The sequence below is a fragment of the Euphorbia lathyris genome, chromosome 5 (assembly GCF_963576675.1).
Source record: "Euphorbia lathyris chromosome 5, ddEupLath1.1, whole genome shotgun sequence".
Taxonomy (NCBI): Eukaryota; Viridiplantae; Streptophyta; class Magnoliopsida; order Malpighiales; family Euphorbiaceae; genus Euphorbia; species Euphorbia lathyris.
The window spans coordinates 19,342,826-19,413,649 of NC_088914.1; the positions used below are offsets into that span (position 1 = coordinate 19,342,826).

The window sequence follows — 70,824 nt, forward strand, 5'->3', positions numbered from 1 at the left end:
GAGAGAGAGAGGAGGTAGAGAGAGAAAAAAAATAGAGGGAAGAAGATGAAGGGATAAGGCTAAAAAAGAAAAAAAATAAAAATTAATTTTTTTATAATTTGTGGGTCTCACTTTTATTAATAATTGGGAAAATTACAAAACTAGGTCAAATGGGAGAGCCATTTACATATTTAACCCATTTACTCAACCTATTACATATCTAGACTGTTTTATGTGACTTTCCCATAATACCTCAATCTTTCATCTTCTCCTTCCCCTTTCTCTTCCAAATGCACGATTTTTGTGGCTTCACCCAAAATGGCTCCTCCTCCTCCTTCCACATGGATCTAACCTGCAAGATCTTCAACACGTTTTCCTCACCTCTCGCTCCATTCTCGACTAAGACAGCGATCGTTTCTTTTATATCACTGCCATATATTCTTCATCTGCTTCAGTGGTTCCTGGTTCGACTGTTCTTGAATTTTTTTCTGGTATTACAGCTCTCTTTCTACTATTGCGATTTACTACTGGTTTTCTTGTCTTCCTCTTCAAGTTGTGGTTGTTCTCTCAATTTTTTGGTTCTATTGGTTCTCTGTTTTTCATCTCCCATCGGTTTTCTCAGTTTCTCCGTTAGGCGATCGATATTCTTCATTTTCTTTGGCTTTCATCTCCGATATTCTCCATAATCTTGTTGTAAATTTTGATAATATTATGATTTTAATGTTAGAATCTGTTGTTGTTTGCCATTTTTTGTTCAACTAAACCAAACATTCGCTTCGCAGGCTTCGCATATGCTAACTAAAATCATCAACTAAACCAAACATTCGTTTCGCAGGCTTCGCATATGCTAACTAAAATCATCAACTAAATCAAACATTAGCTTCGCAGACTTCGCATATGCTAACTAAAATCATAAACTAAACCAAAAATTCATTTCGCAGGCTTCGCATATTAGCTTCGCAGACTTCGCATATTAGCTTCGCAGGCTTCGCATATATGCTAACCTCTGCGAAGTCAGACGGGAGTAAGACAACCGGGTGTAAATATTGAGGGTATTATGGGAAAATCACACAAAAACAGTCTAGATATGTAGTAGGTTGAGTAAATGGGTTAAATATGTAAATGAGCCTCCCATTTGACCTAGTTTTGTAATTTATCCTTAATAATTTAAAGTGAGCTGCTAAATACCGCTATCAAATTCCTTTTCACCGCCACTTTTGCACTTTTTTGTCCTTCTCATAATTTTGATAAAAAACTGAAAATTCTCTCTCCAAAATCATAAAGCCGAACAACAATAATTGAAATTATGAAAATAATTGATGTGTGACAATCCGAACCCCGAAAATGGATGATTACGAGTCGGAAACATTAAGATTTACATCTTTTTATCAAAGAACTCATGAAAATAATACATATTTTTCATGACGATTTTGCATTTTTCGTCACAAAAAATAGGAGAATTTTTAATTTTTCGTCACAAAAAATTGAATGATTTAATATTTTTCGTCACTAAAAATTTTAAAATTTTTCATATTTCAAAATTTAGCCTAAACGGATGCGGCATACCATTCCCACCATGGCGGGAACGGACCCACCATGGTGGGAACAGATGCTGCATCCGTTCCAGCCATGGTGGGAATGGTATGCCGCATCCGTTCCCACCATGGCTGGAACAAATGCGACATACCATTCCCACCATGGCGGGAACGGATGTCGCATCCGTTCCCACCATGGTGGGAATGGTATGCCGCATCCATTTAGGCTAAATTTTGAATTTTCTCTCAAAAAAAAAGTTCCCCAATTTTGACAAAATTTTTATGCCAAGGGCAAAATGGTCCAATGAGTGCGGTGATAAGGAATTTGGACGCGATATATAGCAATACCCTAATTTGAATAAAATATGATGATGTGGCAGATTTGACCAGTCATTTTTACCTGTTGTATACCAAAGTGGGAAGTCACCTATAAGTTCGTACATATTACTAAGACAAATTGAAGGTTGTGTACCAAAGTGTGAAATGGGATAAAGGTTGTACACCATTGATGAAATTTACCCCATCTAATTTTGATGACCCGCGAAGCCAAACCGGGCCGAATTCATTACACGGGCCCAGCCCATACTTAGATCCATGGTCTAAGATGGGATGGGACCCGAATAGAGGAAGCGGGTGAAGTGAGTAACCGCCCCGAATTCCTAAATGGAGCACTAAAACTCCCACTCAGGACAAACGATACCACGTTTGTTGCCACGAAAGCCACGAGAGGGGGCATGACCTAAAAAGGAGTAACCGCCCTCGGAACATGGCCTGGAAGGGGTAACCGCCCTCGGCGGTTACTTAAGAACACTTATAAAAAGCCCTAAGGCCAAAGGGGGAAAGGTACATTCACATTTTTCCCACAATACTATGGTCAATTTACCAACCCTCCTACAAAAACTGACTTGATCGTCGGAGAGTTTTTCCGGAGATCCTGTCTCCGGTTCTGTTTTGCAGGTAACTACGGCGGAGATCATCAAATCGGATCCAGCAAGTTATCAAATTTGGATTCAAACTTAACCGAATCATTATCTCATTGATAAGTAACGATATTTTGATACTTGAACTTAATAGATTTTAGTTTTGGATTTGTTTTTTGTTTTTTTCTTTTTTTAAATCTAATTAATTATTTCCACATAATGTGGAGAAAAAAAAACTTTAAGAAATATCACGTTTCAAGTTTAAGTGTCAAAATATCGTTACTTATCAATGAGATAACGATTCCGTTAAGTATTCATAAAAATTGGGTGAAATTTCACCAAATGGGATATGTCAAGGGCTAAATGTGATCAAATAATAGGTTAGGGGCCAAATGACACAATTTTGGATAGGTCGGGGGTCCAAATAATGCTTTAAGCCAATTCATTTCTTGTAAAAATAAATATATCTCAACGTAAATAATTAAAAAATTACAATTTATAAATACATCATCATAAAAGTTTGAATCTGCATCTTCAATATCATAGATCATAATAGGATAACATTAGATCGTGTTTGTAATTGTTTTTAGCACAACGATGAAAAACACATTCCACCGAGAATCAACTTCATAGTTTTTTTCTTCAATGACTTCATGATCTTTCTTTCACTGAGTCAGATCTATATGATGATTGACAAAACCCTTCTGTTTTTATGAAGGAAACATGATAATACTCATATATGAAGATAGAGAATGATCCCTCATAGAAGGAGAAAGAACAAAAAAAACTACAAATAAAATAAAAAAACTACCAAATCTATTATAGTAGACCAATAAAAAAATTTATTGAATAAAAAAAAGCAAAAAAAAAAAAAAAAAAACAAAGTAAAGAATAAGTTTATTTTTCGGCTAAAAACAGAAAGAAAACTTCACATCATAAATGAAGGATACATAAGTTTTTTTTTTTTTGCGGCTAAATTTAGGTCTCAACTTTCTATTTTTGTTTTTTAATCTTGTAATTTTTACAATTGTATTTATTTTATTATTAGAATTAATACGAAGGCGGCAGTGGCTGAGAACTTGACAGTATGGTTTCATAATATGATTAGAGCAGCACCGGAACAAATTGTGAAAACATTTTTGACACACCTCTGGAGCTTATGGCAGGCTAGAAATACCCGTCTTTGGCAGTATGAGATTCGTACAACAGATCAAATAGTGGCTCAAGCTTGCATAGTACTTAATGATTGGTCAGAAGCAAATGCCTTGAGAAATCGGACTGGTACGGGAGAACAGCAGATCGGAAGTACAGTAGCAGGAAATATTTCATCTGCTGGTTGCACGGCTTGGCACCCACCATCAGAAGGATTTCTCTCGTGTTGTGTTGATGCTGCATGTTTTAACACTGATGGTCGTGCAGGGATAGGAGCAGCAGTACGAGATGCACATGGGCAGTTTGTAATAGGGAGATGTGCGGGTCTGTTATGTTGTCCGACAACACGAGAATGTGAGGCCAAAGTTCTATTACAAGCTATGCAATGGCTACAAGTTGATGGAATAAGAAATGTGGTTTTCGAATCTGATGCTAAACAAGTAATTGATGCAATAAATTCTACTTCTTTTGATGATTCTGAATTTGGGGATAAAATTATTCAAATACGATCAATTCTAATATCAAATGACTCTTACTCAGTCAAATGGATACGGCGGCAAGCGAATGGGATGGCACATGTGTTAGCACAGTCTTCTCGTTTATCTACTTGCCCTTATGTTTTTAATTTATTACCGAGTTCTGTTTCTGTTTCATTGTTACAATTTTGCCATGATCTGATGTATTAATGCATTATTTTTTTGTTTCAAAAAAAAATACTTATTTTACTGTTTGCTGTAGCAAAATTAAAAAAGAAAAGGTAGAAAACAGTTAAGCTTTTCTGTTTAATTGTCCTCATGTACGAGCTGTTGATGATTGATTATATTTGCTACAGATATGTTCCCTTACCTAAATATGGTCCCTCCCTACGCAATCACCACAGACGTTTCTACACTTTATTTATTTTTCAAATAGACGTTACACCCTTTATTTAAGATAAAATTAAGAAAATAATCCAGTATATAATTTACCTGATTTAAAAGTTTGTAACTAAGAGTCTATGAATTTTGCAGTTAAAGGATACATAAATAAATCTTTTAGTCAAACAGTACTTATGGTTAAGTCAATTTGCAAAGTTAGACATTATATTTTGAATAATATACAAAATCAATCTTTTTAATTACTCCAAATCATTGCATTTTAGGATAAATAGTCATAACAATTTTAGAAAAATTACTAAGTTTGTAAACTGCAAAAAACACAGACTTGTTTGTAAACTTTTAAACTAAGAAAATTATTTTTACCAATCAGCCAAACCACAAGATTTATTTTTATATTTTCTGTTTATTTAACTTTTTTTTTTGAAAGAACTTCTGTTTATTTAACTAATACTCCAAATCTAAGCGGATCTTAAAAAAACTTAACAGGATTGAAAATAACACTCACTTAACTTATATTATTATTAACCTCCATTTTATACCTTGCTCTATAATTGTTTGAATATGTTGATGCGTTTGTTTTGATGGTAATGGTAGATAGTATAGATTTACGAGAAATATATTTTTTATTTTGTTTTTTTATGTATTTTATGTCTTTTTTTTTGTTTTTTAAGTCCCTTTTATCCCTTAGTGGATATTATATTTACTTTAACATGTAATTATGTGAGATTTTATTTTTTATATTTTATTTGTTATACTTCTTCTTTTTTCATCTAATGAAATTAGAACATTTTTCTCGAAAGGAAAAAAAATTGGTGATGGATAGTAATATAATAATAAAATTGCCTTTTCAAAAAAAGAAAATAATAAAATTGCAAAATTAACCTTTAATAAAAATAGAACCTTAATTAGATATTATGGTTTAAATTATTTTTAAATAATATATTATGAAAAGACAAAAACATATTTTATTAAAAAAATCTATTTACTTTTTTTATTTTTCAAATATAATATACATTGTAATTATGAAATAAAAAAAATTTGGAAAATCCAAAATCATACTAACTTGGAAGGTTAAGAAATAAGGAAAATTCTTATGTTTGTAATTCATAAAATTGACATCCAATATCCAAAACTTTACCGTGTAAAAATACTTTGATAAAAGCCAATGAGGGTTAGTTCGAGTGTAAGGCATTGGACCTCTGCTTGACAGGTTTGAGGTTCGATTCTTCACTCCGTTAAAATTTAGTTCTTATTGGTGATAGCCCTACCCTTACCTAAACTTTTATGTTACCAAAAAAAAAAAAAAAACTTCGCATCCATTAAAACACTTTGCATTCATACATGAATTTTCAGGTAAGGATGGAAGGGGCGGGAATACATTTTCCATCCCTATTTCCCGACTAGTCGGGGAATTCCTATTCCCAATGGCGAATACAAAATTTCTCGGTTAGGGGCCGATTTTACATGTGCTTTCACACGTTTCATGGGGATTCTTATCAGGGATTTTCCGTTCCCATCAAGGCGGCTCACCAACGGAGACGGGGAATCCCCGCCCCATTTACATCCCGCCTCTTATACTTATTTTTTTTTTTTAAAAGTCAACTACCCCTTATACTTTGAAAAGTTTTATTTATTCCCTGAATTTGCTTAAAGTGACCAATTAATTCTCTGAAAGGTACTTATTAACCCTCTGATTTTTCTTAAATTGATCTACTAGTCCCTTGAGTTTGCTTAAAGTGTACACATTTCAACTTTTTTAATATATCTCCTTACTCTGTCACATAGATTTTAGGAGGTTAAATGTTCACTTTAAAAAAGTATATGGATCAATAAAATATTTTTAAAGTCCAGGGTCAGTTGGCATTTTGGAGCAAATTTGGAGGGCATATGATGAATTACGCATACTTTTATAATATCATATAAAACCATTAATCATTGATACTCACACCATGATTGCGGTGGTTACTCGGATGATCGTAAATCCACTGTATCATTTTGCATCTTTTTAGGAAAAAGATTGGTCTCTTAGCATACTCGCAAGTAACCTACGATTGCTCGATCTTCTACCGAAAGTGAATATAAAGTCATTGATGTCACGGTTGAATTGCTCCGGATTCAGTCATTGCTTCATAAATTACGATTTCCAATTCCTAATGTTGATGCTATTTACCTCACTGTTAATTATGATGTGATAATATTGATATTATTTACCTCAATGTTAATTTGATTCAACTAATTAGTTAATTAATTAATGAAACTTACACATATTTATTGTTAACACCAATTATTTCTTATTGGTAAAGGCTATGCTTACTTTGTTTTTTACAAAGTAAGCCTTACTTTGTGTGTTTTCACCATTAGATTAATTTTCTGCTCCATCATCCAATGGTGAAAACACACCAAGTAATGGTACTTTGTTAAAAACAAAGTAACCATAGAAGGCACCATTTCTTATTAACTTTTATACCCTTCATCCAATCATTAATAAAGGAATAAAAGAAAATCATTAACGAAAAATCTTGCATATGTAAATTAAGAAATGATCCAATCCATCATTAAATGTGAATTAGGGAAAACCCAAACCTTAAAAAGAGGCCTGCTCAACGGTTGACGTGACATCATTTTGATGGAGGGATCAATATTTATTTTGGTACGATAGAATTTTTCACTATATTAGTATAAATTAGGGCTATAAATGAGCGGAGTTCGATATAAGTTTGATCATGTTTCGATTTATAAACGAGTTAAATTTGAGTACGGAAAAACTCGGGAGAAGACTCGATTATAGGTTCATGAATAAGTTCGATTACAATGTTCATAAATAAGACCGTGAATAAACTGTTTCGATTACTTTTTTAATAAAAGTATTTCAAGGGGGAAATGTAAAACAAGAATGTTGTATAAATTTTAGTTTAACAGGTTTTAAAACTACATAGTTTTGTGTAAATTTCAAATGAATAATTATTCGCGAGTCAAATTCATGAATATAATTAAAGACCTGCATGCGATCTTACCACGAACAAGTCACAAAAAATTCGAATTCATCAATTTCCTAGAGAGCCGAGCATGAACAAGTCAAATCTCGGCTAAGCTAATCTTCATTGGATTACAGGCCTATTGCAAATGGAACAAAGGGAAAGATAAAAGTAATTCTTATATTAACCACACAAGTACGAATTATTGAGGATTAAACTTACACTAGTTATGGTTATGGTGGTACATTTCAATACAATATACAGATTTTGCCGGTTACCATTTCTGTAAATGATGATTTTCTTTGTCAGTCAAAAACCGACTCTGCGATTCCTCTCTGTAACAGATTTTCTTCTGATTCTCTTTCCTCCATTTTATTAAAAACGAAAAGCAATTTTTGTCACTCTTGTCGTCTACTTCCGTGTGCTTTCCATTCCTCCATTCTTTCTCTTTTTTCCCTTTTAGAGCAAAGCTAAAAAAACCAGGAAATAGCGAATATGTTGTTGTGACAGGAGGAGACAATGAAAGCATTAGAGAGAGCTCTGGAATTGCTTAGACCGTTGATTGATTCTAAGAATTGGGATTATTGTGTTGTTTGGAAGTTAGGCGATGATCCTTCAAGGTTTAACTTGCTTATTGTTACTGCATTTCTAATTTCAGTTTCTTTTCTGGATTTTTTCTCATTGTTTGGATGAAATTTTTGGTAGGTTTATCGAGTGGATGGGTTGCTGCTGCTGCGGCGGCGGTGGTAAAGTGGAGAAGCAAAGTAGAGTAGAGAATGAATCGTTTCCTCTTTGCAGGGATTTGTATTTTAGGCATAAGATTCGGACTAAAGCTTGTGAAGCTCTGGCTCGTTTTCCTTCTTTCATACCTTTGTATTCTGAGGGGTACTCTTTTTGCTTTCATCTGTTGAAGTTTTTCAGTTGTTTGTTTGTTTATCGGAATCTGATTTTTCTGGTGAAATTGGAAGCAGGATTCATGGAGAGGTGGTGACTTCAAATCAATCAAAGTGGCTTGCACATTCCATTTCACCTGATTCAAATTCCTACAATGTGAGTTCCAGTTTTCATTTCTTAATCCCATTTGCTTGCTGATTAGAACAAATGATCAAATAAGAAAAGGAATCGCTGCTTTTTTTCTAATGGTTTTGCAGTTTTGGTTTTTAGTAAATTAGGCAGAGAGAAGAAAACATTCTGTTTCCTGATTTCTTTTATCAGAAACTAGAAATTGTTTCTATGGCTTAATATATAATTTTACACACCTAAATTTGTTACTTATTGGCGTTTGGCACCCTTAACTTATACTTGGACCTATCATGTACCTACACTTGTTGGACCTTCGGCATACTTATTTGTTGATTTGGCAGACTTCATGTTTGGCACCCTAAACTTATACTTGGATCTATCATATGCCTTTACCCATATGCCTACACTTGTCAATGTTGGACCTTTGGCATACTTATTTACTCATTTGGCAGACTTCAAAGTTGACATGGCACCGCTGAGTCAAACTTTCACCTAAACGCGTTCCACACCAAATGAGCAAATAAGGGTGCCGGCCGGAGATCCAAATTTTATTAAGCTTGGGTGTATGAAAGTTCAAATATAAGTTAAATTGACAAGTTTAGGTGTGTAATTATATATTAAGCTTTGTTGATGTTGTTTGTTGGTATGATGCGCTTGAGATACATCATGCATTCTGCAAAAGAATGTATTTTAATTTTTACATTATTGACATGAAGAAATGAATGTGGCAGGAATCTGTTGGAACCAGAGTTTTAATACCAGTACTGGGTGGCCTTATTGAGCTATTTGCTGCAAAACATGTAAGGTTCATAGCTTCTCGTCTTACCGAATTTGATAGTACGATTAAGGTATCCTCTAATTATCAGTGGAAAAATTGTTCATTTTTTCAGATACCAAAAGATCAGAAGATTATAGACTTCATTACAGCTCATTGTAATGTTCTAAAACAAGAGGGTATGGTTGAACACTGCTACTCCAGTCTCAATGAATTTGGTCTTGATCCGTTTCTTGAGGAGAACTTGCATATATTGCCAGCTCAAAGCCATTTAGTAAGTTTGATTCCTCGAACAGACATTGTTCGCCCATTAAACCAGTCCAACCCAAATTCTAGCCTTGAAGGAACTTCCTGTTGTTTAGATAGTTCAAATGATCATCCATCTTTGCATTCGCGATCTGGTTACTTTTCACAGAACGGAGTCTTGAAGCATTCAATTGAAAAACCCTCTGGCCTAAGAAAATCCGAGAGTAATGACAACAGTTTGAGACATCAAGGAGACCAAGTTCCAGATTGTAAGAACAAAGTTTCAAAAGCTTCCAACAAGTCTGAATTTCGATCCAAGAATCTTGTTACTGAGAGGAAGAGAAGGAGCAGGATTAATGATGGGATATTCACTTTGCGCTCTCTAGTCCCGAAGATAACCAAGGTTAGGATAGTTAAATCTGCTTAGCTTCGTTGAAGTTTCCTTATCCTAATATCTATATTTGGATCACTTATATATAACTTTGTATTTGTTCATTATTAAATAGATGAATAAAGTGGCTACTCTTGGGGATGCAATCAATTATATTCTTGAGTTGGAGGATGAGGTTAAGAATCTAAAGGATGAGCTCAAAGAAATTGAAGAAGGAGAAGAAGAAGAAGAATTCAGAAAGAGAAACAAAGAACTAACGACTTCAAGGTTGGAAACATCGTTAGAAGACAAAAAACACTTGCCTTCTAATGAGATCAATCACAATTCCGATAGTTCATGCGAAAAGAAAAAGATTGAGGTATATACTAACCAGAAAAGTCTTACAACTATTTCCTATTTGAGAAGAAAAAAGGATGAATTAATTAGTTTTGACAATCTTTGTTAGATACTCTAACTAAGATTAGCATTTATTATAACTCAGGAGCAGACAGAAGTAAACCAGATTGGAAAAAGAGAATTCCTGATCAGGGTCTTATCTGAGCAGAAAAAAGGAGGGTTTGGGAGACTGATAGATCTGATACATTCACTGGGGCTTCAAGTTGTTAATGTTAATATGACAACATGTAATTGCCAGGTCCAGACCGTTCTCACGGTTGAGGTGAGATTTGTACACTGCATCCTAAATGTTTTTATATGTTTCAGGTTCCCTGGAATTCAACTAGTTACGTTTCGTTATTTGTCGAAAACTAGCATATGAAACATAAGTTACATGTTTCAGTTCTGCATCTTGCAAAAAACTTGACTCATCATTCTCGATCCTCTCTCTTTTTTGTACTAAGCATTTACGAAAATTTGTTTCTTCTGCAAGGCTATTTCGAAGGACATACAACCAAAGAGACTGAGAGAGTCATTGCTGAAGCTGGGAGGGTAGAAAAAGTTCAGACAGCAGAAGGTCCAATATAGGAGCAGATGGTATCTTTAGTCCGGTAAATGAAGACCTAACATAGGTAGTGGCATAACATATATTAATCTACTCGAATAGTTGACTACGAAATTCACATTTAACATCTAGTTCTAAACAATGTAAAACTTTTAGTGTTACAGAAATTTTAATCATAGTTCCGGTTCAGTTTGGCCTCTTATTGTCCGATATGTAATGACATCGTAATTTGAGAAAAAAGAGTACGCATGTGTAAGAAAAACAAAGCAAAAGAAATGATAGCTGATACACCTAATTTTTCTTTTGAGTTCATTTTTTTCTTTACAAATAAGTAGAAGTTTCTCATAAGTAAATCTATGTATATGTACCCTAAACTGAATCCTTTTTGCTCTACTATCAATACATTACTTCTGAAGACAGCAACAAGAATATAATAAAAACATAAAATTCTTGAGTAAGTCTCGTGCATTACGAGCTTGGAACTCAGGTAATCATCTGATCATGGAACTAATAACTCAGTAAGAGTTCAGTGAGAAGTTAAAGGTAATATATATATACAATTTGTATCCACACTGATTATGCAGACCATGTAGTAGTTAGAAGTGCAACGGTTCAAGCTCTTTCAGGTATTGGTCTTTTTCGGTGGTGGTGAATATGTTAGAAAAAAAGTATATTAACAGTGTTTCCATGTCTGCCTTAATTATCTCTTCCCTCCACCATATCTCATGGCTTGAGTTTCTAACTCTATACTTGTATAATTCGATAAATCTCCCGAAGTGTACGTGTACTCACCACTTGTTGTTGTTTCTAACTCTGATGTATCAGTACTAAATGCTGTCCTTCTGAAATTCTTAATGTCTTCATTATACTGACCAGAATCATAGGCAGTGCTATGCCCATACTTCACACCATTTGAGAGATCACTTTCGTCGCAGTCTAATGTTCTCATCACCTGATCATTGCATTAGGTTTTTTCCATTTAGTTTGATAATTGCTTAATTTGATGAGAAATTGGTTGAAAGAAAATCGAAGTTTGATTTCTCACCTGTACCATCCGGGGCCTCTTCGGAGCAGAATGGCGAACACATGCAGCTGCTGTCTCAACCATTCTTAAAATTTCGCTCTCCACATAACGGGTTTCAAGCCTAGGATCAACTAATTCACTAATGTCACCAGTTTCAACAGCATGAAGGAGGTGTGGTCGAGCCTGCCAATAGACAAATGTCAGTTTTACGGTCGAAACTAGAGCGCTTATTGTTGAAGAAGCAAGGATAACAAAACCTCCACAGAACAGTGAAAAGAAAGGGAATTAATTCAGCATTTCTATTATCTTATATATGATTTCAATAGTTATTCGTACCCATTCAACCAAACTTTCATCCCCCAAAGGCTGAGTCGGATCAACAGGTTTGCGTCCGGTAAGAAGCTCAAGAAGAACAACTCCAAATGAAAATACATCAGACCTGTCAGTCAACTTTCCACTTGATGCATACTCAGGTGCCAGATACCTGTGAATAGACCAAAAATTTTCATTATGGTCCTTTGCTCTCCAAAATTCAACACAAAATTATACGACACTCTTTTATTTTTATGGAACAGGATTCACTGCAATTTCTGCTAGTAGCAGGTTATAGAAAGAGAATAACAGAACCATAAAAGAAAAATATGAGAATGAAGCTTAGATGCTGCATAGAACAGATACCTACCCAAATGTCCCCATGACTCGCGTTGATACATGGGTCTGAGTCGAATCATTGAGTCTGGCAAGCCCGAAATCTGCTACCTGAAAAATGCAGTGATTCTCAGATCAAAATGCAGGACTAAAATATTAATACTTAAGGTAGCAAAATATTGAATCGCACTGCGAATGCTTGCCTGTGCGTCGAAGTTATCATCCAACAGAATGTTGGCTGACTTAATGTCTCTGTGAATGATTTTCGGGTGACCTACAAACGGATCAAATACTAATTAATCACTTATCTGTTTGAGATGTTCATCAAAGAATTAAAATTTCTTCAGAATTTCTAACAAGATAGATGTATTATGTTTCAAGCAAGAAGTGTCGCATGATTAATGAAAACGTACATGAAAGATTACTTACAATCTTCATGTAAATACGCTAAACCCTTGGCCGAACCAATAGCAATTCTGAGTCTTTTAGACCAATCTAAAACTGGCATCTCTTTTGCTGTTTGCACAAATCAACACACAGTTGCATAAGAACATACACAACTGCCACTATATCAGCAGACACAGAAAGAAAAGGAACAGCTGAATAAGTAAAGTGGAAAATCACCTTACCATGTAAATGATGTTCAAGAGTTTTATTAGGAACAAACTCATAAAGAAGCAAACGTTGACGAGCACTGATGCAATATCCAACCAAGGAGACTAAATGGCGATGATGAACACGACTTATAATCTCAACTTCAGCCTTGAATTCACGGTCACCCTGTCCGCTGCCTGCCTTCAACTGTTTAACAGCAACAGCTTTCCCACATGATAAATTCCCCTTAAAAACACATCCAAACCCTCCTTCTCCTATAATGTTTTGCCTAGCAAATCCTTTTGTTATTTCCATCACATCATGATAGCTGAAATGGGTCTTAGTGGCGCCTAGAAAATTTGATTCTGAACTCAACAGTTTACTCCCATAGCTATCCGGTGAATGATTCTGCGAATCATATGAGTAATTCGGAGGCGCTGGCCCCGAGAAACCTGATACAGCTCCATCTGCACTAGGAATTAAAGATGATTCTGGCACACATTAAAGAGGGAAAAAGCATCACGAGGTCCCTCTAAATTTTTAACTGAGTTCAATGGTCAGGGCAGGCCTCAATGAGGTTCAATGTATTAAATTGAAATATCAGAAACTCGTATATGAAAATCGAAAAGATCAGTTCTATGAATATTTTTTTTTCCTGCATTAAAAAGTAATGTTGGAAGAAGGCCTCAAGCAGGAAGATTTTAGTTACCTGTTTTAACAGTGAAATTCTTTGGTGGCATATAGGCGGAAGAATAGAAATCCTTTCTTTGCTTTCTCTTCCTCACCATAAAAAAGAGTACCACAACAGCAATTAGTACCACTCCGGCGAGTACACCGCCGATAACTGCATTAGTTGTTGTAGTAGTACTTCCTGCTGCGGTGGTGGTGTTGTTTGTTGCTGAACCAGAAGATGTGCCAGACGATGATCCATTAGACCCAGATTGGCTTGGTGTAGATTCACTTAAAGGAGTGTCGCTTGAAGTTGATGAAATCGGAGGAGGAGGGGCTCTAAATTCTGTCGACAGAGGTGGAGAATTTACTGCAACAGAATTAGGCGGTAAAGGAACGAATTGAACAGCTGGCGGTGGTGATATCGATGTCGAGGGTTGTTGTTGAGCTGGAGGAGATGGAGATGATCCGTCAGTTACAGGCGTCAACGAGTTCTGCGGAGTGGTAATAGCAGGCGGAGCTGTGGAAGTTGGTGGCGATGGTGAATTTGGTGGCGGAGATGAGGCTGGAGGAGCCTCTGAATTCTCTGCTGGCGGCGGTGAACTAGGAGGATTAGGCGGTGGCGATGATGATTTTGGAGTTGAAGGAGGCGGAGAACTTGGCGGAGGTGAAGATGCTTCCGGCGTTGGTGGCGGTGGTGATGAATCACTTTCCTTATCAGGAGATGGAGGGGTTGATATTTCACTCTCAGAAACTCCATCTTCATGAGAAACCGGCGGCGGACTTGCTTGCGCCGGCGGCGGACTTGAGTGTGCCGGTGGTGGCGACGAATTATTTGAAGGAGGTGGCGATGCTGGAGGAACTTGATCAGTCGATGAACTCGGCGTCTCCGCCGAGTCTGACATTGCCTTCCGTAATCTAATTGAGCCGTTTGTTTTTTCCCCAAAACATACAATTCCCTCAGGTAAATGAATCCTTAACTTCCCCCAGAGATTTCATTTGAATTTGAACAAACAAAAGAAGTCAAAAACTCCGAAATCAAAGTTTTAAAAAATCAAGAGATGAGAAATTAAGATTAGGGAAATCAGAATTGAAAAACGTATTCAAATCAAAAACACCCGCCACCACCAGCACCAGCGCCACCACCACCACCGGAGCTGTGCAAATCAACGTCAAACAAATTCAAACTAGAACGAAAAAATATCTGCCTAAAAGAAATAAAAGGTGTTCTGGTCTTCATAATTTTGACAAACCAAATGACATTCTAGTGTTTGTTGATTTAGTTTTCTTACCGTTGTTATTAGTTGTCGGCGAGATTTCCGTTAAGCCCAACCGTCGCTCTCTCGTAAATATAGTATGAAATCTCCCCTGGAGTTCCGGGTCACCGCCAAAACATAAACGCGGGTACTTAACCAACTAACTTCGTTTTCAGTTTTCTGTTTGGCCCACTTCCTCCCTCCCTCCCTTTTTCAAATCAACAAATTCAAATTATGTTTCTTCCAATATTGTTACTTATATATTTGATTTTTTTTTCTTAATTATTTCTCAGTTTAGTTGTAATTTTTCTTTGGCATCAAAGAATTTCTTTGTCACAATTCTTCCATCAGTTACAATTATAATGAATATAAGCAACGTTGTCAAACTCGGCTCGATTTGACTTGATTAATCTAGTCTAACTATCAAATTAACCCAGTTTAACTAGATCCAATAGATAAACCAATCTAAAAATGCATCAAATACCACATTTGTCTAAAACTGATAAAAAAATTCCATTACTTGGACTGTTCAATTGGTGAAACATAAACTCGACATGTGTTTAGCTCATGCTGAATTAATTGTATTCTGGATCAGAACAATGAACCTATTTGAAGTGGCTTATTTTGTACCGAAAAACCAATGTATGAACAAGGATTAATTTTACTTCCCTACCTCGCCACTCTAGGTTGGGGGTAGGTCTTGATGGAGAAGTTCTCGACGAGTTGGAGTGAGTTTGATTTTTAAGCTTCCATTATTATATTTATCTAAAATAAATATGAATTGATATTAAATAACATTGCTATTACTAGTATAATTATACTAAGTTTAAGTGTAATATATTTTATATTATGAACTTATTTATTATATTAATCTTTTGATTTTATTATGTTAAATTTGTTAATTTAATAATTTGATAATAAAAATATATTAGTAGTAGTAAGTAGTATAATTTTTTGTTTAATTTTTTCTATATTAGAGGAATAAATGAAAATAAAAATATCATTTTTCACCTGATATTTTGGATTTAGGCTCAACTTCTAATCCTTAGTCTTTTATCTTTTTTGTTCTTTAACTGGTTTGATTTTTACAACAACAAATAGAAAAAAATCAAATGATAAAAAGTAATTAGTTACCATTTGTGCTACCGAGTGAGCTACCCTATTACAATATCTTCTACCTAAGTCAAAGTTATAACCATTAAAGGTCAAGATAAGTTAAAGACAATGTCATGATTACATTCTTGTTTATATGGTTAAAGTCTTTATATGAGTTTTATGTGTTGAGTCTGACATCCTAAAAGCATTCAGAATTCAGGTTCAATGTATGGCCCGCGACCCTAATTGTTTCTGTTTTGCAGGTTCATAATAAATTATATATTTAGGGTTGTTTTCACAATGTAAATCTCGTTATTTCCAATTTTGTATCTCATCCAGTTAGCCGGTGTAAATATGTAACTAATGATTTCATTTATTGCTCATATTTGGATGTGTATTAAATAATCAATTCCAGCTAGACATAAATCAAACCAATCACCAGAGTTTAAGTAGTGTCCATGTTAAAGATTAGTACATGTTGTCACGAACCCGTCTCTAAAGGGATGGTAGTCGGGAACTCTATCTATTGTACCACTTTTTCCCTGTCTAATAGATTGAGTGGCAATTCTATAACTTCCATCTTTGGTTTTCAAGGCTAAATCATCAACAACATTGATCATTAGCCCTATAGTGATAGGTGCTCTTCTTTTTCGACCGAAGAGTTTCTCATAGTGATGGATCCGACGGGGGAGTTTCTCATACCACTATGATGCTATTTCTTTTGTGTGTTCAATACATGCTCACTGCACAAATTTGTTACGGTTGAATATATGTGGTAGTGCTCTGACGAGGGGAAAATTCTTTTAATTTATGAAGTAAAACACAAAAAGGATCAAGGTGAGACCGTTGACCAGCGCCTCCACTTTGATGCCTAAGTAATAGAGTTTATGATGAGAGAGCACTAACTGATTGATAGAAAATTGCAATAGATATATGGGTAATTAATTTATTAGTCTCTATATTTTGACAAAACACGTTGTTTAGTCCTTATATTTTTAAAAACACATGGTAAAGTCCCTAACGTTTTTCTCGGTGAACTGTTTAGACCCTGCCGTCAGATTCTCATGAAAATTCTGTTAGTCAATTTGGATTTGCGTTCTTTTTTTTCTTTCTTTTAAACTCTAATGCATCTGAAATCAACTTTGAGTGTTGTTCTTAATCGTTCAAATTCGTAAGCATTGGGTCTGTTCTTTTTCTTGTTCTCCATACAAATAGCTTCTTCTTCTAAATTGGATTTCCTCTTCTGAAGTTTGAAGGTAAATAGTAAAGGGTAATTTAATCATTTCCGAAGTCATAAACGGTAAAAAATCTAACAAACAGACGGAAGGACTAAACAGTTCATTGAGAAAAAGGTTTGGGACCTTACCATGTGTTTTTGAAAATACAGGGATTAAACAGTGTGTTTTGTCAAAATATAGAGACTAATAAATTAATTACCATATATATATATATATATATATATATATATATATATATATATATTGACTATGAAGTCTCATTCTATTTATAGGGAGCCAGAGGCAAAATCGATAGTCAATGTCAAAATTACCTTAGATTGCGACAGGTGGACATACTTTAGGTAATTAGTGATAATACCCGAATTAGGATTCCCGGGTCTTAATCCGTTGAGGATTTAGAGTGTATTTCAAAGGTTCACATGCCTTGAGGAATATTTATTCCTATTTAGTTTGATCTGGCGGTCTTCCTTACTCCGGACGTCCTTGTAAGCTTAAGATGGGGACACATATATCCTAATATTTTTTGGCATGATATAATTAGCTAATTTATAATAATTTGTGTCTCTTCAATTTATCTTTGGTTTTTGTATTATAGGCAAAAAAAATATATATTCTTAAGACCTAGATCTTTATAATTTTTCTTCATTAAATTTTCAATCTTTATAATTTTTTTATTAAGATTTTGATTTTTAATTTTCATACGTATTATCATTAACGATTTATATAGTTTCGATCCTCACCTTTGGGAATAGAAAGAATTTCCGTGGCCAGCAGTCCCACCCATAGAGGTGCAAACCATCTGCGAAAGGGATAGTCACTGTTGTCGACGGTGGATACCCTTACGAACCAAAAAAAATAACGATTTATATAGTGAAGTTGTTAATGAGTGGTTCAATATATATAAAAATTAAAATTTATAAGTTTAATCTTACAAAAAAAAATGATGAGTTACTCAATCTATAAACTAGAAAAATTCAAAAGTTTAATTATGAGTGATTTTTCTTTTTATAATATTAATTAGGATTTTGTTGGGAGGTTCACTTAATAGCAACAGAGTGTTTTTCAAATTTCATGGGCCCATTTAAATTTTGTGTTGGGTCCAATTCAATTTCTAAATCCATATATAACAATATTGTTTTTGGATAAGGTGTAAAAATAGTTCTAACGTTAGGAGTAAATTTATCTCTAACATCTAAAATTATGCAATTTTACTCCTAACGTTGGCAAGGTAAAAGCAATTTTAGCTTTATCGTTGACAAGAATGGTCAATTTTAGATATCATTCTCACCAATTGCATAATAGTTGGTTCTAAAAAAAGGTTTTATATTTTTTGTGATCTAATAATAAAATTGGAGATTAATATTTTTTAATTTGACAAAATATTAGAATTTTTTTGTCCAACTATATCTTTTAATATTTTTTCACTTCTAATCATATGTTTTGATATGTCGTTACTAATGAGTGATAAAATGACACACATGTAATAGATGACACGATCGAAAAAACAGTTTGATGAGTTATTTTTTAAGTTGACCAACTTGTCAACATTAGAAGTAAATTGCTCTTAGTTATCAATGTTAAGGGTAAAATTGCACCATTTTAAACGTTAAGAGTAAAATTGCTTCTGACTATAAACATTAGTGGTATTTTTGCCGTTTATCCCCTTAAATAAAGGTAAAGTATACAAAATAAGTAGGCTTAATACATCATTTGCCCCCTGAACTTATCCAAAATAGTTGATTGGCCCCCTGAACTGTCAAAGCATCTCGATAGCCCCCTGAACTTGCGTAAAATGTAATCAATTAATCATTCGGTTGTAAAAAAGCAAGTCAAATACGGAAGATATGTTACACGTGCCTTAGAATGTCATTACATACTTCACAAAATAAATTAAAACATGTTAAAAAAGAATTTCTTACTTATTCAATTATAAAACATTTTCTTTTCTAATATTATAATCGCATACTCCGATCTTGGTCGTTTTACTTTTTTAAGATGCGTGCAACATATCTTCCGCATTTAACTTACTTTTTTTACAACCGAGTGATTAATTGATTACATTTTATGCAAGTTCAGGGGACTAACTGAACATTTTATGCAAGTTTAGGGGGCTATCAAGACACTTTGAAAGTTCAGGGGACCAATCAACCATTTTAGACAAGTTCAGGGGGCAAATGATGTATTAAGCCAAATAAGTACTTGTATTGTATTCAATTTACAAACGCATTCTTAGTTTAAAAATTTGAAAAAATAAGTATGTTATAGTTCAAATGGTTGAAACTTAACCTAGCCCCCAAGAAACTTTTGTCTTCTTCATTTCATTTTTTATATTTTCTTCCGATTTTTAGCCAAAAAAAAATAACTGTTCTTTGCTTTATTTTTTCTATTAAATATTTTTTTGATTGATCTATTATGATAAATTTTGTAGTTTCTTCTTTATTTATTTTTTTTTTGTTATAAATGGTTATAATATCTCTCCTTATATGGATGGTTGTCATCTGTCTCCATACATGAGCGTTATCATGTTTTTTTTTAAATGAATATGTAATTTTTGTGGTTTGTAATTAAGGAATATGCAAGTCATTATTTCAATAAAAATTATTAATGATTTAGCTAATTTTCAAAATCAAATATTACAAGAGGTGGAGCCCAGGGTCGGCTCTGCCCTTAGGCCCTCAAAAAGTAGGGTCCATATAATAATTTTTTCTTAATATATCATTATATATTTTATGGAATAGTTGTATCATCGGTTAAAAAAATAAAAATAAAAGGATATTGAATATAAATTTTAATTAGTGAATTTACGTCTACAAAGGCGGAGGAGTTCTTAGATAATATATTTTTATGTTTCTATCAATATTTTTTTCTTTTTTCCAAATTTTAAAGTTATAATGTGTTTTTTTATCATTTTTTTTATGAAAATGCCTGTATCATTTCACTAAATAAAAAAAAACTTCATCGAAAAAAATGTAAAGAATAAAATCTCATATAAGTAGAGACTTAAGTCAATACAAGATCAACGATGGAATAAAAAGACTACATAGAGCAAAAAAAAAGCCATAAAATATACATTTTTTCGTCAAATTGAAATTATATAAATATATATAGTTATAAAATTTTATTTATATATAAATAGCTTACAATTCATATCTCGTCTAGGACTTCAAACAATCATGAACCGGTTCTGACGGAGCCAAGAGGCCCCAACTCTCGGAATCATCTATCATGGTCTGTTTTGATCTCCTATCTCTAGCAGATTGAGAGTTGAGGGTTCAAGATGCCCCAAATATATTTATTAAGAAAATTTTGATTTAGAAAATTGTAAAATGAATTTGATTTTTTTTTTCAGAAAAACGTATAGTGAAGAAAAAAAAGGTTCCCTCAGCAATCCTATATTCACCCACCACGGAGATTTTATATATAAAATAATTTGTAAAATCAAATTTTTTTTATTAATAAAATTGTTTTTTTATGTATATAGTTACTAATTAGGATACGCGGAACAGTGATCCGAGCTCTCTTCGGGGGGTGCTCGTGTTCCTCGAGGGTCGTCTCTGTGCGGGGAGCGGTCCTTGGAAACACTCCGACGATCAAGATAGTTAGTTGCTCGAGAGTATTGATAATCTATTCAAAATGAGTTAGAGTGTATGTTACCCGATCCCCTTGCTTTGGTTGCCTCCTTCTTATTTATAGTGAGTCCCCTTGGGCCTTTGAGGCCTCTCGCCCCCTTAGCCCTTGGGCCCGCTGGTCCTATGGGCCTATTGGGCCTTTAAAAGACATTCCGAATCAGGTAGTCCCCCCCCCCCCCCCCGATCATGCATATCGAGTATTGCATGCGAGGTGTAGTTGTGAATCTGGGAGCCTTCTGTTCACCTAGTGAGCGGGGGGTAAGCTTTGAAAACGCTGCTCGCTTTGTGAGAGAGAAAAAGACCCTTCCAATTTCAGCATGCGCTTCTAGTTTCTAACGCAGAATTAATTGCTTGCACATTAATGCTTCTGCACGCGCCGTAAAGTATCATTGGATACCGTGTTCTGCCGGCACCCCCGTTTGAGATATAAAATATAGGAAAGAAGGCATTATTTCCTTTTGCAAATTCTCACTTGGTGTGTGTTCTTAGTCTACTTCTTTCTTTGGATTCCTTGCTTCCTTGCCGGCATTGCGGTCTGCATTCCGTTGCTTGTCGGAATTTGCTGAGTACCGGGTTTGTCTGCGTTCGGCGGTCGTTTGAGGGCAGTTTCTCCTTGTTGTCGTGACGTCGTTTGAGGTCAGTCGTGCCTCTTTTTCATCTTTTCTCTTTCGTTGTTATTTCGTTTGTTTATCTTGGGAGGGAGAGTATGTCAGAGGGTTCTTCGCGGGGAGCCTTAAAACGACTGCCGCCAGTGACACCGGGTGACTTTACGCTTCGTGACGCTTCTCGAACGCGATCTACGAAACGAAAAAGGCGAGTAGGGACGGAAGAGGAGAGTGGTGTCGCTGTTGGAAAGAAAAAGAAAACCGCCGTAGTGCGTGCGGCGCCCAGCGTTGAGCGGCCGTTAGGAGGAGTTGCCGCCGACGTTCTTGAAGTGATTGTGGTTGTACCGGAGGGTGTGATTACCGAAGATCGACCCTTAGCCTTGATTTACGAAGAGATGCGTGAGAGAGTGTGGACGCGGTCGTCGGGTGTAACTAGTGTTGATGGTAAACGTTATGAGGGGAGGCAACGTCCGAAGAGACCGGAGTCCTTTTCGGTGGATGATGTGTATCGATTAGGGTAGCCATACGAGTTGGTTGCGCTTGAAGAAGATGATCGTGCTCATCATACGGGTGGAGCGAATGAGCTAGTGGTGTACGAGGAGCAGTTGGAGTCAAGGATGCGGCTACCTCTTCTTCCCTTTTTTGTGGAGGTATTGAAGGAGTACGACTTGTGTCCTGGTCAGATCCATCCAAACGGGTGGAGGATGATGGTGGCGTTCTACTCGCTATGCCGATCGGCTGGATATCGAGCTACTGGGCTGGTGTTTCGTGAGTTCTTTCATCCGAACAAGGGACCCCGATCACAACATGTGACCTTCTCGCACCAAAAGTTCAAGGTTCTTGGCGGGTTGAAGGATAAGGTTCCTGAGTATAGGCATCGCTACTTCTTGGTGCGGAAGTTGGATGGCGATTTCCCTTTTCGGGTGTCATGGAATGGGGATCCCATGGATTCTAGTCGGTGGCTAAAACCGCGCCGGATGTTGCCATCTGAGGAGCATCTCGTGAAGTACTTAAAAGGGCTGCCATCGGATAAAGAACGTAAGAAGGATGTGGATGAGCTCGTTGGTCATTTTCTTACCGCAGGGTATTACATCTGGAACCAGTGGCGAATGGCTCAGCTATCCGGCTGGTCGCCGATAGATTTCGAGAAGTGGAAACGTGGGTACAACTTTTCAACCGGAGAGCTAGCGGAGCTGGAGGCGATAACCGTGAATATCGCTGTCGTATGTGAGGGGTCCGAGTTGTGGATTTTATTTTGCATGTGTTTCGTGTGTTTGCTTGAAATAGACTGATCGTGTTGCTCCTTATGTAGGTCCAGGTGATACTCGCGTGAGTATGGATTTTGACCCGAATGAGTTTGTTGTTGGCCTGGATACTGTGGACAGGGCCGGCCCTGGGCCTTGAATTTTGGGGCGTAGGCTCAGGGCCCATGAATATAAGGGGCCCCAAATTAATTTTTATATTTTAGTATATATATTTAAAAAAAAAACCTACCGTTGTTTGTTGTTTGCGTGAGCGTCGAGCTAGCGTGCGTCTCCTTCTTTCTTTCTTCCGCGATTTCTTTTGTTTCCTGCGTTGCGCGTCTTCAGCGAATTTTTCCACGATCTCTTTCCGCAATTCTCTCCTCAGCCGCGTTTTGTCTCTTCCTGCTTTGAAAACTTCCGTTGCTTGCTTGCTTGTTGCTCTGCTCCTCCTGTCCTGGTAAGTAAAAAACATGAATTTATAATTTATTTATTAGTTAGTTTTCAATTCAAGTTTTGCTGTTTTGATTTTTTTATTTTGTTTTTTATGTTTTTTGATTTTGCTGTTTATTTATTACTACTAGTTCACAAGTTTTGCTGTTTGATTTTTTTACTTTGCTGTTTATGTTTTCTGATTTTGATTTTTTTATTTTGCTGTTTATAATTTATTTATTAGTTCAAATTTTGTTGTTTGATTTTTTGATTTTGCTGTATATATATTTTGATTTTGTTGTTTGATTTTTTAGATAAGTTTGATATTTGATTTGATTTTGGTGTTTACATAATTTAGTTCAAGTATTTTGATCTTGCTGTTTGATTTTTTAAACTAGTTTATGTTACTGATATTGTTTATATTTATTAATTTTTTTTGAAGAGTCAAGCAGGAGCATCAATTTTTTTTGAAGAGTTCAGGGAACGTCTTATTATCAAATCAAGTTATTAAAGTTTAGAAGAATCTGAGGGAACATCTTATTATCAAGGTGTTATCTTTCTTTTTATATTTTATTTGAATTATTTTTGTTCTTAAATCATAAGATGTTGTCTAAAAAGCATTTGTCCGGAAGTGAAAAAAGAAAAAAGAGAAAAAGATTAGATGTTTTAGTAAAATCACAACAAGGAGCTATTGATAAATTTATAGTTAAGAAGAAAGATTCGAATGAGAATCATAATGGGGAAGGTGCAACTAATGTGGACGAGTCAATAGATAATTTGGTTGAAAATGATATTAGTGACCATAATGCTAATGATTTGAAAGAGGTAAATGAGGTGTCTGAAAATCCCGATGTTGGTAAAGAACAAACAATCCATCCTTTTAATGATATTTATGATCCTAGAAATTGGGAAAGCCTTGATAATAAGGAAAGAAACATTTTAGTTGAAAAGAGACCTATAAGGGAAGAGAATTTGAGTTTTCCTTTAGACAAGTTGTCTAGACATTTTTCATATGCCTTATACTCTAGAAAACTAAACAATGGTGAGATACGTGATAGAAAGTGGTTGGTTTATTCTAAACATGTTGATAAAGTTTATTGTTTTTGTTGTAAATTGTTCAAATCTAGTACGAACAAATCTTTGTTAGCAAATGATGGACATAATGATTGGAAGCATCTTGTTGAGAGACTTGGGCAACATGAGAATAGTATTGAACATATGACTAATATGAATACTTGGAATGAATTAAGAGTTCGATTGGATAAGAGTGTAACAATTGATAAAAACTTGCAACAAGAGGTTATGAAAGAGAAAGAACGTTGGAGACAAGTTTTAGTTAGAATCCTTTCTATTGTGAAATGTCTTGCTAAACATAATATGGCATTTAGAGGCTCTAATGAAAAGTTATACCAAGATAGCAATGACAATTTTTTAGGATTGATTGAAATGATTGTGGAATTTGATATTGTAATGCAAGATCATGTACGACGTATTGAAAATCATGAAATTCACTATCATTATCTTGGACATAAAATGCAAAATGAGTTAATCTGTCTTTTGGCTCAAAATGTTAAAAATTCAATAATCAAGATAATCAAAGAAAGCAAATATTTTTCCATTATTCTTGATTGTACTCCTGATGTGAGTCATCAAGAACAAATGACTTTAGTAGTACGATGTGTTAATATGTCCGGTAAGAAGATAAAAATTGAGGAGTACTTTCTTGAGTTTCTAAAAGTGGATGATACAACTGGATTAGGGCTTTTTAATAAACTTTTAGAAGTGTTGAAAGGTCTTGATCTTAGTGTTGATGATGTGAGGGGTCAAGGTTATGACAATGGTTCAAATATGAAAGGAAAACACCAAGGAGTCCAAACTAGGGTACTTGAAATTAATCCTAGAGCTTTATATATGCCATGTGCTTGCCATAGTCTTAATCTTACTCTTTGTGATATGACTCATTCTTGTGTTAAAACTATTTCTTTTTTTGGGGTTATTCAACGTATATATTCATTATTTGCGGGCTCTACAAAAAGATGGCCAGTTTTTCTTGATAATGTTCCTGGTTTAACTTTAAAATCTTTGTGCAATACTCGTTGGGAGAGTCGGATTAAAAGTGTGAAACCTATTAGGTTTCAAACTCCTCAAATTAAACTGGCTTTGGAGGAATTAAAAAAAAAACTGTGATGATGCCAAATCAAAGAGTGATGCAGATAGTTTAGTAGATGCCATAGAGAGTTTTGAGTTTTTGCTTAGTATGGTTATTTGGTATGAAATCTTGTTTGCTATTAACATGGTAAGCAAGAAATTACAATCTAAATCTATGTGCATTGACTCTACCATGAAACAGTTGGAAGGTGTAATATTATTTTTACAAAAGTTTAGAGATGAAGGCTATGAATCTTGTTTGAATGCTGCTAAAGATGTTGCTTTTAATATGGATGTTGAGCCTATTTTTCCAACAAAACGTCGAATTACTAGAAAAAAACAATTTGATGAGAATGATTATGAAGAGAAAATTAAGACTCCCCAACAGTTATTTAAAGAAGAGTATTTTTTGATTGTTGTGGACATGGCTTTAGTTTCTTTAGAAAGTAGATTTGAGCAGTTAAAATATTTCGAAAGCATTTTTGGATTTTTATTTAATTCAAAAAAATTGAAATCATTAGATTCTAATGATTTAAAAAATTGTTGTGATAATCTTCACTCTACTTTTTCCCATGATGGTGTATCTGATTTTGATTTAAATGATTTTTTTTTCTGAATTGAAAGTATTGCAAATTACTTTGTCATCTGATGAATTAATGTCAACTATTGAAATTCTTGAGTTTGTTAAAGCTGCAGATTGTTATCCAAATGTTTCTATTGCTTATAGGATTTTATTAACTTTGCCTATGACTGTAGCATCAGCTGAACGAAGCTTTTCAAAACTAAAGTTAATAAAAACTTATTTGAGGTCATCAATGTCTCAAGAAAGGTTGAGTGGTTTAGCAATTTTATCTATTGAGAAAGAAATTTTGGGAACTATGGATGCTGATATTATCATTAATGATTTTGCCTCTTGTAATGCTCGGAGAAGTAAACTTTTTTAATTATTTGCATACTTTGTTTTGTAGGCAATTAAAGATGATATTCAAGGTTGGAAAAGAGTTAGAAATTGAAGAATATCAACATAGAGACCGTTCTTTAGTGGTTTAGAATAATTTTGATTATGTTTAGTATATTTTGAAGTTGTATTCTTAATAATATTGATTTTGTTTAGCACATTTTAAAATTACAACATGTGTTTGGGGGTTGTTAGGGGGTGCCAACCTAGTTGGGATGTCCGACAACCTCTATTTCAACTTTTAAAGAAATTTTATTTTTTATCAATTTGGTATTAAAGGGCCCAATTTTATTCTGTCGCCCCGGGCCTACAAAAGGTCAGGAACGGCCCTAACTGTGGAGGAAGCATTTGCCGGTGCATCAGGTTCCTTGGCCTCTTTTTCTTCGCTTGAGGATGCGAACCAAGTGGTTCAGAGCATGGGCGGGGTGCTTGCTACGCACGAGGATACTGATGTGACTGGTAACATACCGCAAGGTATGCTCGGGCTGGAAAGTGAGGCGAAGGAAACTGCGGAGGTGATAGCTGCTGAACCGGAAAAGGTCGAGAACCAGATTCAGGGGGTGCTTACTCGGAAGCGTAAGAAAGAGAAAGGCAAGTCAGTTGCTGGAATTGAAGGTGAAATTTTTTGCGCTGGGGATGATACTGTTGGGGCAAGCGATGGCTCTTAGCGAGCGTGTACTGATGGTGAGGCCGAGCTTTCAGCGGATATGATGGATCAAGTAGGTGATCACCCAGATTGCCAAGTTTCGGGAATACGTTATGGGTTTGTCGGTGCACTCTGACATGGCAACGTCGGACCTTGCGCGGGTGATGGCTCGTGTTGCTAAGGTGCCCGGAGAAGTTCACCGAATGGACGGCGTGTCCAAAATGAACCTTGGTGTGGAAACTTTGTCGGCGCTTGGTGTGGTAAGTTCTCTTGATATGCTCGTTCAGATTTGTTTCTAATGACTGTATCCTGACTTGTGCAACTTTATGCAGGCCATCCAAAACGCTAACACGGTATTCGACATGTGTGTGAATGATGAGAATTTGTTTCGAGATATGGAGCAAGGTTTGCGGAATGCTGTGAAGGAGCTGGAAACGGCGAATGGGAAGTTAGCTACCGCCGGGGAGTTGTTGGAGCGCCGTGAGGGCGAGATCGCAGTGCTGACCGAGCAGCTTAAAGTGGAGACAGGAGGCCGAGTGGAGCTGTCGAAGAGGTTGGCACATGATGCTGAGGAGCTCCGTTCCTACAAGGTTTTGCTTAAGGTGGCCATCTTATGGACTCGTCGAGTGAAGGAGAAGGTCGAGGAGAGAGCTAGGCAAGCCGTTTCGTTGTTCGATGAGAATGAGAGACTCAAGCGAGAACTTGAGGTGGCTCGGAAAGAGGCTAATGATCTGCGTGCCTTCACGGGACAATGCGAGGAGAAGCTGATCAAAATGGATCGAATGATGCTTATTGCTGCTGCTCACTCTGCCGGGTATGAGGTTCCTTTGGAGGTCATATTCTCGTCGAATGTGTATGATAAAGCTGCCCAGGCGAAAGCCGTAGAGTTTTGTGGCCGTTTTAAGAAGAAATAGTGGTAGATGGAGATAGCCTGCTCCTTTTGTTTCTTTGATTCAAAGATGTAATAATTTTTCGTACGGTTGGAATCTTTTGTGATCTTTTGGCAGCTAAGTTTAAACATCATCTTGCATGTTGATTTGATTTGAGGTTTTGTGATGTGTTTGTCATGTCTTGTCTACTCTTGCTATAAATAGGAGTTGGTTTTTGTTTGTGTTCTTCGTTCATGGGGTGTCCTTCTTGCTTCGTTCGTTTGTATTCTTAGGCGTTTGTTTATCCCTATTTTCGTGCGATATCGCTTCGGGATATTGTGGATTCCGGAAAGGTGCTTGAGGTGCAGAAAGCGATCTCGGTGATGCCTCATCCTTATGTGTATTGTCCGCCAAGGGATGATCATGATCTGGACAGAAAGGTGCGATATGCCTCCCCGGTGTGGATGAGGCGGAGCGCAAGTTCTCAAAAAAGGACTATGGAAAGCGAGAGTTCCATGCCGTATACTGGGTCGGTGAAGGATTCCTGTGAGGTGGCGATAAGTGTGTTTTCTTCAACTGAGAAGAAAATCTGGTCGCAGGAAGGGGTCGGCTATCTTAACCCTGATGAAACAGGTTCTCCTGTTTTAAATCCTCATTGGATTAATAGGCTGCTTGCCGACGAGCTGGAGAGGGTAACTAATCTTCCTCATGAAACGGAGTATCGTCGAGTGGGGTGTCATGCTTCACCGACTCGCCCATATGGTCCGACGTTTGTCGATCCTTTGAAGCCTCGGAGCGTGGTGTTTCTCGAGTTTTCTAGGGAAGGCTGTCTCGGACCGGTTCCAGCGAACCCTAACCACCGCGTGACCCATGTTGGCAAGGCATGTCTGTATCATAGGCAGAACGGGCATAACACTGATGAGTGTGTTGACTGGCGAGCGATGTATCAAGACTTGATGGATGACGAAGCTATCCCTAATCCGGACCGTGTAAACGTGCAACTCGCATGAATGTTTTAAATTTTTGAATTTATGCTTTTGATATGTTGTATCGACTTATGATGAATTTAACGATGCTTCTTGCCTATGTGTCCCAATGTGTATTCTTTTATCAAGTCCTATTTGGAAAGAACATCGAGTTGACCCCGTGTTTTCATGGGGCGGTCGAGATGCTTGTGAAAATTTGAAATAATGTTTTGGGTTATTGGTAGCGAGGACCTCATTGGGTGGCCTGCGTTTTGGTTAATCGGTAACAACATGGGGTTGTCTACGCGATCTGCGAAGAGGCGTTTCGAGATGATCGAGAAGCCTAGGAATAACTTTTTTGAGTTATTCGTGGCGAGGACCTCATTGGGTGGCTCGTGTTTAATCGGTAACAACATGGGGTTGTCTACGCGATTTGCGAAGAGGTGTTTCGAGATGATCGAGAAGCCTAGGAATAACTTTTTGAGTTATTCGTGGCGAGGACCTCATTGGGTGGCTCGCGTTTAATCGGTAACAACATGGGGTTGGCTACGCGATTTGCGAAGAGGCATTTTCGAGATGATCGAGAAGCCTAGGAATAACTTTTTGAGTTATTCGTGGCGAGGACCTCATTGGGTGGCTCGCGTTTAATCAGTAACAACATGGGGTTGTCTAAGCGATTTGCGAAAAGGCGTTTCGAGATGATCGAGAAGCCTAGGAATAACTATTTGAGTTATTTGTGGCGATGACCTTATTGGGTGGCTCGCGTTTCGGTGTGGTTGGTAATAACATAGGGTTATTGGCGCAATCGGAGAGACGTTCGTGATCTGGGGATAACGCAGTGTTATGTAAACATGTACTTTTATTCATGATTCAGGTTACAGGAGTTCATTGATAATATTTCTTTAGTGTCTGGATGTTCCAGCTATGTCAAAGATCGTCCCGTCTAATGAGGCGATTTTGTAGGCCCCGTTGTGTAGGACCGTGTCGATTATGTAGGGCCCTTCCCATGTCTGCCCTAGCTTTCCTTTGGCGAGTAGGGATTGAGAGGCGGCCGCATCTCGGAGCACCAGGTCCCCTACTTGGAAAGTGCGGGGTCGCACTCGCTTGTTGTGATATCGTGCTAAGTTTTGCTTATGGGTCGTGATCTGAAGTAGTGCGTTAAGGCGCTCTTCCTCCAATCGCTCTCCGGCCTCAACAAGCTCTTCATCGTTGCTAGTTTGTTCGAAAGTTATTTGTCAAGGAGATCGAAGGATGACCTCGGATGGTGTCATTGCCTCCGCTCCATAGGTTAAGAAAAAAGGGGTCCGCCATGTGCCGGAGTGCGGGGTTGTGCAATATGACCATAATACTGCTGAGATATGGTCGGGCCAAGCTTGCCCTTTGTCGAAAAGGCGTGCTTTTATACCGCGAAGGATCGTGCGGTTGCTTACTTCAGTGAGCCCGTTGCTTTGAGGATGCGCGACTGAGGTGTATCGACCTATTATGCCCCACTCGTCGCAGAAATTGCGAAACTGAGTGCAGTCAAATTGTCGCCCGTTGTCTGTGATGAACGAATGAGGGACTCCGAATCGGTATATTATTGTTCATTTTAGGAAGCTTATAACATTGTCGGCGGTTATCTTGGCGATAGCCTCCGCCTCAATCCATTTTGTGAAATGATCGACCGCGACTACTATGAAGCGTTTTTGTGCCAAGGCAATTGGAAAAGGGCCAAGTAGATCAACTCCCCATACTGCGAAGGGCCAGGGTGTGATGATGCCCTTGAGGGAAGCCGCCGGCGCATGATGAGTATTAGCGTGGACTTGACATGCTTGGCAACTGCGCACTAGACTGACTGCATCGGAGTCCATGGTCTGCCAGTAAAGTCCTTGTAGTCGGGCCTTCTTTGCAATGGATCGAGCGCCATGATGCGAGCTACACACGCCCTGGTGTATCTCTTTTAGACAGTGATCTCCTTCCTCCTCGGATATGCAGCGCAACCAAGGTTGTTTGGAGGACTTCCAATAGAGTAGGTCGTCATGCATCGCATACCGCCAGGAACGCCGAACCACGAGGGATGCCTGCGTCCGATCCTCCGGCAGTGTTCCATCTTCTAGATATCTGATTATCGGGCTCCTCCAGGCGCTTGTTGCTGCATCTGTTGTGTCGATCTGCAACGAACATTTTGTGCTAATGGCTGGGGCCGCAGCGGTTTCTATGAGGGTATGCGGGTCACGGGATTTCTCTCCTGCTGCGAGAGCGGCAATGGCATCTGCCTCTTCATTCTCTTCTCGCGGTACGAGTGTAAGGATAAAGGTTACTCCTTTGTTCTTGAGATCCTCGAGTAGGGATTTAGCGAGCGCCAGATATTGACACATCGTTGGGTCTTTTTCTCTATAAGTACCGCTGACGTGGCTGACCACGAGTTTGGAGTCTGAGTACATTGTCAGGTGTCCGGTTACCATTATTTTGGCTAACCGAAGAGCTGCGATCACGGCCTCATATTCTGCCTGATTGTTCGTGGTTGGAAAGTCGAGTCGGACGGCGTACCATAGTCGGAGGTTGTTAGGTCCCTGAATGGCAATGCCTGCACCTGCTCGTCCTGGGCCACAGGAAACGTCCACACTCATGGTCCATAGGTCACTATTATGAGCTTTTGCCAGCGTGAGGTCGCTAGTCGAGGACCCGGTGAATTCAACAATGAAATCGGACAGCACTTGAGCTTTGATCGCCGTGCGGGGTTCAAAACGTATGTCAAACTGCGATAGTCGAACCGACCAGCTGGTGATCCGTCCGGAGACTTCTGGTTTCTGGACTGCCTTCTTGAGAGGATAGCTGGTTTTGACCACAACCGTATGCGCTTGGAAGTATGGTCGGAGACGCTCGGATGCTTGCGCTATGGCAAACAGAGCCTTCTCAACCTCAGAGTATCGGGCTTCCGCAGCCTTCAGGACCCTGCTCAAAAAGTAAATCGGATAGAGCTCCGTACCCTCTTTTTGAGTCAAGACCACTGCCATAGCTTCATCGCCAATGGTGAAGTATAGTTGGATGTCCCGTCCTTGCTTTGGTACTGATAGTAGTGGCGGTGTGGTGAGGAAAGTTTTAATGGCTTGAATGCCGCCTGGCAGTCCGTTGACCACTTGAAGGGATGCTCCTTCTTGATTGCTTTGTAAAAAGGCAAGCAACGTTGTGCCGAGCAGGAGATGAATTGTCCTAAGGCGATAATCCTCCCGTTGAGCCTCTGAACTCCCTGTAAGTTGTGTGGTGCTTCCATTTCTAAGATTGCCTCGATCTTTACGGGATTAGGCTCGCTACCCTTTTTCGAAACCACGCAACCAAGGAACTTGCCGCTTCGAATATCGAAGAAACATTTCTCCGGGTTTAGTTTGAGGTTGTAATCCCTGAAAATTTTAAACACCTCCGCCAGGTCCCGCGGGTGGTCGCTCTCTTCAGTGCTTAGGACGACCATATCATCGATGTATACTTGTACCGTCTTGCCGATGAGGTGAGTGAACATCTTGTCTATTAGTCGCTGATATGTGGCTCCTGCATTCTTCAAACCGAAAGGCATCACGTTGTAGCAATACGTACCTTCATGCGTTATGAAGGAGGTCTTTTCGGCATCGGCCGGATCTAGAGGGATTTGCTGAAAACCAGCGATGGCATCAAACTGGGACAAGATTTTGCGACCGGCTGTTTGGTCTAGAAGCTGATCTATGTTAGGCAGCGGGTAGGAATCCTTGGGGCACGCTTTATTCACATCCGTAAAATCTACACACATGCGGTACTTTCCGCTGGCTTTCTTTACAAGTACAACATTAAAAAGCCAATCCGGATAGTGGACCTCTCGAATAAATTTTACAGCTAATAGCTTCTCGATCTCTTCATTGACGGCAGCTTGCTTGTCTTTCGCCTGTATCCGTTTCTTCTGCTTTAGGGGTTCGACGGAAGGGTTGATGTTCAATCTGTGAGTTGCTTGCTCGGGCGAGACTCCTGTGATGTCTTCGGTGCACCATGCGAATACGTCTGAATGCTCTATTAGGATGGCCTTTATCTCGCTAGCCAGAGGAGGTGGGAGCTTGGTCCCAATCTTTAGTGTCTTGTTCTCCCCGACGGGGCAGTCGCTGACAGGTTCAATCGGTGTGGGATTGTACCCCCTCATATCCATCAGACCGTCCTCAAGGTAGACTGCCGTCCGAGGTTGAGTCACCTCCCATTGCAGCTTCTTAGCCAGGATGCGATCTCCTTGGATGGTGATGTTGCCGTTTCGACGCGGTAAAGTCAAGCATAGGTCGGAGATATCAATTATGGCTTTGAGGTCAGCCAGCAGAGGTCTTCCGATAATGGCGTTATAGGCCAAGGGGATGTCCACCACCACCCATTCAGCGGTGTCTTCTACTTGTTGGTCGTTTTCGGCAAAGGTTGTTGACAGAGAGATGACTCCCTTCACGGGGACCTCTATTTCTGACAAACCGACCAGGGGAAAGGTTCCGGCACGGAGGGCCGTGTGAGTGTTCTTCATAGCACGGAGCGCTCTCCAGGTAAGCAGGTTCACCGAGCTCCCTGTGTCCACCAGCACCCGATGCATTTTAAAGCCGACGATGTTGATGGTGACTACGAGGGCCTCCGAATGGCTGGTTCGGAGTGGTGGCTGTAGCGTCAGGGTCTGATCAGCTACTTTTCTCTTTCCAGATGAGGACAGAGTGTCGACGCTCCCTCTCTTATGACATGGATTTCTCCATGGAATCTTGGTCATTTGGCCTCATCTGTTCGGCCGGTGTCTCGTTGCTTCGGGCTCTGTTCCCTCTTCCTGGTAGTCTTCGGTGGTGCACCTTGCTCTGTGATTCGCTCGATTTCTTTCTATAGTTGATAGCAATTCTCTGTGGAGTGTCCGGAGGATTTGTGGTATTTGCAGTATTCCTTCTCGACACGGGTCTTTCCTTTTTCTGCCGGGGGAGTTAGGTGGGCGTAACGATGGGGCTGGTTTTGAGCAGCATAGTGTACCTCCTTTCCACGGGATCGGTCCCCCCTGCGCTCAAGGTTTGCCGGCTCGACCCGTGTCGGGAAAGGTATGGGTGCCTCCCTGCGTGCCCGGCCCTCGTTTCGTGCCTCCGTGGTTGGTCTGCTCTTCTCCTCTTTGGGCACATCTCCTCTGGCCTTGTCCTTTTCCGATTCCTCGTATCCTGTCGGGCGATCCCAGTCGTCATACCGGACGAAGGTTTGTGCCATGGTCATGAGCTCCTCGAAGGATCGCAGCATCTTTGCTTTAGGGGCTCGCACGAGGTTCCCTTCGCTAGGGCATCATGAGCTACCTCTAGGTTGAGGCCCTTGACCTGGGAGGCCATGTGGTGGAACCTGGAAAGAAAGTTACGCAGTGGCTCAGTTGCTCGCTGCTTGAGCCCATTGAGGTCCGAGCTGATCTTTCTTACCTTTGCTGCCGCGGCGAATCGGGAGAGAAAAAGTCCTTTAGTAGATCGAACGAGTCAATTGACTCGGGAGCCAGTCCTCGATACCACTCTTGGGCACTGGATGAGAGTGTGGTGGGAAAAACTTTACACATGATGTCCTCGTCCTTTGAATACAGGTTGATAGTGCTCATGAAGGATGCCACGTGGTCGTTTGGGTCTTCGGTTCCCGAATATTGCGTCAGGCGAGGAGCCTTCCAGTCTCGTGGGAACCTTGTCTCGATGATTCTTTGTACTAGCGGCGTTTTGCTAGAGGTGATGCTTCCTCCCATGACGCCTCCGAGGGCCCTCTTGTCTAAAAAGCGCTGGATCTTCAGTTCCAACGCGTCTTCGCTGTTCATGGTTGTTGTCTCTTCCCGTGGTACACCGCTTCCTCCGGTTGTGGCGGCTCCGGCCCCTCTCCCCGTGGGTATCTCGGGTCCTAAGGACTGCCCCGGGGACATGCCTTCTCTTTGTATCTCCGCTGCTGCCTTAAGGTATTGCCAAATTTTGGCGTTTTCCTCCTACAAGCTTCTCTGTTGTTCTATGATCTTCATCTGAGCCGCCGTATGAACAGCTTGAGTGGTTTGAAAACCTTGTATCGCACTGAGGAGCTGCGTGGTATTGTAAGTTTCCTCTTCTTCCGAGCTTACCTCCTCCATTAGTGGAGCCAGGTTTCTAGGGGAAATTGGGATGACCGGTGCGGACCGGTCCACGTTTGTCATAGAACTGGTTGCTCCGATCTCCGGCGCCTCCGTTGGAGTGGACCCAGTCGGCGTTTGCATCTCGCTGGAGGCTCCGAGGTCACTTGTACTCCACGCTCATCGCACCAAATAATTAGGATACGCGGAACAGTGATCCGAGCTCTCTTCGGGGGGGTGCTCGTGTTCCTCGAGGGTCGTCTCTGTGCGGGGAGCGGTCCCTGGGAACACTCCGACGATCAAGATAGTTAGTTGCTCGAGAGTATTGATAATCTATTCAAAATGAGTTAGAGTGTATGTTACCCGATCCCCTTGCTTTGGTTGCCTCCTTCTTATTTATAGTGAGTCCCCTTGGACCTTTGAGGCCTCTCGCCTCCTTAGCCCTTGGGCCCGCTAGTCCTATGGACCTATTGGACCTTTAAAAGACATTCCGAATCAGTTACTATAATAATTTTTAATAAAATTATTAAATTTGTAAACTGCATAATCATTTTGTAAACTGAAAAAATTTAAACCACTTTTGTTTTTTAACTTCACTCCAAACAACGGAGTGGGCTCCAAGAAAAGGAACCACTTTCATATATGTACGATGCATCCGCTCCTCACCAATCTTGTTCAATTTGTTAAAAGTTAAGCAAAAATCATTCTATTCAATTGTGTGCTAAACTTAATTAAATAAATAAAGAGAATAGGTTTATAGTTTTTGGAAAAATATCAATTTAAACTGCATATATAAAATATCATCAATATAAATTTAGGATCCGTTTGTTTCAACTGCTCATATTTGCTGTTTGCTATTTGTTGTTGTTATTACGAATAAACAACAGATATTAGTTGATTTTTTTTTGTATAAAAAGCAACTGTTTCGAATTTTTACCAAACTCTTTTTGTCTCCTTTTTAGACTTGAAAGGCAAAACGCAATTCTAAAAAATAGAAACAAACGGATACTTAACATTTAAAAAAAAACACAAATTTAGATATTGATAACGAAATATGACACGTATATTTTGTTATTTGTCTAAATTAATATATTTTTTAAACGTTAATTTTATATTGATAATATTTATACGTAAAGTCTATATTAATTTACCCAAAAACTTTAAACCTATTTTTATCCTTAAATAAATAAAAGCCAGTTCGAATTGGATTCCTTAAATAATATTCTAATTAGATTCACATTAAATATTTTATTTATTTTATTTGGCAATTGGGTGTAACTTGTCACACAAACTGCATGCCTACCTTTCATATAACAACCAACTTCTATACTTGTCCAGAAAGTAAACCCCATAAACATACATTTCTCAATATATATATTCGTCGACCAAAAACGACAAAATTCCCAAAACACCCTCCAGTCTTTCTACCCCTACTTCCCTACCTTGTTTGTTAAGATTCTATATTTCCACACACTTCCAGGGTCATTTTTGGAATCACAGGCGTTGAATTCAACGAAGCTATGAGACCCGCCTCCTATGTTAAGAGAAATTATACCATACAAGTAGTACATCTTATCATCCGATGCACCAAATTACATGTGATTTGGTTTGCACACTTTGTGGGTTGTGATTATTATTTTTGTTTACAAAAAGATATTTGTAAAAATAGTGAAATAAAATATCTAAACAAAAATTTCTTTTTATTTTAACAATATTACAAAAAGAAAACATTTTTACTAATATTGAAAACCACATGTACTGTCTTACCATCTAGATATCGTCTTGTAAACGTAAGCCCGGAAGAACAGTGTCAGCTCGAGTCTGGCGAGTTTTTGAAAAGAAAAAAAAAAGGCACCGAATCTTGGAGCTAAAGCCGGCCTATAGGCCCCCTTTCTCCTCATAATGTAAAGCCATAGGAATGCTCTCCTCGAGGTTACCGGTTACCCTTCCTCCCGAGCAACTAATGGTAATAAAGCATTCCATAATGGATTGAAACCGGAAAGGAGAATCAGAATCCAAATTCTTTCTTTTAAACAGTGACATGACTTTTATGGTTGCGCTTACGTGTACATGCAGCAAATAGCAAGATACCCATAGTATACTTTCAGTTTGGCTTTTCGACCTGGAGGAGAAAGCCTCTGTGAAATATTCCGGAAGTTTAAAACTTGAATTGGCACAATATCGCGAAGTCGCCACCGCTAACTCTCCCTAATGCTTAAAACTTCACTCCTTGACTGTTAATTCAGTCTTCTAGGTCGTCAAGGAACTCTCATATGAGTTTGGTCAACCATTGATTGGACTTCCACCATGCTACTAGGCTAAAATGCTTCGTCCCTCGCTTCCATTCCTGAAGAAAGCCTTCGCGCATTCTTGATAAGGTTATTAGTGAGCCGAGCGTTAAGGAAGATGTGGACACAAGTAATTGACACAAACAATCACAAAAAAATATATTACAATTTTTAAACCCTCAAAACCCAAAATCATAAATATTTTTACTTATCCCAAAATATAATACACATGATTGATAATTTTAAATATTTAAATTTTTTAATTAATTAGTCATATACAGTAGTATTAATATTTGGCTCGGTAAAACCCCTGAATTTGACTAAAAAATTATTACCTAATCAAATTTATTTAAAATTATTTATTGATTGTTATATTTATTTAAAATGGTATATATTTCAATTTATTTCAATTTTTCTTGTTTTGACATAAATTTAAAAATTTAATCACATTATTTTTAATAAATTTAGAAGAATTACTTTTTAAACTAATTTTAAAACATTCTTCATGATATTTTATTAAAGGGAAAATTACAAAACTAGGTCAAATGGAAGGCCCATTTACATATTTAACTCATTTACTCAACCTATTACATATCTAGACTTATTTTGTGTGACTTTCCAAAAATACCCCCAATATTTACGCGCGGCTCGCCCCATCCCGTCTGACTTCGCATATTCCATACTATGCGAAGTCTGCGAAGTAAATGTTTGGGTTTGCTTGATGAATTTAGTTCGCATATGCGAAGCCTGGATGTGTTTTGAAGCTAATTCGCGAAGTGGTATATAACAAAAAAGGGCAAACAACAACGGATTCTAACATTAAAATCATAACATTATCAAAATTTACAACAAGATTGCCACAATAACGACATTCAAATCATAACATTATCAAAATTTACAACAAGATTGCCACAATGAACTCTACTAACATTATCAAAATTTACAACAAGATTGCCACAATAACGACATTCAAATCATAACATTATCAAAATCTACTAACAAGATTGGCACCATGGGATGGACGTGTCCCATGGTGCACCCCGAGATTGACACAACCTCTCCTAACGAATCATTTCAGGAGTGAATGTGTCAATCTTGGGGAAGTTCATCCCTATACAGGAAGGAAAATCATCTTCCCTGCAGCTCAGTACGCCGCCTTCCAGAAAGGGATGTTACGTATTCAACCATCTACAGAAAAAATTAACCGTGTTAGTTATGAAAAAGGATGATTTTGGAAATTAGCGAAGCATGCGAATGTAAATGTGCAGGGGAAGAGGTGATTTTACTTCGCATAACGATTTTTTCGCGAAGTCTGCGAGGTCTGAAATGTGACTATTTACGTCGCATAACGATTTTTTCGCGAAGTCTGCGAGGTCTGAAACGTAATGATCTATTCGCAGACTTCGCGAACTAATAGATTCGCGAGGTAGATCCATACGTTTCAGACTCTTTCTCTTCGCAGAACGTCGCGAAATCATCAATACACGAAGTAGATCATCACTTTCCAGGCTCGTTCTCTTCGCAAAGCTTAGCGAAACCATCGATTGCGAAGTGAATTCATGATAAAACGCAGAAAAAAAAACAGATACTTACATTTTTCGCCCCTTTCACCCTCAAAAGCGACAATAACAATATGATAACATGGGAAGAACGAAGGAAATAACGTAGAAAAACCATTTCTTTGATGGTAACAAGAAGAAAGAAACCAAGCAACGAACATGAAGATGAAAAACCATGGCTTCGTTTTCTAGGGTTCGGAAGTTGCAGAATCAAGAGATGAAAAGAGGAAAATGAGAAATTCATTGTGATTTTGACGAAATGGTGCAAATTTCGTGCAATTTAAAAGAAGAAAGGAAGATCAAAAGTCTTGAAATCATTAATGCATGAGCAACTTTTCGCATAACCAAGGAGATAGGGGGGAGCGGTGATTCGCGGAGATAGGGGGGAAGTGGGAAGATCAGGGGAATTTTTGGAAAGTCACACAAAATGAGTCTAGATATGTAATAGGTTGAGTAAATGGGTTAAATATGTAAATGACCTTCCCATTTGACCTAGTTTTGTAATTTTCCCTTTATTAAATCACGGTGGAGTCAACCGTACAATAAAGTTTCCCCTCTAAAATCCTTCTCCCATTTGGATTCGGATTAGAAACTGCCGCACGAAATTCATTAAATTACTGGTTGGCACAGGGGTAATACTGTGGAGCCGATGTATAATAAAATATCTTCGTTTCCAATCCTTCTCCCATTTGGATTCGGAAAAGAAACTGCGGCACGAAATTCATTATAAGTTTGTCATCTTTCAACCGCCCTAAACAAATCTAATTTATTACTGTATTTCATTTCATTTCCTTGACTTATATATATACCCAGATAGGAGAAATATAGATGTCTAAAACCCAGTCAGTTCATTCTTCTGTAAAAAGTACCCATAGATAGGCCACAGGGACACGCTCTCTGTATTGTATGTATATTACACACTAACTTTTTCGTTCTTCTTCTGGATTCTTCACCAACAAAATCATGCTTACCAATGTCATCAATCACAATTTCCGCTTCCATGTAAGTGCTTTCCCCTCATTTGTACTCCGTTTCTGATTTTTGATCGGTTTTCGTTTTGTATTTTGTGTGGTGCTTCGGTTTGGCATTGGTTGTTTACGTCAATTTGTTTTGATTTGATGTGATTGCTCTTTTCTAAAACTCTATATTCATGTTCTTGTGGTAATTTGTTTTAATTTGATGAGATTCAACTGTTTTTTTATTCTGTATACGTGTTCTTTATGTGAATTTGTTTTGATTTCATGAGATTGCTCTGTTTTTAACTCTGTGTTCATGTTTTTTTAATTATGTTAACAGAATGAGCGGAATGATGATGTTGAAGATAGAGAATCAATGATAATTCAATACGATAAATATGAAAATACGGATGATGAAATTGATAGTAGCGAGGTTAATTCTAGTTCGAATGCTAGTAGTTTTGAGGATTTTAATCGCATTGGATTGGTGGAGATTGGAGAAGAGAGCGATGAATATAAAATTTTGAGGAAGACTTTTCTTCGAACTATAGGAACATATGCAACAGACACAAAGGTTCTAGGAATTCACAAGAACGCTGTTGTTGATCCGGTGATGAAGGCTCGGAAGGAGGCCTTCAAGATTTTCGAGCAGGCGATTGCTGCAAAGTGTGGCGGCAATCCAAACATCTGGCTTGGTTGGTATTCTTGTTCGACGGAAGAGATTTGCCGAATTATTTCATATGGATTTAGTTCTGAAACTAGCAGTGGTGAATCACATGGTGTTGGCATTCATCTTTCTTCAGCGAAATTTCCTTTGGATAGGTGAGCAGATTGAACTCTGATTGCTAGAAAATTTTGGTCTAGAAACTGAAACTTTTGTGATTGCTTATTTGGGCTAAAAAAATATGGTTTTTGAGAAAAAGATGGTCTACGTTGAATATTGGAAATATTTCATTTCTGTAACTAACTTCTCCTTAGGTTTCTTTGCATCCAAATGTGTGTGAAATTGGATCAAGATTTTGATTTGTTCTCTTTTAGCTTTAGCAGTGTGAAATCATTAGCCATTGACAGCAATGGTGTAAGCCATATGCTGTTATGTCGGGTGATTATGGGGAAAATGGAACCAATTCCCTTGGGTTCCAATCAAATTCAACCAAGCTCGACAGAGTTCGACTCTGGTGTTGATAATCTTACAGCGCCAAGAAGATTAACAGTATGGAGTGCTTTCATGAATTCTCACATTTTCCCTACTTATGTCATAAGTTTTAAGCGGCCTCCTTCCTTTAATGGTAAGCAAAATCTGGTTATTAAGTTTTTGTTCATTTAAACTTTCTAGAGAAGATCGATCTATGCTGAATCTGATGTTCCATTGTTTTGTTTTCAGGAAGAACTCAAGTTAGGACTTCAATACCTTCTTCACCATGGATGAGTTTTCCTATGTTGATGGATATATTGTCAAAGCGTTTGGATCCTTCTAAGATGGCATTGATTTCGAAATCCTTTGATGACTTTAGGGTAAGTGTTTCACAATGATACTCGTTTTACTCAGTTTCAAAGTTGGGATACAACCCAGGACCACTGATTTAAATGCTCATCATTAGTCTTTTACTTTCAACTGAAGTTTCATATATTACATCTTTGAAACATATCTATTCTTTATTTGGGTTAGTTATATCTAGCGTCTTAGCCAGTCGAATCGATACCGCATTCAGATAGATTTTCTATTGGTTCATTAATGTCTCGACCTGAGCGTTAACTAGATTCATAATACATAGATGACAAAAATCTATAACATCACTCATGGGTTGAGCATAATTTTTTTTTCCCAACTTAGGCTAAAACGACATCGTTTTGATTTAGAAGGGAAAAAAAGTTATAATAGGCTAGGCGTTTTGTCGGGGGATGCAATTGACTGGATGTTTTATTTTGCACCCCCACAACGATCACCACGGTGATTAGTTTTATAGTGTAGAAGTAGTTCTATATGAAAAATCATTATTCTCCATATTGGGTGATAACGTATATGGATTATGATGATATTTTGAAATTTATGTGACAGTATTTTTCATGTCTAAAACACAATTCATTGGATTAGCTAAAAATGTAATAAGTACAATAAATAAATAAAATTAAAAAAACAAAAAATATAATTAGAGTTGATTATTACAAATTGTTTTTATGATAGTTAACAAGTTGGTAGTTCTTGGTGGAATTACTCTTAGCTATCAAATTACTAATCTTTGCAAATATGATATGAATTTGCAGAATCATCAGTTGTCCAGGCAAAAAATGATCCAAAAACTGAGGCAGTTAACAGGGGACAGGCTCTTGGTGGAGATAATAAAATCTTGCAAACACAAGGTGCGACTTTTTTGAGTCGTTTCTCTAATCTTACTGAAGTTAAAATTTGAGGTTAATTTATACGAGTCTCAAAGTTTGTAGGTAATTTTTGTCTATTATAATATTGAGTAAGGATTTGTTGTTAGGTTCTGATAGACGAAAAAGTATATGCGTTTGGAGATATTTCAATTTAATTTAACAAAAAACTTCGTCTGCAAGGAACTTTTGGAAGAAGTAAGCTAACCTGAAAAAACAATAGAAAGTAAAGGAATAAAATTAAAGAGAGGAAGAAAGTTATGCTCTAAGACAAGTGTCAAAACTTCAGATGTCGGGAACCTTTGACAATATGGGCATGCAATTGGTGCAAATTAATTTGTTCTTTATTCTTATATATGTAACTGTATGATGTTCCTATTCGACTTTACAGCAACTCACTCCTAATTTTAACTCACTTCTAAGCAAAATTAGGGGAAATGTTAAAGTAAATAAAACAAAAAAAAAAAGGTGGTTGGACGGATTTGCAGGTATAAGAATGTAATTTTTTTTTTTTTTGTTGCAAAATAAAATATGTGTTGATAGATTCTGTAATTTCTCCCATTTGTGTGCTATAGTTTGACGTAAGTACTTCGATACTTAAGTTAATATCACTCCGAAAATAGTAAAAAAGTAATAGAAGCTAAAGTTTTTTAGCATATGTGAAAGATTTTCTTAAATTCTCTATTTTTAGATTGTTGAGATTCCTATTAGAGTTTTAGACTTTTTATTGGGAGATTGCTTTGTCTCAGTGAAAAATCTCCACGTGTATCATAATTTTATCTGTTGTGCTCATACTAGCATTTCTTTAAAAGGTATGTCATGTGGGGCCTATGCCAAATAATTTTTTATTGTTGATGTGAACGTGTCAAAAAAATGTATGGGGATCCTCAATTCGGGAAAATTATAGATGCATCCATACGTGTTTTGAAATTTATTGTCCACTTGAACAACTAATAAATCTTTTTATTGGTTTATAACACATGGTAAAATGTGTATACTTTTATTTGACATGGAAGACATGGTTCTCCTATAATTCCTCGAATTTTACACCATTATCAAAAAGTAAACGAATTTGACTAATGTACTCGTCTTTGATGATGTGTCTTGTTGACTTTGAAGATGTGGCATGTCGATTTTGATGACATGAAATGTCAACTTTGTAGATGTGGCTAATGAATTGTTGATTTTTGCTAACTTAGTATATTTGACTCGATGACATGAAAAACAATGTCAGATAAATTCTTTAATTTGCTAATTATGTAAATCGCATGCTCTCTTTTGCAATAAAAACAAATACCTCATTTCTTTACTTACAAATCCATGAAATCATATGGTTTTCCCCCAAATTTAATAGCACATTAGAAGCATAATTAGCTTCTTAGTGTCCATTATAAGTCTAAAGCATGACAAATTCTTGATCTTTACTGCAGGTTTTGAGCAGCAGACAGTCTAAGACTTCCCAGCAGAAGAAAACAGCACCCTTACAACCTAGCACCTAGAAGTAGCAGCAGCAACTAATACAGCAAGCAAACCTCTACAGAGGATGATGATGATGATGACGATGATGACGACGTTCTTTTAGAATTTAGAATATTACTGGAGTTGTTATAGATGCAATTAGGTCCCACAGCCCAGTTTGAGTTACATTTTGTATACTTTGGTCCGAAGAGAGAACTTTGCAGCTTCATTTTGTTGTTCAATTAATTTTTGCTACTTGCTATCTTCAAGTTTATTATCAATGGTTGATCTCATCAAAGTGAAATTTCAAACGAAAGACAGGGTAGAGAGAGAAGCTAAATACACTATCTGAAGATCTGAGATTGGATCTGTGCACCTTGCTATGGCCATTTGAAACTGTCTTCCTCATAGAATGAATGTGATGGAAAACATTGGCAGTTTCGTGTTCTTCGGCAAGGTCTAAATGGCTGGCTGCTCCTAAGCCTTGTTTAGCATGTGCATGCTTAGTTGTTTTTCTAGCTGTGTGAATTCGCAAAAATTTAAAAAAAAAAACAAAAAACAAAACAAAAAACAAAAATTCGTGTTGCTATTTAACAATTGCAGACCCTTTTGATGAAAATAAACATACCTGAGAATTTTTTATTCTCTGTTCCTGCAACTCGTCAACAAGTTGGCTTACCCTGGTAGGGGAAAAAGTGCAGTGAACAAGTAGAAAAAAAAAGGATTAGTTTCATCCATAGCCTCTGAAATTATAGTGGTATTAATATTATGACCACTAAACTTTATTTTGTAACATAAAAGTCCCTTATGTCACTGTGTCATTGTAAATTATACTAAAATTAGGGATATAAATGGAGCAGGGATTACTCGTCGGTGACCCATCCCGACAGAGATGAGGAATCCCCGGTAAGAATCCCCATGGATGAGGATAATTTTGTCCCCCATGGATGAGGATAATTTTGTCCCCCATGGTGTGGATGGGGAAATGTATTTCCACCCCGCGGAGATCCCGTCCCCGTCCTGTTAATCTCCAATGGGGATCCTCGACAAATCCCCGAGATAATTGAATTATAAGTTTTATTATGTTTATAATTTTACTATTATAATTTATAAGCCCATAAGGCTTATACTGATATGTTTATAAAATATTTTTTTACTTAAATGAGCTAAGTTAAATTTGAGAATTTGACGCTGATTGTTGATGCATTAGCTAGTGCTTACTAAAAGTTTTAGGCCTTACTGATTTTTTTTTTTTTTAAACATAAACCATGAGGAACGGGGAATGGGGATAAGGTTTTTGGAGCATCTCTAAACGGGGAATGGGGATCCCTGCAGGGACAAGGATTGGGACAAAGCTATCACCATCTAACTAGCAGGAATGGGGAATGGGGATAAGGTTTTTGGAGCATCTGTAAACGGGGAATGGGGGATCCCTGCAGGGACAAGGATGGGGACAAAGCTATCACTATCTAACTAGTGGGGATGGGGAATGGGGATAAGGTTTTTGGAGCATCTGTAAACGGAGAATGGGGGATCCCTGCAGGGACAAGGATGGGGACAAAGCTATCACTATCTAACTAGCGGGGATGGGGACAGGGAAGGAAATGCATTCCTCGCCCCACCCCGTTTACGTCCCTACTAAAATATCGATTTCAGGTCATCATTTTGTTGATTTTTTTAATGAATTTTCTTTGATTTGGACTTTGATAGTAGTATCAAGTAGATTTCAAGAACTTTTATGTCATGAAATGAAGTTTAAGAACAAGAATTGTTAATAGCGCTATTATTCAGGAGCTATGGATGTATTTTTACCCTGAGAAAATACGGTTGTATTTCTTACCTTAGTTTCAGATTGATAACTTGAGATTGTAATTCTCTTTCCCTCACAGTAGCAGAGAGTATCTACAAATTTTCAAAAGTTCAAGTCCCAGCAAAAGATTAAATGGCACATAATTAGGTAACTGTCCACTTCTATTGTCATTAAAAAAAATTAAGTTCTTGTTTTTCAAATCCAAGAGTCGTATAGATAAAGCCTAGAAGGAAAATCCTACCTCCAAGCTTTCATTTTTTCTTGTAGTCTTCATAAATTCAGTAAGGTTCTCCACATATCTAATAAGTTTCACAGTTTGCTCCTGCCAAAATGATTTCAAGAATCTCAATAAATGTCAATAAATGAAAGACGAACTAACGAAAAAGTCAGTACTAACCCTTTGCACATAATTCTGCTGCAGTATATGCTGCAACCACGATAAAATCGATGCAGATGTACTTGTGATCGAGCTTATCTGAACTCGAAAAGACGGCTTTGTGAGTGCATCTAGACTGCCCTGGAAAACGAAGTATCATTGGCAATATTGATCATTCTATAAAATGATAGTATTATTAATTACTGTATTTTGTCTACAACTAGCATACCAAAATACCTTTGGACTGGAACCTGCCATTGAGATCTTGAGCTGTCCGTTACATTGAGAATTCCGGTCACCTAGTATAACATCCAGAAAACACATTAAACTCGTGTAGTGATGTATTATGAGAAGTAGTTTCTTGATGTGTTACCAGATGGAGAACCATTGCCATCTCTCTTTTGATTATGTATAAATTGATCACTGCCAAATACAAATATAATTAAATGAGTTCTGAAATTGCAATATGTATTAAATGAGTTCTGAAATTGCCAATAAATATAGAACTCACATTTCCCCATCACTTCCAAACTTATTAATAAGAAGGTCATCCTTTGATTTGACTGACCAGCTGAAGGAAGAGCATTCGGAATTTAAATCTCGAGGGAGAGAGAAATTAAAATCCAGATCATCAGTTCCAAAGCTGCTGCTTCCACTGCCATTGATGGATGGAAACCCCGTTGAGTAATTTGTCTTTGGCATTGACAACCCCCGTTGAAGAACTGCTTCGCAAGATCTCTCATGCTTGCTGCCTGAATCGCTATTATCTTCTGTCGAAATGCCATCATAATCCTGAATCTACACATGAAACAAATGTTGTTGGAAGAGTAAGAACATTTTTCGATTTACTACATAACCTATCAAATCAAAAATCAAAGGAAACTAGAAGGGGGTCTTTATACTTTGAAGGCATACATCTACTTACAAGAGCAGCCTGTTTTTTCAGATCCTCAAGATCAAAATTCCAGTCGCTGATTCCTCGTATGTACTCTTGCTGGAAAGTCAATATCAATGAGATTAAATTGTCATAACATGTTATCATTCAAGTATGTAACCACTTACTGATGGAATGGAACCAATTTGCAAATATAACAAGCCACAAAATAAGAACAATATTAGCCTGATATGTTCTTCAGAGTGATGCATATAACTACTTCCAGGAGTTGCATCAAAGATGAATAATGAACAACGAAAATAGAGAATCTCACGTTCGATAATTGTTCTTTATCTCCATGTAAGTCTTTGTTTGGTGCAAGAAGTTCACACTCCGTCTCCTGAGCAAAGAAAACATGTTGGAGTACGTAGGATTCATTTGAAGCCAACAGTGTTGATTTTATGAGTGAATAAAATCAGATAAACCAGACCTTGAGCATCCTAAAGCGGTCACCAAGTGAAGGAAGGCCATCAAGGATATTTCGAGCCAAAAATTCATTCGGTCGGGAATGTTTAAAGAAACGATGCTTCAAAAGTTTCTCTGAGGTGGGACGCTTTTTAGGGTCCTTCACTAGGCAAGCAGCTACCATGTCTTTGAATGACTAGAAGAAGAAATTTCATTATATCAAGTGCAATTTGTTATAGCCCCTAACATAGTAAGTGAATAGCACATACCTTAGAAAACTTTTTATCCACTTCATAGTTGAGACTAGGAGGTGCATTTTGTAATGTCATCATCAACACCTTAAAACAGCAAGAAAACAAAGTATATGAATGAGTTGCTGATTTAATTGCAACAGATTGTTAAATTTTGTTGCATCAATAGAAATTAGGGGACGGATTTACCTTCATAGGTGGATACTTGGAAAATGGCGCATGACCATGAGCAAGTTCTAGAGCTGTTATTCCAAATGACCAGATGTCTGCTCTGTTCAAGTCAAACTTCTGGCTTAGTGAACTATTTCCAAACTTAACATTTGCAACACTTCAAATTCGGGTAAATTATATCCATGGCCCCTTTTAGCCTTACTTTGTTTATGGTCCTGGAACTTCAAAAACGGATACAAATGTTTCTAAATTTTGCCCTTAACCAACATAAAAGTCCCTTAATCTTTGAACACTCGAGTATCGGGTAACTCTGTAGAGCCGATGGAAATGATATCTAAGCAACTTTAATTCTTGAACTTTCTGGTTTTGATGTAACTTAGATGTCGTTTGGTTAAGAGAGAAAGTGACAGTTTAGAAAGAGAAAACTCCAAAAATTGTGATTTTGAAAAATTGAAAACGAAATTTCATAGGAAATGTGTTTCTAAACAACTTTAGTTCCAATTTTGAGGCGGTTACTTTCATAAAGGAATTTTATGTTAGGGAAAGACCTCTCAGAGACATTTACGTCTAATTTAGAAGTTTAGGGGCCATACAAAAAGGTAAGACCAAAGTTGAGGGGTCATGAGTGTAATTTACCCCTTCAAATTCCTATACCCTCAGCATTCTAGTTCAGTTTTTCCCCCTTGTATAAGAAAAACTTCTCATTTTGCATAAACCACTGACTTACTTAAAATCATATCCATGCAATTGCTGCATCACTTCAGGAGCCATCCTATGAGAGGGAAGAAAATGTAATTCATCAGTGAACATGCAACTTATCATTACTTTCAAAAATCAACTAGCCAGAATGTTAAGTTGAGGTCTAATACCAGCATGGTGTTCCTACGAATGTATTTCTAGATCTTTGCCTATTTCCAGTATCAAACATGCTAGCTGAAACTCCAAAGTCTCCCAACTTAACAGCACCTTTAGAATCGATTAATATGTTTCCAGCCTGCAGATAGTGATAAAAGTTATGATCATGAAAGAAATGGGTAAATTACACCCATATCCTTACTTTCATTATGACCCTTGACCTTCAAAACCGAACTTTCTGGCCCTTGAACTTTGCCTTTTACTAACCTAATGGCCTCTTTTGCGGTTGATCAAGATGATCACTTCCATAGCAGCTAATCCTTTATTGTAGAGCTTATAGAAGTTATATTCTAAGCAACTTTAATCCTTAAACTTTTTGGTTTTGAGGTCATTTAGGAGGGAAAAAAAATGGTTGTTTTGAGAGGAAAGCTGCGAAGATGGTGATTTGGAAAATCGAAAACGGCGATTTCACAGAAAATGTGGTGCTAAACAACTTTAATTCTTCGAATTTTCCATTTTGAGGTCGTCACCAGTCATTTTGACTTGGTCAATGGTAAGAAGGGGTCATTGTGATAGTAAAGTGCGAAGTTCTTGAGCCATAATGTCTTGTTTTGAAGTTCATAGGCCATAATGAAAAAGAGAAAAGTTGAGGGGCCATGGATGTAATTTAAACTAGAAGTAATAGAATCTGCAAGTTAACATTGAATCATTCGTACAGATATTATCGTTCCCATATAAATCAACATTCTCTCATATAATGTTCACATTAGAAGTAAACAGTCAGCACATACCTTAAATTTGAGGACCTAAAGTAATATAACCAAATGGGATACCTTAACATCTCTATGAATGTGTCCTTGGGCATGAAGATAGGCAAGAGCTTTAAGTATTTCATACAATATTGTGGCAATTATAGGCTGCTCAAAACCCTTTGGACAAACAGATTTCATTATGTGAAAACAGGATCCACCAGCCATGAAAGGCATCACAATCCACAGGCTTCTGTCACCAATGAATGAGCAATGAGCTCTCAGCAAATTTGGATGATTGATCAAGCCCATAGTGTGAACTTCTCGACGAACATTTTCCTGCATTAACCGAACCAAAATGAGGATACTTGGGGGAGTTTGTTCTACTTTTCGGAGTAGTTTTTAACTGTTTTACTCCAAACCCGTTTGAACTAAAAGCTCCAGCTCATACGTAAGACCCAATCATATTAATATCTGACAACCCTAACTTTTATTTTCTAATCAGTTCCAACTTTTCTCCAAATCTACATAAATCTACACCTTTTATCTTCTCCTAATTAATTCCAACTTTTTGTTGATTTTTTAAATTCTTCTCCTAATTATTCTAGAAGTGATATGTTAGCTTTGAAAAAAATAATTTCCTAATTTTTTATTATTTAAATCATCTTATCAACATTTATATAACATTTTTATTTATGTAATTATTATATATTGATAATATCCATATTAGTTTTTTCATATCTTAACCATAACAATTCATTATAAGTTTATCAAACCATAATTATCAAAGTAGAACAATTAACAGCTGTCAGCTAACAACAAACTGGCAGTTAAACCAAACAATCTCTTAATTCATCCGAAGTTCAGCAATGTTTTCACTATAGGAAAGCATATAAATCGGCTCAATGATTCAAAACCAACCGTTTGCATCACAGAAAACCAAATTCGATATTGAACTATAAAATTAAATCTTCACGCCTCATATTTACTATATAATGAGATTGGGATTAATTCAAAAACAGCAATAAAGGACAAATAAACTGAAAATCACAAAAATAGTTTCAAATGCTCGAGCATCTAAGATCTTAAAATGTGAAAGATTTAAATCCTGCATACCCTTCAAAAATCTTAAATTTCAAATGTACTCGAGAGAAATTCAAAATTAGAACAAAGGAACGCGTATAACAATAGAGAAACGAGAAGTACCAAGTCATTGTTGAATCTCTCCAGATCCAAAATCTTGATAGCAACAATTTCGTTAATTGGAATGCAGAAAGCTCTGTAAACTATGGCACTAACACCTTCTCCCACTTCTTCATGTAGCTTGTAATCTGTTTTAGTGAGCGGATACTTTTTGTTCGACGAGTACTCCATATTTTCTTCCTGTAGCTGTAACGAATCTCATCAATTTCACCTGCTCTTCCAAAAATCTACAAACAAACAGAATAATAATCGATAGAGTAACTCCAATTTCAAAAATCTAGAAAAAAAAATGGTAGCATCAATTTTAAAAAGAAAAGATCGATTCCTGAGCTTACATTGAAAGATAAAATACGAATCGAGAGAGAGAGAGAGAGAGATTTCAGTTAGGGGCGGCAGTAAGGCGATGAAGTAAAAAAAAATAAGAAAAGAAGGCGAAGGAAAAGATGCGAATGGGTGATGATTTCAAAGTGTTGGGCTTAATATACTTCGCCATCGATGCCGTAAAGATTCTCGTATGAGCCTGAGCTTTCGCACCCAAACTCTATGAATTTTGACTTGTGCCTCGATTAAGCGCGAAAGGACTTTATCCTGCTTATATAATGTTTCAAAACTGTACTTTTTGCACCTATACATTGCAAAATTTAATTTTTTAATAGTATGTTATTTTGATGAAATTTAACTTTTTTTTATTTCAAATATAACTCTCACGAAGTAAAAGGTAGAGACTATATTTAGTTTGTTTTTAACAAAATAAGTCTTATTTTATGTGTTTTCATCGTTACATGAATTTTACGTTCCATCATCCAATAGTAAAAAAAAAAAATAATAAAGCTTACTTTATAAAAAAAAAAAAAACAAAGCATTCAAACAAAATAGTCACAATTAATATTTACAGATATATACTCAATAAAAATATAACTTAATTTTTTAATAGTTTTTTTAAGAAAAATACTTGTTGTTTCAGATAAAAAATTTATAACACTATCGGGCGTTTGATATTCTATTAGGATGGAAATAAAGATAAACGTTGGGATAAAGATAAAGATAAATGGTTGTGATAAAGATGAAAATATGATAGTTAAAAATCATTATTCCATGTTTGGTATGATTATTTCGACTGGATTAAGCAATGTCTGGATCGTCTTTCTGAGGCGGATTTCAGCATGGCGGCTGTTACTATGTGGTGGCTATGGTTTCGGAGAAATAAATGGGTTCATGGGGATAAATGGATTCATGATGAGGTGCTTACTGATAAAATGCAGTCCTTTTTTATTGATTGGAAACTACCCTAACTGATAAACCTATCACAAATCCCAAACCTCTAAACCTCGACTCTTACAAGACCTAGCATCATTAAAATAAATTGTGATGCCGCAATTGGAGAGAATGGCCTTGTCGCAAGAGCCGGTTTGGTAGTGAGAAATGAAGATGGGCAGGTCATGGCATCGACAGGTGTACCTTTGGTGCCTTGTTCGTCTGTTGAAGCCGTTGAATTAGAAGCAATAATGGTTGGGCTCCGACTTGCGAACGACTGTTTCTTCTGTCGAATTGATGTTGAATCTGATGCCCAAATTGTGATCGATACCCTGCTTCAGAAATGTACCCATCTGCAACTCTATCGTTTCTTTATGAAGATGTGATTAAGTTTAGCTCGAGTTTTCAGTACGGTTGTTTTTCCTTTGTTTATAGGGAATGTAATTTAGCTACTCATAGAATGACTGCTTAGGCTAAAAACATTATATCCCCATCTGTTTTTATGGAGGATTGCCCGATTATTATTCCTGACACTATCCGCATCGAACCTGTAATTGCTGTTTAATGATAATATCTTTTCTCTAAAAAAAACCTTATTTAAACTATATAATATTAATTTGAGGAATAAAATTGATTTTTCCATCCTATTAAAATCGTTGGAGCTTATCCTACCTCCTTATACCACCCCTTTTTGGATATGAGATTTTAGGGATAATAGTTATATCCCTCTCTTATCTCCCTAACCTAACTCATCTCAGTTTTTTTTATATACATATCCCCGTATATTTATCCCTCTAACAAACGCCCTGTAAATTGATGACGTGGTAACAATTATTTTTATCAAATAAAAAAATTTGGGCACAAACAAACAAAATTCATAATTTTTTTTAATAAAGATGATGACTTAAATTAATTTGAATTATCTGGAAAAAGGGAGAAATACAATAATTAAAAAGAAAATTTACTAGTGTCTCTAAAATGTTTTAGCATCTCAAGTTTGTGAAATAAAAACCACAATTTTTAAAGTGTCGGTAAGTAAAAGCATTGATTTTTTTTTTTAATTTGTTAAATCAAAGTTCAAAAATTAAAAAGTCAAAATTGGGACAAACTAAAGAGCTAAAAAAAATTAAATAATTTGGCACTACAAAAACTTTCATATACAGATTAACAGATTGTAGTTAACATATCTATAAATAAATAAATTGTTCCATAAATGTCACATAAATATAAAATGATGACATCACCTCTCATTCAAAAAGTAAGAAATTGAAATTATGTTTTATGCAATTAGAATTATAAAAATTCAAAACAACAAATATTCGAAAACCAGAACAATGTGTACGTTGGATATGTAATTTTTTTTATTATTATTAAAGGAATAGATATGTAATTCTTAATGTATCATACCAAAATTTTCACAAATATTCATATATTAATTTCAACGTTTTAAATAAGAAATTTTTAGTAATTTCTCTAAAAACAAACCTTACATCTTAAAAGTTTGGGTTAATTTCATATAAGTGTCATGTGGTTTCACTTTTTTGCAGATAGGTTCGTGTACTTTGTTTTTTAGCAAATAAAGGATTGTATTTTTCTCTGTTTGCGGAATTGAGGAAGAGACACAAACGGAGTCAGAATCGATGACGTGTCCAAGGGCAATTTTGCCATTTTAAAAAATCGGTATATAAATTTGAAAGGTTAATATATACCAATTTTTTAAAATGGCAAAACTGCCATTGGACACATCATCGATTCTGACTCCGTTTGTGTCTCTTCCTCAATTCCGCAAACAGAAAAAAGTACAATCTTTTATTTGTTAAAAAACAAAGCACAAGAACCTATCTGCAAAAAAAATGAAACCACAAGGCACTTATATGAAATTAACCCTAAAAGTTTTTAGGGGAAGAGATATAAAAAGATTTGATAATTGTACTTTTATTGTTTTTTTTGTTTTTTTTTCTTTGTTTTCCGATTACCATAGAACATTTTGCGATGATTTTTGAAGAATAAAAACATTGTATTCTTGATCCTCATATAAAAACGTTTCAGGTAATGTTAATTGAAGAACATATATATTTAGGGTTTGATATTTCATGATTTCACTTTCAAATTGCTATTTTGACGATGTAAAAACGTATTTTAATCAAGTATTTAAGTTTGTAGAAAGATTTTATACCATTAATTTTGTTTTGATTTCAATTTGTTCGAATTTCATGGAGATTGGAGTTCAAATAAGTTAATTCAATTTTCTATTTCATGTTCGTAATTGTTGGCAAATTTGACAAACATATGTAATTTGATCATAACTATTTCATATGTACTATGATTTCAGCGATTCAAGTTGCAGAATAAACTTAAGACATAGATGTATAAAAGGTTATTTAATGATTCCAAATTTGAACTTTAAGATATTCAAAATTGAGTCGTAATTAGATGCATATGTTGAAACTTTATTTTTCGTTTTTACTGTTTTTCTCGGTTTTAATTTTATACTTGTCCGATCAGTTTGAAATATCTTTTAAAAGTTCCAAAACTTTATATAGAATTTCTTAGATGTTTTTAAGGGTATTGGAGTTTTTTTTTTACATGCATAATCATCTTTAGTTTCTGTTCAAAAAAAAAATCATCTTTAGTTTGACCTATATATTGATTAATTATAGAAAATGTATTACATGTTTATAGAGGAGCAAGTGACGGATCAGCAAGAATCCGAACAATTTGATTGGCTTATTGGACAAGGGGTAATTGTAATTGTTTATATTTATATATGGGGTAAATTACACCCATTGCCATTGAACTTTACACATTTTAACATTGTGGCCACTGAATCTCAATTCTTAATGATATAACCACTAAACTTTACACTTTTTAACACTCGTGGTCACTCAACTTTAACTAACTCCTCAAAATGACCGTTAACGACCTCAAAGTGAAAATATTCAAGAATTAAAATTGTTCAAAACGACAATTACTATGAAACCACATTTTTTATTTTCCAAAACCACCTTTTTGGAGCTTTCACTTCACTCTCTCTCTCCTAACCAAACAACACCTAAATAACCTCAAATCGAAAATTTTCAAGAATTAAAGTTCCTTATAATATCGTTAACTCTAAATTTTTTTATTTTGAGGCCGTCAATGATCATTTTGAGACGTTGAGTGGCCACCGATTTTAAAAAAAAAATATAAAGTTCAGTGATCATACCGTTAAGAATTCAAATTCAATGACCACAATGTTAAAATGGATAAAGTTCAGTGGCCATGGGTATAATTTACCCTTTATATATGTATGTATGTATGTATAGTTACAAAAATGCTAAATGCTTGAATCGAGTGGTTTGAACTCTTGAATATACATATGTATCTGTTGTGAAATGTTTGGATAATATGAATGATGAATATGTTATTGAGATTATTTTCATGTGATCAGAACAAAATAGTACGAAGTTGGTATGTGTTAGAAATATTCAGGTTATGGGCTGAATGTTTATCCACCCGTATCCAAATATGAATTGGGGATCCTCCAAGTGATATAGAAGACCATATACTAAAAAATTCTTATTATACACCAAGTACAAAATAAAAAAAGGGTAAATTCCAAAAACAACCCTTGTGGTTTGATGTTGTTCCAAAAAAACTCTTGTGGTTTGTTATTACAAAAAAAAGGACTGTGGTTTGCGCCGTTAACCAAAAAACGGAAAATGACTTAACGGTGTTAAAATGCTGACGTGGCACAAGGGTAAGGTTGAAAATTCGATTTTTTTTTTTTAATTTTTCTTTTTTCTTTTTCTTTTTCTTTTTCTTCCCTTCTCCCTTCTCCTTCCTTCTCTCCTCCTCCTTCTTCCTTCTCTTCTTCTTCTTCTTCTTTTTCTTTTTTTTTTTTTAAATTTCTGAAATTTTATTTTTTTTATTTTTTATTTTTTATTTTTCTTTTTCTTTTTCTTTTTCTTTTCCTTTTCCTTCTTCTTCTTCTTCTTCTTCTTCTCCTCCTCCTCCTCCTCCTCCTTCCCTTCTTCTTCTTCTTCTTCCTTCTTCTCCCCTCCTCCATTCTTCTTCTTCTTCATCCCTCTTCTTCTTCCTTTATTTTTTTCTTTTTTTTAAGTTTCGGAAATTTCCAGATTTTCGAAGAAATCTGGAATTTTCCCGAAATCTGGAAATTCCAGATTTCGGGAAAATTCCAAATTTCTTCGAGTAAGAGAATTTAAAAAAAAGAATAGAAAAAAAGAAGAAAAAGAAGGAGGAAGAAGAAAAAGGAAGAAGAAAGAAGAAGAAGGAGGAGAAAAGGAAGAAGGAGGAGGAGAGAAGGAAGAAGAAGGGAAAGGAAAAGAAGAAAAAGAAAAAGAAAAAGAAAAATTAAAAAAAATAAAATTTCAGAAATTTAAAAGAAGAAGAAGAAGAAGAAGAAGAAGGAAGAAGGAGGAGGAGGAGGAGGAGAGAAGGAAGAAGAAGGGAGAAGGGAAGAAAAAGAAAAAGAAAAAGAAAAAAGAAAAAAGAAAAATTTAAAAAAAAATAAAAAAAATCGAATTTCCAACCTTACCCCTGTGCCACGTCAGCATTTTAACACCGTTAAGTCATTTTCCGTTTTTTGGTTAACGGCGCAAATCACAGTCCTTTTTTTTTGTAATAACAAACCACAAGGGTTTTTTTGGAACAACATCAAACCACATGGGTTGTTTTTAGAATTTACCCTAAAAAAAATGCTTCTACACTCGCGGATCAAAGCTTGACCTGCACTCATATTCTTTGCCTGCGAAAATACACTCTCTTCTTCTGCGTAGGGATGGTAATTGGTAGGGTACCCGCGGATAGTGCCAATTCCAAACTCTTACCCGTTTATTTTTTTTAACTATTCGTACCCGCCCCATTACCCTAACGGGTATATTTTTTGCATCTCATATCCGTCCCATTTAATTCACGGGTACTCACAGGTACCCTTACCTGCTAAAAATCAACAGGGCCGTTCCTGACCTATTAGAGGCCCGGGGCGAGATGATAAATTTGGGCTCCTTCATATATACATTTTAATTTTTTTTACAAGTTAAAAGTTAGATGAAAAGAAAATAGTCGGATATTCCAACTAGGTTGGTACACCCTAACGAATCTTCCAATATACCTAAGTCTGAATTTTATTAAAACGCAAAGAATAAGAACAAAAAATTAAAAATACAATCCCAAAAAGGACTAACAAAAACGAAATTGCTCTAAACGATTAAAGTTATACATTCTTAAATTTTAACCACTTAACTGTTAATCAGCTACCACAATGATCAACTCTCTTCGAAAAATTAATCAAACATTAACGAAATCAAAATACAAACTAAAACAAAGATGATATCAGAACAAATAAATCCTAGACTCTTAATTTATAAAACCTAGTTTTTTATAATATATTAAAAATAATAATTTACTTAATTTGAAATTATTACTCAACATAATGGTAGACAATTTTTGAAAAATGAAATTTAAATTTTCCTATAATTTAGTTATAATTTTATAAGTAATTATGATTTTGTTATGTAAAAGCCCTCGAAATAAATAATCCAATGGAGTCCAAAGTAAAGCACAATGTTAAAATGGAAACAGTTGCTCTCGACATAGGTTGAAATTTGAGTTTTTAGCAAAATTAATATATGGTGATTTATATTAATATTGAAACAGTTGCCACCCTACAATTTATAATAATATTGGTTGAAATTGATTAAAAACAGAATCAACGCGATTTTTTGCTCTCATTAACGCGGCTTAGGTTTTCTTTGTCTGAGGCCGTAATCTTCGCCGTCTGGTTTTTCCGGACGGTGTTTGCTCTCATACTTAGCTCCGCCGGTGTGTTTCCTTCTGATTTCAAGCGAGGTAGCGATGATGCGCGAGAGAGAGGGCGAGAAAGCGAAGAGAGAAAGAGAGCGGTCTAGGGAGAGAGGGGCCGGCAGGGAGCGGCGGGGCGCCGCAACTGGGGGGAGAGAGGCCGGATCGGCCGACGGTCGTGGTCTCTAGGGTGGATCTGTGTGCAGAAGGGGGTAGGGAGATGGATGGCAAAGGGCCGGCTGGGATGGGGATGGGCGGGCTGTCTGGTTCTAATTCAGGGGAAGAGGGGGCGGTGAGGCGAGGAAGGAGAAAGGGAGATGGGTTGGGTGACCTGGGCGGGCGGGTTTTGAATCATAAGGGGTTCGACCAGGGGGTGGGAAGCCGGAGGGCGGAGGATCCGGGGTTGGCTGCGGTAACTGGTAAGGTTGGGGATTCCCGTGTCACTTTAGCTAAGTGGTCTGTTCTTGGCCCTTCTGATTCAAATAAAATTGATAATTCTGAGGAGAAAGAGGCAATTAAAAATAATTGCAATCAAGGATTGAGTAAGAATTCGTGGAAAGACACGATGATGGGAGTAGTCACGGAAGAACCATTATTGTTAAATGATTTCCTGATGGATGGTGAATTGGATGAGGTGTTTTCTAATTCGGACGAGGAAGATGGGGAACATGATGATCCTCTTTGTCCTGTGATTCGGCTCTCATCGGCTGATAAACGTAGCTTCCGAGCTAATTGAAAATTGTCTTTAATTGTGATGGTGCTTGGTAGAAGAATTAGTTTTAACTATTTTGCCTAGAGAATCCAGGCACAGTGGGCTAAAAAAGGGAAAGTTAATATCACTGACTTGGAAAATGATTACTATGTAATTAAGTTTACACAGGCTGAAGATTACAATGTTTTGATTAATGGGCGCCCTTATATTATCTCTAATCATGTTCTAGCCTTAAGGCCTTGGGTTCCTAATTTTAATCCGCATGATTGTTCGGTAAATAGAATTCTGACTTGGGTAAGATTCCCGGGGCTTCCAATTGAGTACTATAATGAAAGCTTTCTTAAAAATATTGGTGGGCTCGTTGGCAAAGTTCACCATGTGGACAAAACTACAATTGGGGCAGTTAGAGGCAAGTTTGCAAGGGTTTGTATCGATATTGACCTTGCTAAACCCCTTTTGTCTAAATTCTGTATACAAAATACAGTTTATTTTATTGAGTACGAAGGAATCCATAACATCTGCTATGAGTGTGGAATGTTTGGGCATATGTATGAGGGGTGTCCTAAAAGGAAGAAGATGGTGGAGGAGGTGGTTGAAGCTGTTAAGACTAGAGAAGAGGAAGTTCGAGGAGAAGGGAGGAATTTTGGTCCTTCGATGGTGGCTAAGAGGTCAGGGAGAAGAAGGACACGAGCGTCTGTTGTCCAGAACTGTCCTCCTGACATTGTTAAGAATACTGCTCTGGTTATGAATGGTCCTGGGAACAAGGAGAGGCCATCTCCTAAGATGAAAGAAGTTACCAGTGAGGTTGCGGTCATCAGCTCAGGTTCTAGATTTGGGGCTCTTTCTATTGAGGATGACCAAGACTCTGATCATTCTATTGAGAACCTTGAGTCGAGTATGCCAGGATTAGAATCGGTGGAACCAGCAGATAAGAATGTAGAGACAAATAACCCTCTCTTCGAGTCTAAAGTTGAGGCACAGGCTTGTCCTCAGGCCCAGGCCTTACAATTAAAGGAGAAGAACAAAGAGGTTAGTATCCCTAAAACCTGTGTTGAACCTAGAAATAAAAAGGCCATAGGGGTTATTAAGATAAATATGAAAAAACCTAAGGGTAATCATAAGAACAAACAAAGCTCCTTGGAGATGTTGGACAAAAGGGGACCTACAGGTACCTCGTCTAGGCTCATAGGAGTCCCTAATAAATATCTGGTCTAGGGTATTGGGCCTGGAGGTCAGTAGTCTTCCGTCTTATGGATTTGTTTGTTTGGAATGTTAGAGGAGCGGCTAGCAAGGCTACCCGCATCCATGTTAAAGATTTAATTAAACAGTTTAATCCTTCTTGTTTTGCTTTACTGGAAACTAAAATCACAGTGGAAGTAAAGCTGATGAGGTGGTTAGAGTGTTTAAAAATTGGAAGTGTGTTAGATCAGAAGCTACTGGCAGGTCTGGAGGGATTTGGCTTTTTTGGAAGCCAAATCTGGTTCATTTTGATATCGTTAAGATTGATAAACAGTTTATTCATAGTAAAGTGACCTTCCCTAGTAATAAACCTCTCTTTATCACTATTGTTTATGCTGATCCGATTCTGGCCAACCGTAAATGTCATTGGGAGGCTTTGTTTTCCCTTAGTACGAATCTGGACAAAGCTTGTAATCGGATTAACTGGGGTTTTATTTTGGATAGCTTGAAGAAAGCAAAAGATTCCGGATAAGTGGAGGAAGTTAATTGAGGCTTGCATTTCTTCTCCGGTCTTTCAAGTTTTGATTAATGGGGATATGTCTGAGGAATTTTCTCCTTCCAGGGGTATCCGTCAAGGGGATCTCATGAGCCCGTTCTTATTTGTAATTGCCATGGAGAGACTTACTCATCTTATCCAAGATGATGTCAGTTCGGGGAGGCTTCACCCGGTTTCCATTAATAAATTCTGCCCTTTGATCACTCATATGTTCTTTGCTGATGATGTGATGATCTTTGTGGAGGGAAGTGAAGAGCAAATTGGTGTGATTATGGAGATCCTTTCTAACTTTTGCTCTGCTTCTGGTCAAAAACTTAACATTCAGAAGTCTAGGATGTTGTGCTCTAAAAACATGGACCAAAGGATCTGTAAGAAACTGAGTGAGATTTCTGGAATCCCTCTTACCAAGGCCTTCGGGAACTACCTTGGAGTTCCTCTCCATAGTGATAGGGTTTCTAAGGCTTCTTTCAAAGAAATATTCGATAAAACTAATAAGAAGTGTGCAAATTGGAAAGCTAACTCCCTTTCTCTGGCAGGCCGTCTTACTTTAATCCAATCTGTGAACTGTGCGGCTCCAAATCATTTAATGCAAGCCTGTAAGCTTCCGGAGCCTGTCCTTAATGGCCTGGATAAAATCAATCGTCGTTTCCTATGGGGGAACTCGGAAGAAGGAAATAAAATTCATTTGGTTCCTTGGAAGGATGTTTGTCAACCTAAAGATAGAGGTGGATTAGGAATTAGACAAGCCAGAGATAATAACAAAGTTCTGTTGATGAAACTTCTATGGAGAATGTGGCAGACCCCGTCGGCCCTTTGGGTTTGGTTGTTATGCGGTAAATACAGAAAAGATAAAATTTTTGGGGGTCCTAAAGATAGAGTTCCTTGTTGTTCCTTCTTATGGAAAGGGGTTAATGCAATTTTTTCCGAGTTCTGCTCTGGAATTGGTTGGTCGGTGGGCAATGGCAGATCTATTAGCTTTTGGAACGATACCTGGCTTGGGGGGAAGTCTTTATTAGAAGAGTGTTTCTCTCCTCCGCCAATGGAGATCCGTCACTGGAATCTCTCCTGAAGATCCGGGGTGTTAAAGTGAGCAGTGAGGAGAATGATAAGGATAGGCATTGCTGGTCCCATACAAATAACGGGGCTTTCTCTTGTAAATCCACTTTTGAGGCTTTTTATATAAACTCGGATTCTCCGCCTTCAGCTGTTTGGAAGAGCGTTTGGGCCCTGAAGGTCCCCTATCGTATTAGGAGTTTCCTTTGGCTTGGGGCTAAAGGCAGGTTGCTCACTAACGTGGAAAGGAAAAGACGCCACTTAGTTGAAGCTGATACCTGCAGTAGATGCAAAGGTCAGGCTGAGACTATCTGCCATACTCTTAGAGACTGTGAGAAGAGCACTAAGGTGTGGAGGGAAGTTCTTCTGGGTTATTTGCTGCCTAATTTCTTGGCCTACCCTGGTCAAGATTGGTTCATTGATGGAGTTAAAGGGTTGGTTTTACCTGAACTTGAGCATGGTGCCATTCTCTTTACTGTTGTTTGTCACCAGCTGTGGCAGTGGAGGAATGCGGATATCTTTGGAGAAGGAGCATCTACCTTTCCTAATTTACATGGTTTTTTTTCTAAAAAGATTAATACGATTATTGAAAGCTTTAAAGAGGAGGGTTTACCTCCTGCTAGCCAGAGGAAGGTGGTCCAGTTATTGGGTTGGAGCAAACCCGGAGAAGGGACTGTGAAGTTAAATACCGATGACTCCTGTCTTTCGGATGGTAGGATCGCGGCTGGTGGAGTCCTAAGAGACGTTGGAGGTGCTTGGGTGTCTGGCTTTGCTCAGAACTTTGGAGTGGGTTCTTCTTTCACTGCTAAGCTCTGGGGAATTTTCTCTGGACTTAGGCTAGCTAAGAACCTGGGGTTAAAAAGGTTGATGGTGGAATCTGACAACCTTGAAGCTGTTAAAAGTATCTCTAAAAATAAGACCAGCTATTTAGGCAGCCAAAACTTACTAAGAGGGATCAAAAGATTATGTTCCTCCTTCGATACCATCAATTTTGGGCATGTCTTCAGAGAGCAGAACAGGGTTGCTGACCGCCTTGCTGTTGAGGACCAGGAGAGGATGCTTGGTGTCTCTACCTTCCCATCGCCTCCGTGCTTCCTGTCTTCTTTGCTGTCTGATGATCTGGTTGGGGTTAGCTTTCCCAGGCTAATCCCGGGTTAAGTTTTTTCTGGGTTTTGTTTTTTCTTTCCTTTACCTACCAAAAAAAATATTGGTTGAAATTAGAAAACAAAACAAAACTGATTTTTTTTTATAAATTTGGGCCCCTAAGATAATGGGCCCTAGGAAACTGCCCCAAAATCAACCCTCAGGGCCAGTCCTAAGAATCAATACATAAAACAAAACAAAAAAATACAAATTTAACAAAGTATAAATTTAATAAACAATCCATAGGTCATTCATCTAAAAATAGAACAGATTAAACTTTAATCAATAAAAATAAAATAGTTTAGTGGTATCACTCAATGGTTGAAGAACAAAATATTGGGTTCAAATCTCACCTATTAGATCTAAAAAACAATAAAAGAAATTAATATATAAGAGAATTATAACGGATACCGGGTACCCTAGGAGGTATTCCCATACTCGTCTCATACCCGTCACGAGTAATGGTTTTGATCCCATAACTCAGCGTGGTTTTAAGTTTATGCAGATCGTCATCTATAGTATTATTCGGAGCAAAAGTAACCATGTGATTTTTCTCATTAGCAAAATCGATGCAAAAGGAAAAACGTCATTACATTGGTGACGAGTAGGGGTGTCAATGAGCCTTGATAGTTCGCAAATTATTCAAGCTCAACTCGGTGAAAGCTCGATCAAAACTCGGTTCGAAATGACTCAACTCGACTTCGAGATCGGCTCGAGTACTAACGAGCTGAGCCTAAGCTTCCTCAGGTTCGACTCGAAAGTACGCGAACAAGCTCAATTATTTTTAATTTATATATATATATATATATATATATATATATCATTGTTTTAAACTTTTCTTTCATTAATTATTATTAGTTTTCATGACAATTCACAACTCATATGAGATTTAATCCATAAAAAAAAATGACACAAAAAAAACTCAGACTTTGAGTGTTTAGCTAGAAATTACGTTTTGATAAGGAACAAAATACATCACAAACAAGGACCGGTGGTGACAATTTATGACCCTAGACAAAATAAAGAATAAAACCCATTTAATAAAAAAAATTATATCTAACAACAATTGTATGTGATAAGAACAAACTTGATAAAAGCTCAACTAGGTCAAAGTCGGTCAGATTCGATCAAAGCTTAGTTCGAGGTGGCTCGGCTCGGGATACAAGAAAGAACAAAAAAACTTCAAATGAAAGAGAAACTACCAAACCTACCATATATAATACTCCTTCCATTCCATATAAGTCATTTTAAGGTGTTTCATACAAATTAAGAAATACAATTAATATAAAGTCAAATTAATGAATTTACATGGTTAATTTTTTTTTAAAAAAATCTCTATTATGTAATGGTTAGGGAATAAGCTTTGAAATGTTAAGAAAACACGTAGATACCTTAAAAACCAAGACAAAAATTCAATACTTGAACCGAAAAACTAAACAATTTTTTTTTAAAACTAAAACGACTTATATTTTGGAGAAAAATCAAATTCTAAAACGATCTATATAATGGAACGGAATGAGTAGTAGATTGATCAAAAACATTATTGAATAAAGAAAAAACGAAAGAGAAGTAAAGAATGAGCTTATCTTCCTGCTAAAACTGAAAGAAACCCCAAAAACCTGGATGATAAATTTGAGAGTTTTCTTGAAAGGGTCAACTAGAAGTGCAACTAGACCTAATTAATTAATTATAGTAAAAAAACTCTAAAAAAATAATAGTCCATCAATTCCATTATATAAGTTATTAATATTATAAGGTGTTTTACACAAATTAAGAAATATAATTAATAGAGTGAAATTAATAAATTTACATTGGTTAACTAAAATTTTTTATCTCTCATGTAATGGTTGAGAAATAAACCTTAGAATTTTCAAAAATACATGGGTCAAGATAAAAATGTAATGCTTGAACCGAAAAATTAAACTAAAAATTCTTAGAAAACTAGAACGACTTATATTCTAGAAAAAAACTCAATTGCTAGAATGACTTATAAAGTGGATATGGTCGGTCCTGGTATTTTATGGGCTAGGCGAAATAAAAAAATAAGGAGCTCTTAATAAATAAAAATTGTACTTGAAAATGTAAAATAAAATTTTAGACTTAAAATACCATATTATTTTTACCCATTTTAGACCTAAATGGGTTTTATAACTACTGTTATAAAAAATTATTATTATATATATGGTAGAAAAAAAAATTGGATCCCTTTTGGCCCTATGCACTGGGCAACTGCACTCCAGGCCTATACCTAGAGCTGGCCTTGAAAGTGGAACATTGGAGGGAGTAACAATTAGGGATGATTGGTTATTCATTTTTTTTTCTTTTTGTCTGCATTTTCACTTTAAAATTGAGAGATTTAGGTATTTGGTTATATTTCTTTTTTGCCTTTTATAATTAAAGAGTAGCTTTTTTTTATAAAAAAATATCAGCTTTTTGAGAAACCAGTCTTTTCTAACAGCAAACAACAAATAAACTAAGGGTCTTTAATATATTTTTAAGGAAAAATATTATTAGAGTTTAAAAAAAAAAAAAAGCTTGTTAAATAAATACAACATATTTAATTTATGGAGTAGGTTGGTGGAAAATCATTAATGAAGAGTAAGTCAAATCTAAATCTAAAAATTAGAAGCTTCTTACTTGAATACCTTTATTTTGAAAGTCTTCTACTCTTAGGTTAGGTGTAGCCCAACTGGGCAGTGAATATAGAATTTTCATTCCCATAAATTAGAAACTGCAATTGCTTCTTCTAATGGAAAAACAAACAATTCTTTAATATTTGACTATTTATTTATATTGAATTAGCTGACTTTTATTTTTGCAAATTTTAAAAAGATGTAATAATATTTTTTTTTTTGGTTTTAGATCAAATTTTACTTTATCTTCAAAAAAAAAAAAAGATAAAAGTTTACTTTATAAAATCCATACTTATACTTCTGCTTAAATTGGATAATATTGATTAATTTATAATTCGAAATATAACTTTTGTTTCATATTCTTATTAGATAATACATTACAAAAAAATACACAAATAATAATAATTACTATTATTATAGTAGTCTTAAATAGAAAAGTCGACTAAGCATAGTTATACCAAGGAGACTTGCAGTGCCCTTTAACAAGCATAATTTCTACCACTCCTTACCTCCACATGAAACGCGACATGTATCCATGTGTGCCCTACCTAGGGGTAATAGGTTGAGACAACACATCAACGATGGCTATAATGACGATGAAAATGACTTTATTGGGTTTTATGTTCAGATGCTTTATAGGATAAGGTTCCCCCTTCCGAGCTCTACTATTGACATTCTAAATGAATTTCATTTGTGCCCCTTTCAATTTTCGCCCAACGACTGGCTAAAACTACTCACATTGAAGAAACTGTTAGATTTAGGCTTGGTATTAATTGAGTCCGACTTCTGTCGGTTTTGGAAACTCACTGAGAAGAAAGGAGATGATGTCTATTATTGGAAAATTGAAAATTAATGGTATGCTCTTTTATTTGAAACTATAGACAATTTCAAGGCCTTTAAGCAAAAATGGCTCTGGTTGGTTGCTAAAAAGGGCTCTACAGATAGCCCTTACTCAGAGGGTTTTCCTTTTACTACTTTTGAGAACTTGAAAGAAACCAAAGGCACTGACTTTGGAGGAGGAGTAATCTTTAAAGGAAATCTTGGCCTTCCTTTCTAGCATTGACGGAGATGTTGGATTTGATCAACAAGGGATGCCTTTGTGTTGTGAAGAATGATACCAGATCCATCTTCCTATTTGGAGAGGACCTATCATGAAGTTCTTGAAGATGATTCATCTCTTTTAACTTTGCTATATTTTTATGTTTTGGGTGTATGCATGGCTTTTAATATGAGTGATCATGCTCGTATCCAGTGTTGTAAAAGTCGTAAGGTGCTAGTCGGGCCGACAAGACCTCAAAAGATTAATCGGATATGTATTTTTCTATTTTTTATATTTATAATTAAATAAATATTATATAAACACATTTAAAATATAAATTATCACATCTAAAAATAATATTAATAAATATTATATAAATATTATAAATATTTTCTTTAAATAAATAATAAAATATCCATAAATATTCATAAAAAAAAACGTCTACTACCTTCTCCATATTCATCAAATAATTCTTTATTTTCTTTCTCAAAATATTTAATATTCGTAATCTAATATATTGAAATTAATTTTATTTAGTGCTATGTAAATTAGTTTTATTATTTTTAGTTGTTGTTGTGATCATTAATTATTTGTATTATTTATTTTGTAGTAAAATTTTTATAATTTTATGATTTGACCCGATTTTTAGCCGTCTGGCCCGATTTTTAGCCGCCTAACCCGACTTGCCCCAATTTACCCCGACTTGAACCGCCTAGGCGGAAATATATCGGACCCCCGACTTAACCCGCCCAGCTATAAAAAATCGGTCAGTGTTCTGAATTTCACCGATTAGTCGGCCGATTAGTCGCCGACTTGGCCGACTTTTAGAACACTGCTCGTATCATAGCGAGACAGAGGCAAGTAGTTGCAATGGTCAGAGGGCCAACCACCAAAGGTCTTCTAGCTTCAAATGTGGTTGCAACATCCACCGCTAAAACATCAAGAATTTCCTTCCATCTCCGGAGGTCCCAAAATTAGAACGTCTGCAATCCTTCTTGAAGTGGGGAAGATGACTATAGATTTTGAAGGTTTTCTCACCCTTGTATAAAAGATTTGTTGTTGAGGTCCAATCTTAGAAAGATTCTCATGTGAATGCGGTTGTTCAGATTTCGGAGAAACATCCTTCATTGAGGATCGAGCTTCCAAATATGAAGGGCCACATTGATCTTGGGACACACGTGAACTCCCAGTTGCTTCCCGTGTCGTTTGGAATCCCCACTCTTGACTTTACGGTGGCTTCCTCTAAGCTGGTTCCTCTTCAAGGTGTGGTTGTGTCCTATGTATAAAATGAAAATTTGGTCGTAAACCATTATTTCGTTTTGACGATGATCCTTCATTCTCCCATTGGTTTTGATGATGTTTGCTTGTGATATGACATCAATGTTGCAATAAGAGGTTCGTGACCTATCTGGGGTCGATGCTATCTTGTCCAAGTGACCTGCCTCACAATTTTCCTCCATTGGAATACGTTTGATTTCCAACTTTCTTCTTTCTTATTCTCATGAAGCCATGAGTTGCTTTGTAAGTTCTAATTATTGTTTCATTAATGATTCGTTGGCTTAATAACTGCAGGGGATCTGACTAAACACTAATTTAGAGTAGCTTTTTAGGATGGTTCAATCTATTTTTATTACGTTGAGAATCCCGATTCCCTTAAGTACTGCCTCATATCCTGTCGTGTTATTAGATGCATGGAAGGTTAAAGTTTTTATCTATCGAAGGGTGATCCTATTCGGACATGTGATGCAAACTTTGATCCCGGATCCATCTTTGTTTGATTTTTCATCCATAAATACTTCCCACACATCTGGTAGGATTTGCTCACTTGACTCAAATTCTGGAATTTCTACCATGAGATTTGTTAATGCTTGAGCCTTCAAGGCTTTTATAGGCTCAAACTTTACGTTTGTAGGGACCATGTTGAAGTACTTTTCGTAGGGATGTGTTTATTCGTACCATTATGGAATGGCTTTAGAAGTAGTTTTAGAGCTTTTCGAAGGTATTGACCATTCCATAGACCAGTTATTCTACCTTCGTGTATCTTGTTTTTGTGTCCCTTACTAGGACCATTGCTATGGATTCCTAAGTAAGTAAGGGTTGCCTTTTTTCTTTGTCCATAATAGGATTTGTGCAACTTGCACAACTTCCATCTTCACATACTTTCACTACAGTCATCAAATGTACTATTGTCGGCTACATTAGCTCCTTATGAAGGTTATTGATATGGATGATGACTTCTTTAGTTGGTCAAGTTAGTCAATCTCGACAGGTGATCATAGATGAATTTGACGAGAAGATTAGTTGAAAAGTTAGTTATAGATTTTTGTTTTTGTCAAGAGCTAGGTGTTATACATCTCTTCGTTTCATAATTTCTCGAAGCTTTTCAATTACCGCCTAATATCTTCTAGAAGATATCAAAGTTTGAATAAGATGTCAAATTTCTTCCAAAAGATCTCTAAGACATGTAACACATCTAGAAACATTTATGATCCGTTTGGTACATTGTATTTTAATATAATATAATCAATGTTGTAATGTAATGAAATGTGTAATACAATGGAGCGGAATAATGTATTCATTGTCATGTTTGGTTGGCAAATTTTAATAAAATTGATAAAATGCAAATGTCATTACAATATGTATGTTTATATTAGTTAAATGCAATTTTCTTGTTTGTTTTTTTGCGTTTTTCGTATATTTTTGTTTTCTGTTTCTTTTTTGTATTTTCATGTTTTTTTCCGTTTTTGTTTCTCATTTTTTTTCTTTTCCGTTTTTTCATTTTCGCAATTTTTTTTTGTTTTTCATATTTTTCTCGTTTTCATATTTTCATGTTCTTTGCCTTTTCCCGTTTTCCGATTTTCTGTTTTTTTCTCGTTTTTGTTTTTTCACGTTTTCACATTTTTTTGGTTTTTTGGTTTTTATGTTTTCATGTTTTCTTTTTTTGTATTTCGCAATTAGTAATAAAAATACAAGGATTAATCGTAATAAGGATTCATGCTTATTTTGTTCGTAATGCCCATTACATAAATTTATGAAGAAAAATTGAGTGATGTATTTGTGATTTCGTTACGAAAAAACGATGTGACTAACCAAACATAATAATAAACACAGGAATGTTCACATGCACCTTAATTACCAAGTGAATTTGGTCATTCACCGTTAAATCTAGGCTTATTAAATTTAAGCCTCACGATGTTTTGAATCTCCATCTTAGAATTCTGATAAGTCTCAATCTAACGGTGAATGACCAAATTCTACATGATTATTAAGATGTATGTCATCAAGATTGAAAATAAACAATTACAACTTCTAATCCATATTAGAAGTACCAAATGGACCTTAGTATCTCCAAGATATGTAACACCCTAGAAAAACCTCTTTGAATAACTTGATTGAAGAGAGTCAATTTCAACAACTATAAAATAATATAGTCTTGATCCACAATCCCCTTCAAAACCACCCAAAAGCCTCCATGGCTCACACACAAAATTACAACTAAATTATATCACCAAACTTAATTCTTAATATGTCATTATTTTCTATATATTATGATTTTACACCCTAATTTAAAAATTCTAGATTTCAATTCATGAATCATAAACCCTAGAAAATATATTCTAGCCTCCTAATTTATAAATTTCAATCCTTAAAATATATTAAAAGTACTGATTTTACTTGTTTGATATAATCCAAAATTATGACTTGACATAGTTTCTCAAAAATGAATTTCTGTGTAATTTTCCCAAACTATTACCTCTACCAATACTATATTAAAAAAACATGATCCAAGAGCTACGATCCGTATGTCATTTGGCGACTTCGTATTCAACGAATAACAATTTTTTTTTTTTAATTTTTTAAAAAGAAGTAGAATAAACAATGAGGTGTGAGTATTAATTAAATTAATTGATTAATTAGACGTTTTAATCCGTTTGTTTTAGCTGTTTCTATTTGAAGTTTGTTATTGCTGTTAGCTGTTACGAATATATAGTAGATATTAATTGATTTTTATCTAAAAATAATTATTTTAAATTTTTATCAAACATTTTTTATCTCATGTTTAGATTTGAAAGTCAGAAATCAGTTCTTAAAAAATAGAAATTAACAGACACTGCCCATAAAAAAAAATAGACATAACACCCATTTGAATCCCTAAACTAAAGCTTCAAAGTCAATTAGGATCCTAAACTATCAAAATCATCAATAAGGTCCATGAACTAGCTAAAAATCATCAATTCAGTCCCCATTCTAAACAAAAATCTTCAATTAAGGCCTCATCGAAAATCATTCGGTTGAACAGTTTCATATCTTATTTCCCAAACCCATTTTGAACAACACAGAGATTATTACAGTTTATATCAAATAGTCACATTTTTCGATTTTAGGATAGAATAGGAACTCAATTGATGATTTTTACTTAGTTCATAGATTTAATTGATGATTTTGATAGTTTAGGGTTCTAATTGATTTTGAAGCTTTAGTTTAAGGACTTAAATGGATGTAATGCCAAAAAAATAAGTACAATAAAAATAAGTTTCTTAAACAATGACTAGTTAATTTCCAAGAAGGAACTCTATTTCACAAGTTGGATAAACCATGACGTCACGAATGATTTTGTGGTTATATTAACATATTACTCTGCGTCATGCATGATCTAGACACTTTCTTCTGTAAAATAGGTATATTTTGTGGGTGTTTGTTTTAGCTTTTCGGATGAGCGTTTAGCGTTTCACTCCAAACCGCAGAAAATATAGCGTTTGGTTAGGGTTATATAACCGCAGCGTTTAGCGTTTTGTCTGAAAACTGCAGCGTTTTGGAGCGTTTCACGAAAAGCTCATATTTGGAGCTTTTCATAAACAGCTGTTTGTAGTTATTTGTTATTGACAAAATTATCCTTCTTTTTTCCACAAAATATGTTTATTCTTTAACATTATTTATATTTCTACAACATAATTACCGGAAGAATAAAGTTTTGTTGCGTTAAATAAATTTTTGTTTTTTATATAGATTAGTTTTATTAATTTGTGTAACACATTTTTTATTTTATAATAGGATAAAATGCAAAAATATCCATAACATTTATAGCTAGGAGTAATTTTATCCTTAATGTTTAAAATTGTGCATTTATATCCCTATTTTGGCAGCCAAAAGCAATTTTACCCCTAAC

The 70,824-nt window shown here is 36.3% G+C and overlaps 5 protein-coding genes across 10 annotated transcripts; 3 read left to right on the forward strand and 2 right to left on the reverse strand.

Moving 5' to 3' along the window:
- The first annotated feature begins 7,767 nt into the window (after positions 1 to 7,767).
- On the forward strand, positions 7,768 to 11,126 carry LOC136231085 (transcription factor bHLH90). The gene is made up of 8 exons (XM_066020342.1): positions 7,768 to 8,059; positions 8,145 to 8,324; positions 8,411 to 8,489; positions 9,194 to 9,262; positions 9,353 to 9,886; positions 9,990 to 10,232; positions 10,356 to 10,532; positions 10,743 to 11,126. The coding sequence occupies exons 1-8, from the start codon at positions 7,959 to 7,961 to the stop codon at positions 10,803 to 10,805; spliced, it is 1,446 nt and encodes a 481-aa protein (XP_065876414.1). The 5' UTR covers positions 7,768 to 7,958; the 3' UTR covers positions 10,806 to 11,126.
- Positions 11,127 to 11,170: 44 nt separating this feature from the next.
- On the reverse strand, positions 11,171 to 15,160 carry LOC136231084 (proline-rich receptor-like protein kinase PERK12). The gene is made up of 9 exons (XM_066020341.1): positions 15,042 to 15,160; positions 13,790 to 14,906; positions 13,116 to 13,547; positions 12,916 to 13,002; positions 12,690 to 12,760; positions 12,521 to 12,597; positions 12,175 to 12,322; positions 11,860 to 12,021; positions 11,171 to 11,766 (listed from the first exon to the last, which is right to left on the reverse strand). Exons 2-9 carry the CDS (start codon positions 14,652 to 14,654, stop codon positions 11,515 to 11,517), a joined length of 2,094 nt encoding a protein of 697 aa, XP_065876413.1. The 5' UTR covers positions 14,655 to 14,906; positions 15,042 to 15,160; the 3' UTR covers positions 11,171 to 11,514.
- An 8,688-nt stretch (positions 15,161 to 23,848) lies between these two features.
- On the forward strand, positions 23,849 to 25,432 carry LOC136229707 (uncharacterized). The gene has a single exon (XM_066018611.1). It carries the CDS (start codon positions 23,849 to 23,851, stop codon positions 25,430 to 25,432), a length of 1,584 nt encoding a protein of 527 aa, XP_065874683.1.
- Positions 25,433 to 38,014: 12,582 nt separating this feature from the next.
- LOC136228981 (uncharacterized) lies at positions 38,015 to 50,845 on the reverse strand. 4 transcript variants are annotated; one of them, XM_066017492.1, is made up of 19 exons: positions 50,622 to 50,845; positions 50,290 to 50,513; positions 49,168 to 49,422; positions 48,349 to 48,473; positions 48,207 to 48,251; positions 47,498 to 47,579; positions 47,327 to 47,395; positions 47,083 to 47,253; positions 46,927 to 46,992; positions 46,644 to 46,712; positions 46,230 to 46,516; positions 46,092 to 46,141; positions 45,956 to 46,017; positions 45,740 to 45,859; positions 45,584 to 45,664; positions 45,373 to 45,434; positions 44,161 to 44,212; positions 43,909 to 44,051; positions 38,015 to 38,371 (listed from the first exon to the last, which is right to left on the reverse strand). In XM_066017492.1, exons 2-18 carry the CDS (start codon positions 50,455 to 50,457, stop codon positions 44,010 to 44,012), a joined length of 1,806 nt encoding a protein of 601 aa, XP_065873564.1. In that variant the 5' UTR covers positions 50,458 to 50,513; positions 50,622 to 50,845; the 3' UTR covers positions 38,015 to 38,371; positions 43,909 to 44,009. The 4 variants fall into 4 exon arrangements, with proteins under 4 accessions (XP_065873564.1, XP_065873562.1, XP_065873566.1 ...); XM_066017490.1 differs by having other exon boundaries at positions 43,876 to 44,051; XM_066017494.1 differs by lacking the exon at positions 38,015 to 38,371 and adding an exon at positions 42,061 to 42,282.
- Positions 39,331 to 43,761, forward strand: LOC136228982 (probable inactive poly [ADP-ribose] polymerase SRO2). Of its 3 annotated transcripts, none has more exons than XM_066017496.1 (6): positions 39,331 to 39,744; positions 40,039 to 40,520; positions 40,743 to 40,987; positions 41,083 to 41,213; positions 41,964 to 42,059; positions 43,505 to 43,761. In XM_066017496.1, the coding sequence occupies exons 1-6, from the start codon at positions 39,706 to 39,708 to the stop codon at positions 43,571 to 43,573; spliced, it is 1,062 nt and encodes a 353-aa protein (XP_065873568.1). In that variant the 5' UTR covers positions 39,331 to 39,705; the 3' UTR covers positions 43,574 to 43,761. The 3 variants fall into 3 exon arrangements, with proteins under 3 accessions (XP_065873568.1, XP_065873569.1, XP_065873567.1); XM_066017497.1 differs by having other exon boundaries at positions 40,746 to 40,987; XM_066017495.1 differs by having other exon boundaries at positions 39,332 to 39,744; positions 40,737 to 40,987.
- Positions 50,846 to 70,824: the final 19,979 nt, after the last annotated feature.

Excerpts from the sequence above, each read along its gene's own strand:
- LOC136228982 (XM_066017495.1), top strand. The coding sequence starts at position 39,706 with ATGCTTACCAATGTCATCAATCACAATTTCCGCTTCCAT. Across the intron at positions 40,988-41,082 it reads GCGGCCTCCTTCCTTTAATG|GAAGAACTCAAGTTAGGACT; the intron begins GTAAGCAAAATC and ends TTTTGTTTTCAG. Across the intron at positions 42,060-43,504 it reads TAAAATCTTGCAAACACAAG|GTTTTGAGCAGCAGACAGTC; the intron begins GTGCGACTTTTT and ends TCTTTACTGCAG.
- LOC136231084 (XM_066020341.1), bottom strand. The coding sequence starts at position 14,654 with ATGTCAGACTCGGCGGAGACGCCGAGTTCATCGACTGATCAAGTTCCT. Across the intron at positions 12,022-12,174 it reads ATGAAAGTTTGGTTGAATGG|GCTCGACCACACCTCCTTCA; the intron begins GTACGAATAACT and ends GTCTATTGGCAG. Across the intron at positions 11,767-11,859 it reads AGAGGCCCCGGATGGTACAG|GTGATGAGAACATTAGACTG; the intron begins GTGAGAAATCAA and ends TGCAATGATCAG.
- LOC136228981 (XM_066017492.1), bottom strand. The coding sequence starts at position 50,457 with ATGGAGTACTCGTCGAACAAAAAGTATCCGCTCACTAAAACAGATTAC. Across the intron at positions 48,474-49,167 it reads ACATTCATAGAGATGTTAAG|GCTGGAAACATATTAATCGA; the intron begins GTATCCCATTTG and ends CACTATCTGCAG. Across the intron at positions 44,213-45,372 it reads GTTATCAATCTGAAACTAAG|GGTAAGCCAACTTGTTGACG; the intron begins GTAAGAAATACA and ends TTCCCCTACCAG.
- LOC136231085 (XM_066020342.1), top strand. The coding sequence starts at position 7,959 with ATGAAAGCATTAGAGAGAGCTCTGGAATTGCTTAGACCGTTGATTGAT. Across the intron at positions 8,060-8,144 it reads TTAGGCGATGATCCTTCAAG|GTTTATCGAGTGGATGGGTT; the intron begins GTTTAACTTGCT and ends AATTTTTGGTAG. Across the intron at positions 8,325-8,410 it reads ATACCTTTGTATTCTGAGGG|GATTCATGGAGAGGTGGTGA; the intron begins GTACTCTTTTTG and ends AATTGGAAGCAG.
- LOC136229707 (XM_066018611.1), top strand. The coding sequence starts at position 23,849 with ATGTTGTCTAAAAAGCATTTGTCCGGAAGTGAAAAAAGAAAAAAGAGA.